Below are 65,052 nucleotides of genomic sequence, written 5' to 3' on the forward strand. Positions count from 1 at the left end.
AAACTTTTCTACCGTGGATCTGTGAAAAACCAGCTCAGCCTTGACATTCAAAAGATTTATTTTATTTACAGCTGTTTATAATATTATGTCTAAATAATCAAATGAAACAGTGACAATGTCAAGAAAGCAGTAATGTTACAGTAATGTTACAGTAATGTTAAAAAAATGTTACAGTACTGTTACAGTAATATTACAATAATGTTACAGTAATGTTACAGTAATATTACAGTAATGTTACAGTAATATTACAGTACTGTTACAGTAATATAACAGTACTGTTACAGTACTGTTACAGTAATATTACAGTACTGTTCCAGTAATATTACAGTAATGTTCCAGTAATATTACAGTAATATTACAGTAATGTTACAGTAATATTACGGTAATGTTACAGTAATATTACAGTAATGTTACAGTCATGTTCCCGTTTCTCACAACTCTCCAGAAACTGGACAAATGCTTCTCAGAAATGCTTCATGACTGTAAAAAAACAAGCTGCTTTAATTGTTTTTATGTTTTTCTATGTTAACACGTAGACAGCTGTGAAATTTTCTGGCTACATCACAAATTGTTTGCTCATCTCAACACTTGGTGCAACATGTACATTTATTTGGTTTGAGTTTCAAAAGATTTGAGAAAATCCTCTAAAGCTCAAACAAAATAAACAGCAAACAGAAGTATTTGAAACAGTGCAGTTATTTCACGAAGCTGTTTTATTAAAGTGTTATTTGAAGATTGTTTCTTGATTATAACATAATAAGTTTTAATTCCTTCAACAGTGTATAAACGAGGAGAATACACAGTATACGTATCCATAAATTTTAAATTAGATGATTCCTTCACACATATGCAAGTCGCACCTCCATCTACTCTACAAAATAATTAATACAACCTAAGGTGTGTTGTCTGGGTACAACAGGGCAGTAGTACAGGTGAAATTAATTATGCATCAGTGCAGCAACATTTTCTGATCATCAACATTTTCTTTCTATCACAGTGAAGCAAAAACATTTTTTTTAATTAAAAGAACTTTAGAGTTTGAGTATTGGTTGAGTCTCAGTTTTGCTTTTTATCTTGTTTAGTCTTTATTCCTTTGTTGTCTAGATATAACCGTTTATCTTATCTTGAAGACTGAATTGCCAGATGGCAGACTTCCTGTTGACAGTGTGGTTACAGCTGTGAAAGGGGTGTGAAGTGTGGGTGTTAGTTTTAGCATGGGTTAGCCGAAGACTATGGTCGAATTAGGTGTTGTTAACTTGTGAAAACAATTTTTTTCTCAAGACGCAAATGTGTTTTCACAGTGTAATCTTTATGTTTTCCGGAATGAGCTATTTGGTATCTACTTCTGCACAAGTGGGTATTAGTGTTCTCTTTATTCTCTCCACCTAGAACTATTTATAGGTACGGGAAATGACCTCCCGAGGTCAGGTGCGTGGATACTCGTAAAGACGGATCCGGTGTTTACAGGCCTCATCACGAGAGCGATTTTCCACTCTACTTTTACAGTGATTTTCCAGTATGTTTCACCTCTCATATCAATGGGTGGATTTTCCCTTACAGCATTTTTATTGTTCGTAGAAATTAGACTTCCTAATTTTGAAGATTACTTATTTTCTGTTTGACTATTGTAGACCTTGTGAACAACCAAGACCCTGTAATGATTTAGCATCTTTAACATCATGCTGATACACAGACTGCTTTAAAATGTCAAAAGAAACTTGAAACCTTGAATCTTTTTTTCTGAGTTTAGCTCCCCACATCTGAGGAACCAAGTTGTATCACAGTTAATCGTTAGAAGCATAAATTCACAGTAACAGTATGTCTAACTTTGAGGTCAGTTGATGGTCTGTAAACTAAATCCTTGATTGTGGTTTCCTTTAACTGGATTCTAAAGGTTTTATCTAAACGCAGCTCAAAATGAAGTTCAGGTTTTTGATTTGAAATACTTCAACCAGGACATATTTTCTAACCAAATATTGAAGGCTTCATTCATTATGTCACACATTTAACTTAGGTTGTTGTCACTGTTGTTCACAATGTCAATGTCACCCTGCTCCCCAGAAATCACACATCAAAAACAATTTGATTTAATGATTTGGTTTAATACTTGATCAGCAGTTTAAGCAGATGTTTAGCCATCACCAACAATACTAAATTTCACAATCCTCTTATATGCCAAAGGCATGTTTACTGGAAACTGCCTTTTTTTTATTCTCACGTATCTATGTTTAAAATATGAAAACTGAAATCAAAGCTACTTCTTGTTTCATATGTTTAATATGTTTTTGCATTCATCACATGTATTTATCATTTTACACAGACTGAACTGTCATTAAATGTCAGTATTAGTGTTTCATCGTTGATCATATTCACTTCTCTTTTCTCTGCTCATGTCTGAGGAGCTCAGAAAAGAGATTTTATGCATTCTGGGGCTGCTCAGTGCTTCCCTGCTTCATTCAGATCACTATTTTATGAATTCTGTTTAATATTTTTAAGCTGTAGTTTTCCCTCTGATACTGTTTTTTCAAATTCAAATCTGAAATTATTAGAGGGTTTTATGCCAGTGTTATTTTCTCTTTTTATATTACTAATGTTCTGTACCATCCTCTGGTTATTTTTACTTACAGTGTGATACAACAAGCCGTCCAGCATTCTTTGACCTTTAATCCACAGCTGATATGACCGCAGTCTGATACGGTGTAATTTGTTTTAACAAATACTTTGATATTGGTGTAAGGTTTGTATGCACAATAGTCAATTTTTGCAATGCATGTTTAACACATGCTGCCAATTCAATGACTGTGGGTGCACAGTATGTGTCTGTGGGGGGGTCTGGTTTTTGTTAAGGAGCTTAGTCAGTAAGAAATTGTTCTCAGACTATAGCCAGAGAGGACTTTTTTTCAAACAGTTGTGTCCAGGGTGGGGGGAGGTCGGCCATAATCTTCAGAAACTGGGCTACTGTTGGTCGAAGATGAGAGGAGCAGGGTGGACATACTGTTTGTCCAGGAGACCGGGTAGAAAGGCAGCGAGACTAGAAGCTTAAGATCAGAGTTCAAGTTATTGACCAAGTTATTGAAACTACAAAACAAGCAGACTGAACCATTCAGTATTTTGGCTGATGTGTGGAAACATGTCACCTTTCTTAAAATAGCCACTGATGATCTCAACTGTTACAGTTTGAAATAGGAACTGTAACAGTAACAGTAAGTTTCTAACACATTAAAAACATTTTTTTCTTTACCTTTTGAAGACAAAGTGAGTCTCTTATATTACCCCAAGGCTCAGTACATGGGTTAGCAGCGAAACTGTCCACTGTCAAGTAAAGAACAGCAGACTACATAATAGTATTTATCTGTTTCTGTGACACCACAACATGTTCATCCTTTACAAATATTCTTCTTGCTAAAAGTCTAGTTTCCTGTGTTGCATTTCTGTATATCAAGATCATTGTTTCTGGTTTTTAAGGAAGGTGTTAGATGACCACAGATAAGACATGTTTAACTGCAGAAACTTCCTCAGAAGACAAACTAAATAGATATATTGATGAAAAGTCTGTTTGTACTGTAGCTTGTGTCAAACAGCTCACAGGTCACACCAGAAGAAATTTACATCCTCTGTGCAGTGGAAGAAATCTACTGCAATGCTGAAATGATCACATCTGTTGATTCAACAACTTTAACAAAACCTACAGGTAAGAAGACTGAGAGACTGTACTGTGCTTGAACATGTATTAGAAGTTATATTATGTGGTCTACCTGTAATTGTTTGTTGGTTTTTCTTTTTAAGGTTCCAGGAGATGTCCTGGAGCTGTTGTTCTCTTTCTGGGGCTGCTCAGTGTTCTCCTGCTGGCTGGACTCATCGGCCTCGGTGTCCACTGTGAGTCTGGTTTTCATAAGTTAACATCTAAATGTCTCTAATATTAACCTCATCTGAAAGTGTGAATGTGTTCAATAATTTTGGACTGTTTTAGGAGTTTTTAAAAATGTTAATTGTTTTTTAGTTAGTGAACTTTGACTACATTTTTCCTGACATGTCAAGAAAATTGTTCCTATATATTATTAAAAATTATATTTAATTATTTTAATTTCTTTTGTCTCTTGTAAAGTTACAACACAAAAAGCTAAATGTTTACAAAGAGGAAGAAACAATTCAATTAATTTGCATAGCAATGTGGTATTTTGTGAGGTGCAGAGACAAACAAGGAATTCAGTTCATCTATCATTTTAACATTATATTCAAACTATGTTTGATTATCTGCATACACACTTATCCCGTTTTTATTCAATAGACAGAAAAAGGAAACATGTTTTGTAGCATAAAAATGGGTTTTAGAACCAGTTACTTTTCATTTCATTAATATTTATTTAAATTATTTTAATTTATATTGAAGTAAAATTTGTTGAATAGAAATTCTAGAAAGAAAAAATAAATTTCAGCTCTCAGGTAATACAAAATCACAAAGAAACACAAATTCAGGTTAACTTTTGACTGATTACTCTGAGTAGTGATTTTTTTTTATAAATGTTTACTCTGGTAAATTATGTTTCTGAGCACTGAGTGTTTTGCTGCTTCTGTGACACTAGATTGTCCAACTTTAAAAATAAGCCTTGAAGCAGACATACATTTATAAAACTAAACATTCTGCCAACTTACCAAACTGCAGATCTATTTGCACCTTTATTCTTATAAAGATGAATTCTATTGTCCTCATAAGTTGAAAGCACACTGTAGTTGTTTCTATTTAGGTAAACTCTTTGTCAAGTCTGTGAGGCCATGTGCACACACAGGAATCTTACACTGAGACTAAAAAAGATAAAGTTGAAGATGAATCAGCATCTGACCTCAAAACAGTGGCAGTTTAGTACTTCTGATATTGATTATTAAATAATAACAAAATAATATTGTAATTTAAAACCTATAATGTTATTCAATTTTAAAATTAGCACAAACATGTCAGCTCCAACATGTACTTACTGTATCTTGGTCAGGATGCTACACGTTCTTATGAAAAACACTCCAGCAGAGGTGTTCTTAAAAGGCTCTAAAAGGTGTTCAGCACTAGATTATCTCTTGTTATTCCTGATATAGCTTAGTCTTTGTACACAAGGACTTTAACAGGAACAGAAAATTTTAATCTTTTTCTGTGGGACAGTTGTTTTAAATAACTTCATGGAAGGTCACAGAAGTGGTTGGATGTCATGGGTCCTGTAACATATCTGGTGAATGTGAATCAAACGTGTAAAAGGCCATAAATTAAAAGCTTGATGCAAAGAGACATAATGGCGATTAAAAAAAACACTGAAGGAGATTATTATCTGCCCCACATACATCAATGGGGATAAAATCTAATTCATCAAGTTATGATGAAAACAGTCAGTGTGCTGGGTGTTTGATTTTGAATTAAAACTGAACTTCAATGCAGAACACAAACCAAACTGTCTGCAGCCCTGTATTTTTTTCTATTTACTTTTTCTTTTATAAGAAAATTGCACACGTTTAAACTGCCTTCCTTTTCAACATTTAAGATTATTAAAATGCTGTCTGTGGAAAAAAATAAATGTGTGAGTGTGAGTCAGTCTCTTAGAGATTTAATCACTTGTGAAATTTCCTGTTTTAGTTTGCACTTCTGTGTTATCAGTACAGACAGTAGTGGTAAGTGAGGTGGCAGATGTAGGCAGATACGTTTTCCCCAAAGATCACACACTGATAAGAGTTTTATTTCCTGTGTGTATTGTAGCTTGTGCGCAAAAGCTAACCTTCAAAAAATAAGACATTTTTGTGAGCAATGGATGAAATCTATGACAATGTTGAGCATGACAAGTTTTGTTCCAATAGTTTCTACATATATTATTATTTGGACTTGCCATCACTGTAGTCACTTTTTTCTATTTTCAGCTCCAATTAGTTCATAAAAGGTATAAAAAGAGCATCTTAAGTCAGACTCTAAAAGGTAGCAATGGGCAGAGGTTCACCAATCTGTAAAATGTTGCATCTACTGTACAGAATGTGTAAATAAATAAATAAAGAGTTGAGGGGCACTCCAGTTTGTTATAGCACTCAATTCAAAGGCCTGCATCCCCCTGGTGTTGGGGTCTATTAGTGCCCATGAACAGGATAATGATAAACTCCATATTTTTAATCTATAAATCCAATTCCAAAAGGGTTGAGACACTGTCTGAATCTGTATAAATTATTATTAAATAGGAGTGTGTGTATAAAAATGGTAAATCCCTGATTGGTTGATGCCACAGTTTTCTTAAACCCCTCAAATTAAAGCTGGAAGTCTTGACTTTGCTCACATCTTGAGTGTTTCATTTCACTTTGACTGTTTTGGTGTACAGATGTCAAAGTTTAAAAAATTCATGTACACCTGTTTGACACTGGAAAAAATCTAGACATGGCAAATTAATGTTCTACTTTTAGAGATACTTACACATTATACTAAAGGTAAAGATGTGTTGTTGGCACCATCGTCAGAGTTGGAGCAGGAACACAGTCTAGCAGGACCCAGCAGACAGGGATGGCAAAGCAAGGTGTTGACACAAAGAGTCAACAACATATAAGCCATTTGCAAGGAAGGATGGTTTTGTGGAAAAGCTGGTAAACTGGTATAAGGCAGACTAAACAGATGCTGCAGAGCCAGAGTAGAATCATGACAGATAAATCTAAATACAAACACTCTATTTATTTATTGTGTATTGACACAGACATTCCTCTCTAGACTCACCACAAAGGAAACCTTGCTTGGATCGGTTTGACTGACAATATGGAGAATGTCTGGAAATGGATTGATGGAACTTTACAGGTTAGACTTGCATGTATTTAGAAATTGGGGTTCTGGTGTCTGGTTAGTTGTTATTAAAGAGTCTTTTCTTTCATCACTAATTAAACAGGTAAACTCTTCAAAAAAAGAGGTTTGGGATGATCCAGACAGCAGCAACTCGTAGCAGCAATACACTGTATCCTCATATTATCAATATCAGAGTAGACGGACAAAAGACAATTGTAATTTACAACATCCTAAAAAAAAGCACACTGCCAAAGGCCTCTGTGCTGTTTATGTCTACCTAACCTAAGGCTGACCTCTAGTGGCCATGTGAATTCTGACTAACTTATCAGAGGGGAGGAAGAAGTAGGCCACCTAGCCGCCCTGGAGGCTCAAAAGTGTTAAGTTGCCATAAGCCCATCCAAGGACCTACCCTACCTGCTTCCAATACTCCTCTCAATCTCTCTTTGCAGACATTAATTATTTATTCATTATTTATTGTAATTATTGGTAATTATTGCTCTAATCCAGCTGAGTGGCCGTTAGCAGAAACTTCGAATCACAGTTCAGAAAAAACTCATATTTTCCTTTCCTGGTGTCTTTTCCTTACATACCTTATGTTATATTGCGTGGGACGGACTAAGATATATGTTATTCCCAGTTGTCCAAACACCTACGCTATCTGATTACCCATTTTCCAATGGAGGTGAAACCTGCTCTTCTCACCTGATTCACCCTTGAAGTAAGTTTCATCATTCAACTAATTTACTTGCCTGCTTTCTCTTTGTGGTTTGTACTTGACACTTTCCTGTCTCTGTACCCTGTTTGTATTCATCCCTGCCTGATCTTCACCACCTGAGTCTGGTTTATCAAGAGCAGTTTTATTCTAAGTTTTAATCAGAGTCAGAATAAAAGAATAATGTCCACAATTCGTACCCTGAAGATGTGTAACAGATGATTGAATAGAGTAACAAATGATATTTTAATATGTTGAATTAAATATGAAGACGTAACCAAATAATAGCTAAATGTAAATTAATTCTATTGGTATAAATACACCCACACTGCCACACAGTGTCTCTGCACTTTCTCCACCTTCCCTCTTCCACCTTCCCTCTTCCACCTTCCCTCCTCCACCACTAACCACACTTCAAGACCAGCTGCTGCCAATCAGCAATTGATACAGGATCTTCTTCACATTCAGATTTCAGATTGTTGTTGGAGTTTCCGTTCTCTACCTGCTCCTCAGTCTGAACTCTTGGACGTTTGTTTTACATCTCATGGTCTCATTGGTCTTTGGACTGAGTTTTGTGTTTGTGGCTAGCTCCCTGTCTTCCAGCTCACGTATAGTCCTCATTAGATTAACATTTTTCTGTGTGATGTTTCTGTTACCTGTTTTCTTTGTATTCCCTTTTGTTTGGTCTGATTTTATATTAAAACTTCTTTTATCTCAAACTCCTCTGCTCAGTCTCTGGGGCCCTTATTTAGTAAAAACCTTTAGTCAGTGTGTGTTTTAAGTAACATTATCTCTTAGTCCCACCGATGCTGAGAAGCACGTCTCACTAATTTAAATGTTCACACTTAAGTAGAGACGAGATAACAAGATGGTGTTTCCAGATCTTAGTTCCTCATTTCTTACTAATTACAAACTGTCATTTGACAACCAAATGGGTCACAGTCTGAAACTTCTTGATCAGCCGTGCACTACTTTTTATATTTGTTAGTGTCACGGTCCCATCTACGACCTGCTGATTAAGATTGCTATCAGCTGTCAGATTCAGAAGTAGGTGAGCATAAGCTAATAGAAGATGGGTATTACATGAGGCTAGATGCGTGTTACCGGAGACCCTGTGGCGACGAATCACCAGGCTGGAGCCTCTTCAACACACTTGCAGAGGACAATGTTGCTGCAGTATCTACTAGTTTGGTCAAATTTTCATATGTGGAGTCTGCAGACGACAACAAAGAATCAACCAACCATCTACTGAGGACACTACAGTATTTCTAAAATTTGCCAAAAACTCATCTCTCCGTGTGTCTTCAGCAAATCTGACACAAGCTGTGGCTCTAACATCGTGCCACCATGAGACTGTAGTTTTTTAGTAATTTTAGTCACATGAACTTCACCATTCTGCCTGCTCATTTGTACTGTAACTCAGCCATTTTGTTTTCACTGACCTATACAGTTACTTGATCTCCTTCATCTTACCTGATCTTCTGTGTTACAGTGACATCCCTCCACAGTTAGCTATGAACACTGCACCTCCTCTGGAGATGTACTTGCTATTCCTATAGAGAAGTCCTACTCACTCAGAGCAGTACACTCAGACCCATCATTGCTCTCCTTATTTCAAATAAACTTCTCAGATTTACCTGTGGTGTCTGCTCTATTTCTGTGACCAGTTTAAAAAAGACATCTATCACTTGATCTAACCAAAGATATAAAATAAAAAGAATGGAGCTAAATTTTTGCTCAGTTCTAGTAACATTTACATTTAGTTATTCAGCAGACGCTTTTATCCAAAGCGACTTACAAGTCAGTACAAGGGTAGGCAGGGCAGTGTGAGGAGGTCTTGCCTAGGTACCCCTACTGGAGGTAGCCATACCTGGGATTTGAACCCCAGTCTCCCACATTGGAGGCAGTGATGTTACCACTAGACTAACTAGCAACAATGCAAAAAAATGTGTTATTACTTTTAATATATGGTACTCCATACCTTAGATCAATTTTGCTGTAAGGAAAGTATGTCGGTGAAGATTCTCGTTGTTTAGGTGAAGTTATCTGGAAGTTGAGTCATGGCAACTGGACTTCCTTCTTGTTAGGTTGAAATGTTTCACTATATCCAAGTAGCCTATTCAGTCTGAAGATAGCTGGTTGGAGCACACAAATTTGTGTTCCAGATTTGGTTTCACTCCACCCCTTGGCCTGAAAACTTCTAGACTGTAAGGAGAGAGATCACCAGTATACATCACTTTAAGATAGCATTGGAAATCATGGTGAAATGTTTCACTGTACATGTACTGCATAAATACTATATCATTGAGTATGTGCATGTTTGTGTAACTAGTACTACTAGCTTTTGTTAGGTGTTGTTTACCAAGCAGTTCCTCAGCACCTAACTTTAGCTTTTTAGAGACGAAGCTCACGCTGCCAGTTTTAGTTCCTTTTTTCAGTGATAATGTTTTATTTGATCATTTTCTTTTTTGATGCTGCACTGGCTTAAATACAACATTACATGAATGAAGTGATCAAAATGTTTCTTTAATGCACTGTAATTTAAAGCAATGCAGACACATGCAAATGTCTTCAAACTTGGCACAAACATTTTTGGTTGTCAAACTTGAACAATGAACAAATCATTAATTTGCTTCTTCACATTTTGGACAAAATTAATAGATTGGATTTCATTATTTGGCTTAAACAGCCATTTAGACACATGCATAAGCTTATTGGAATATGAGTCTGGACAGACATGCATGCAAACCACAACTGTACTCATTGGCAGAGGCAACAACTGCAGTGTGTTAAGCCTAGTTTAAACGTTACAACTGCCAAGTGGTAATGTTATTGTCGATGATTGACATACAGTGATGCCACAAACCCTTTTGAGGAGGGACATCTCAAATACTGTCTTAAATTGTACTTCATAAGAGACAGAAGTAGATGCTTCATTCCTCCACAACTGCATGTAAGTTTTCTTATATTAAAAGAGCCTGTCATTAAAATAGAGTTTTAATAGAGTTTCTTGTTACTTCCTCAGAAGCTCAGCTTCCTGAAATCAACAACCCTTTTTTACATGCACTGCAGTAGAGCTGACCATTCAGGAAACCGTTGGCCATCTTATGAGCAATGGAAGAAATATATACGTATAAGAATGTTATATGTAACATATATGTATATATGAATACTGAGGCCAATGAGCCCAGCCAGCAGGAAAACACTCAGCAGTCCTAGACTGAGGATAATGAAAACAAATATTTTCTCTGATGTCCTGGGAGCTAAACAGAGAAAATGTGTGTTTTTTTTAGTGCATGAATTCTGTTGTCTTAATCTGTTAATAAGCACATAGACCAGTAATAATAGATACTCAATACTTCAGTGTTTCTTTCTGGCCAAACATGAGAGTGAACTGACTTGTCATGGTCAACATTCAAATATATTTCCTCCATTGCTCATAAGCTTCTGAGGAAGTAACAAGAAGCTCAGAAGGTTTTTGTAGCTTTAATGTCAGGATCCTTTCATATAAGAAACACCACATGCAGTAGTGAATGAATGAAGCATCTAGTTCTGTCTCCTGTGAAGTACAATTTAAGACAGTATTCATGACAGTATTCATCCTCAGGAAGGTTTGTGGTATCACTGTATGTCAATCGAAATCCCTCTCTTTATTTAATTATTGTATTAAATTATTTTTTTAAATGTTTGCTCTCTGTGTGTGAGAGTTCCTCTTTTAAGTGAGATAATTGGTGACTAACATAACACTCACTATTTGTACACACGACTTCCTGGTAAAGTCGAAAAGGGCAGAAGGCATCATACAGTAGCTTTCATCATTTATACGTAACACAGCTTTCTCTGCAAGTGATCTTTATAAAACATGGAGGAAATATATGAAAATATTGACTTTGATAAACAGATTCAACATTCAAAAGCTTCACAGAATCAGTCAGGTAATTTTATTAGACTGAACTGTCACTAAATGTCATTATTACTGTTCTATCATTAATTATATTCTCTGCTCTTTTCTCTGTTCAGGTTCCAGGAGATTTCATGGAGCTGTTGTTCTCTGTCTGGTGCTGCTGAGTGTTTTCCTGCTGATTGGACTCATCAGCCTCGGTGTCCACTGTGAGTCTGGTTGATGTTCAGATCACTTTATTATGAAGGATGTTATATATCTCAGTGTTGTTTGAAGTTCGGCTCTGATTTACCAAAGGTTGGTGTGTACGAAATCGTATCTAAAAAAACAGTACGAGCTGATCTACTGTGAGAGTTGATCACTGAGCTGTTACGCAGTTGAAATTAATGAGAAATGAGCAAAATACTTTCTATCTTTGCCTTCATAAATATGCAAAGTGTGGCACTTTTGTCTGAATGTGAAAAATACATGAAGAAGAAAATGCGAATAAACGCACAACTTGATTTATGAATCCTGGAAGCTATTTGCTGTGGGTGAATTTCAAATGCAGCTTTAATCTGCATGTGTTCTGACAACATGCAAATATAAATTCACTATGAATTTATATTTGCTCTGCGAGCTGAATCAGAAACCCAACAACAGATCTGTCTAATTCCAAAGAAAGACCAGTAGTTGTGTAGAGTGTCGGAGCAGTCTGCAGAGTGACGATGAAGAATAAGAATAAGTACAGTAGTGAGTACGGTAAATTGCACTGGGCTTGTGAGCTAGTCAAGGATCCACTCCACCAGGACCGAGTCCACACCAGCCTTCTCCAGTTTGTTCCTCAGAAACACCGGCTGTATGGAGAAGTAAAAAATCTTCATCTTTCAATCCGTCACCACTAGACTCACCACTAGAGTCTCTCTCCACAACTTTTCACCAGTATGTCAACTGTCCCACCAGAGAGAATAAAACTGTGGATTATCTGCATACACCTCCACTGCTCCACCACCATGGAGACAGTTCCTTTGTTTACACCCAGGATCAGCTGATCGTACTGAGGACGGCCAGAGGAAAAGATTATTGTCCGGGACCTTAAACATCCCCGAAGAGATAAGAAAGAGGACAACGAGGGGCTGCAGAAAACAGCAAGGAGGAAATGAAGAATGGAGAAGAGCGATGTTCAGAGAGAAGATTTAAGCTGCATCTCCCCTCTCTGATTATGGACAATGTGAAATCACTGAACAATAAGATGAACGAACTGACAGCTCTGGTGAGGATGGAGAAAATCTTTGTCGAGTTCAGTGATTGACTGAGATAACATATGGAAGCTGTGGATTGGCAAAAGCAAGGATGGGTGCAGATGTTAATTTTGCTATCAGAGTTTTGAAGGCATGTTCGCACTCCGGTGTCCACTCATCAGCAAAAGGTACGTTGGGGTTTACAGGAGGTGTAGAATGCTCTTTCTTATACACCTTTTCTTTGGTGGAGAGTAGCCTGCTGTAACGCTGTTCAAGGGTTTGGCTATATGTGAATACCCCTCAACAAAACGTCGATAGTATCCTGCAAAGCCTAGAAAACATTTCAGCTCCTTTCTGTTGGAAGGACGAGGCCAGGTTGTTAGAGCTGAAATCTTGTCAGGGTCAGTATGAACTCCCTGAGCATCGACCACATGACCAAGATATTTGACAGAGGTCTGGAAAAAATGACATTTCTCTGGGGACAGCTTTTAGCCGTAATCCTTCAGATGGTTTAGCACCTTCATGAGCCTTGCTTCATGTTCCTCTAATGTGTCTGAAAACACAATCAGGTCATCAAGAAATACAAGTACCTCGTTAAGGTGCAAGTCTCCAACACACTTCTCCATGAGGCGTTGAAAGGTGCTCGGCGCATTTGTGACACCTTGTGGCATGCGATTAAACTCGTAGAAACCTAACGGACATACAAAGGCAGTCTTAGGCTTACCCTCTTCAGCCACTTCTACCTGGTAATAACCAGACTTGAGGTCCATGACAGAAAACCACTTGGCACCACTGAGAGCTGTGAATGTCTCCTCAATGTTTGGGAGGGCATATGCGTCTTTGATGGTTCGTGCATTTAGCTTCCTGTAGTCAATGCATAGCCTGATTGAGCCATTCTTTTTCCGGACCAATACTATTGGTGATGCGAAGGGGCTCTCAGATTCTCTGATAATTCCAGCATCAAGAAGTTCTTTGATATGCTGCTTCACTGCTTCTCTGTCACTGGGGTGAATAGGCCTTGGCCTTTCCTTAAAAGGGGTTTCATCATGCTGTCGGATGTGGTGTTTCACAGCTTGTGTGTGACCATATGAAAGGTCATTAGTAGCAAAAACCTCAGAAATCGACTTAAGCTTAGTGAACATGCGTTCTTTCCACTGTTCTGACATTGGTGAATCATCAAGATTGAACTTAAGATTGTCGCCATCTGCCCTGTAATTTCCAGTCACATCATGGTTAGAACTGAGTGGTTCAATGTGCTGAGCTGCGCACACTTGAGCAATAATGCATTTTGGCTGCAGTGTGACATCATGGTCGCTGAGGTTACGCAGGACAACAGGAACCTTGTGGCTGGACCTGAAAGGGATGTCTACCAAAGCAGCTTCAAGAAATACACCACCAGGCAAGCGATGGTTCTCGCTGGGTTCAAGCACGAAAGTCATGTTGTGATTGTTCTTCCTTAGCCTTACATTTCCTGTAACACAGCATCGTTGTTTCGGGGGAATGGTGATTGAACCTTCACTATGTAATTTCACAGGACAAGAATGGTTGTCATTCTCTTGTGCTCGGGCTATGTGCTGGAAAACAAGAGCAAGTTTTTTAGAATGAAGCCTGCGGATAAACTCTGGGCCGTCTTGCTCAAGCAGTTCTTCATACAGTCTGTATAGCACATTCATCCCAATCAACAGGGGGATTTTGCTGTTGAAGTGGCACTCTGGGACTACAAGTGCTAAGGTGAATAGAGCTTTACCAGAAATGCTCTGAGGAAAAGCAATATGGGTTTCTATGTACCCAAGATAAGGAACATGTTGTCCTCCTGCTCCCTCAATTTCAAGGAGAGCATGAATTGGTCGAATGGGGAGATGTGACAGATTGTTCTTGTAGAATGATTCAGAGATTGTCGTGACTTGTGAGCCAGTGTCCAAAAGCGACTCACACGGGAACCCTTCCAGAAGGACAGAAGCTGCACAGCGCGGATCTATCAGTCCTGATGGTATGGATGATCTGTAGTCATAATCTTGACCTAAAATCTGTGACACATCTTGAACTTCAGTACTTTGGACTGAACTGTTGGGATGAAGGGGATTACAGATTTCAGCTCCTGTGTGTCCCACAACAGGAGCTGTTACAAGTTTAAAGCAAAAGGTGCAACAGCCTGCTGGGCTTTAAACTTCTCTTGTCTCTCTTTCAGCTCTGCATTCTTCTTGCGAACAAGTGTAGGGTTGGATTCATTTGAACAATGAGCAGCAATATGACTGTCCTCCCCACACCTGAAACAGAACCATGCCCTTGGCATGCCTAGACCTTTATGTGACCTTTTCAAACTACTGCCACTCGCTGCAGAATACTACTGTTCATCAGACTTCTCACATTTTCTAGGAAGCTTCTGGCTATGACTAAGCATGTGGATTTGTTCAGTCAGCTCATTTATCTTACTTTCAAGCTCAGTTGTCTTATCCTGCTTTGATTTGGGTGTTGGAATAGGCTGATTGTCTGTGGTGTAGTCCTTTGGCCTTTGGTTTAATTTTCCCACCTGCTTAGCTAATTCATCCACTTTCTTTTCAAGCTTATATGTCTCAGATTGTCTTGTGTCAGGTGATGAGACTGATTAATGGTCATAGGATGACATGTTGTAAAGGAAGTGAGCATATGCAGCAGCTTTGGTGGACCCTAAATGTTTTTTCATGTGGTCTAACTTTGATGACCTCCGATCTTCCTCAGACCTCAGCAGAAGGAGCAGTTCAGGGAATGAAGGGGGATTGTTCTTTTTGTGCTCTAGCTGTAACCCTATAATAAGGCTCTGATCCCAGCAACCTCTGCAAAACTGTCTGAGAATCAGTTCATTTGAGTTTTCGGTTGAGGCTCCCCCTCTAGAAATTGCTCTCGTGAGGAGGGAGTGAAGTCTATTCAAGTACGCTGAAGGTTTTTCTCCACTGTTTTGGTTGGAACTGAGAAATGCTGCAAATAACTCCTCTCCATCCTCCACAACTCCAAAAGCAGAATCAAGTTGGGTGATGTAGAGACCTGGCAGGGAATTGACTCCAAGTGGTTTCACAATATCTGCAGCTGGACTTAGCAAGCTTTCAAGGATTTTTCTCGCCTTCTGTGCATTGTTTAAGGTGGGATCACTGAGGAGAAGATCTACTTGGGTGCGCCAGGTTTCATAGTCAACCTCACCATTAGGTCTTGGAGTCCGACCTGAGAAGATGCGTATACTGATGTGTGGGGATGACGGACTGGCTGACTCACTCCGAATTACATGCTCCACAATCACTTTCTGGACCTGAGGTGGGTTGAACACATTCTGATCAATGTGAACAGGGGTCAATGAAGGACTAACAGGTGCACTGCAGGCTTGTGCAGCCTCTGTGCTTTCAGTTGAGCTGTCATTTGACATGACATGTTCTGGGACAGGACTGTTCTGGACTGCACTTGCCTGTGTATCACTAGTCTCTGAATGGTATGTAGGGGCTTGGCTCTCCTGAAACTCACTCTGAAGGACACTTAGAAAGCCTACCTTGAAAGCAACTACAAAATGGAGTGTGTACTGTGGGATGGAAGATCAAACGGCTACTGAATGCCAATCTCCTGGCTGGCTCGCCACAATTATGTAGCCCCTAGTAGGCTGATGCCCTACCCTGGCTATCTAAAATTTACACTTCTGAACCTGACTGAGTATCTAAGATTTTCTGTTCTATGTTTCCTACTGAGTTTGGGCACAGTGTGATTCAGATCTGTAGGGTACTCAGATTTAGGGTTCTTTGTGTTCATTTATCACTGGGTTCGGTAAGGAGACTGGCAGTAGCAACTCTACAAAGAGAGTGAAAAGACCTCCATCCCACTAGAAATTCACACATACACACTTGTGAAAATAGCAAAAAGAATGTATTTTTAAAATGTAACAATTAGCAAAAGTGACAAAAACAAAATAACTTATTTTAGACCAATTACTAAAAAATGATAAGAAAATAATTAACACAACATAAATAAACAATTCTTTTCAAGTCAACCCAAATATTCAGTTATCAGTTCTTATTCTTTTCTTGAGTTCCTTGTTGAAAGACTCTTTTTTTTCCGGTCTCCTTTAATCGGTTCCTACCACTGCCTTGGAGTGATTACCTTGGAGTCCTGACGAGAAGACTTCAGCTCCACGACAGCATAAGAACTGTTCCTCAACAAAAAAAAAAAAACAGCCTGCACGCAAGCGTGCAGAACAATTATCAAAGTGTCCAAAACCCTATTTCAGGCTCCAATAACGTTTAAATAATATACAATATTACAAACAAAATATACATACATATACATAAATAAAATAAAATGAATGAAATAAATAAAAAATAAATGAGTAAAAACATATCACAACATAAAGAATTTCAAGGTTCTTGGAGTGGAGTAAGTGAGTGAAGGAGGATCGATCGCCATTTGATGGCAATCGAAATAAGAAAATCCACGACACAGCCACAAATGCTACAGAACAGAAACTGTCCGATATGGGATATAAACGATATTAACGATATAATGAACAAATCAATTTACACAGGACACAGTGACGCTACCACATTGATGTAACTACTTATCCAGTAGAACAAATTTAAGAAACTTGTATTTTTTGCCTCTAGCTTATTTGCTAATTAAATATGCTAACATTGCAACAATAAATGAAACAGCTAAACTTACCGCGACATGTTTCCACAGATTAAACGTTGGGTTTTTATACTCTGAAATGTCTGTGTCTGTTTTGGAAGACAGAGAAGAAGCTGCTTTTCAAAAAGTTACTCAAGTACATTTAACGGAGTAAATGTAAAGCATTACTACCCACCTCTGAGTAGATCCTAGTAGTCCTCAATGACTACAGATCCGTGGCAAACAGTGAATACCCCAGCACAGCGCCAGCCTTCCTGATCTGTGTGTTCAGTTTGTTGTTGTCCCTGGATCTAATGCTGCTGCCCCAGCAGACAGCAGCAAAGAAAATAGCACTGGCTTCAACACACTGGTAAAAGATTAAGACTTAGAGCTCTGTTCCTTCCTTAAACAACCTCTGTGTTACAATTCCAGTCCTGTTGTCCAGGTGAAATGCCAGGCATGTATACTCCTCCCCCAAAAGGGAAAGTAATGATGTTTCATTCGTGAACGTTTCGTTCAATATAAACTAATCTTTTATATGACTTGGGAGTGATGAGTCCACTCAGTGAGTGATTCGTTCATTTTCAGTTCATTGCTGTACCTTCTTTCGACACATAGCAGCAGCTGCATAAGCTCAGTCAGCAGGACAGGAACCAGAAATGATTCGTTCACGACTCACTCAACTGGGAGTCTGTACTCAGGTCCTCGTTCTTTTGTCATGTGACAGCCACGCTGCTCAGGCTCAGTGTCAGCAGGCACTACAGTTCTTTCACGAGTCGTTCATACGGCTCGTTACGGATCATTCGTTCGTTCATTCATTTGTCACGTGACAGCTGTAGCTCCGCTACTGAGCTGTGGACTGAGAAACAAGGAAATTAATGATGTCTGATATCTGACATTTATCATTTATTTGTCACCTGACGGTGGACATACATTATTTATTCATGGAATCATAAATAATTAGTGGTCTTTGATTCTTGTAAATAAATTATTTCAAAAATTATAAACATGTTAATTGTGTTATTCTCTTCCATAAATTAATAAAATGTAACATTGTTAATACCAACAACAACAACAATAACATAAATAATAATAATAATAATAAAAATAATAATAATAATAATAATGATAATGTCACGTTTTGGACAGAATAAATGCACCATGTAATATTTTCTGGAACTTGTTACTTGTTGCTTTAAAAGTCTAACTCATTATCCAAATAAGTTTCACTTTCACTCGTCCTCTACCAGCCATAACAGGAAAGGCTGCAGCAGCACTACACTCGTTCTCGTTCATTGTTCACCGTTCATCGTTCACAGCTCAGGCTGCAGTTCGCGGATCGGTCTCTCGTTCATTTGTCAAGTGACAGCTCCAAAGTCACTGCTGCGCTGTTAAACAACAATATCAGGCAGGATGCAGGAAACCAAGTCACTTTATTGTGGCGTGTATTTGCTTTCCTATGTTTTCACATGGTTTGAATTGCTTTTGGCATTTTGTGTATTATAATTTGTCAGTTGAACAAACAATGTTGCCTTCAGTGTATAGTTTCTGAGAACCGCGGCCATTTTTACATTGCCCACTAGAGGGTTACACCGCAACCTGCTGTAAAATGAACAAAATGACTCAAAATTTATTCGTTCACTTTACAGTTCGAGACTCACAGATCTCAGTCAGTTAAAAGAATTGATTTTCCCTTCTCTAATGGAAAGGTTTAGTGGACTTGTGTGGACTAAACCATCTTCAACTCAACATCAGTAAAACAAAGAAGCTGTTGAAGGACTTCAGGAAATCTGGGAGTCTTTTCATCCCTTTCTTTTTAAAGGGGGAGGAGGTGGAGGTCATATCCGAGTACAAATACCTGGGAGTGGACTGGAATAAAAACTCAGCGGCATAGTACAAAAAGGCTAAGAGCTGGATATACTTTCTGGGGAGAGTCAGGTCCTTCAACGTCTGCAGCACCATGCTAAGGATGTTCAATGAGTCTGTGGTTCCAGTGTCATCTTCTATGCTTTGGTCTGCTGAGGCAGCAACATAAAGGTGTCAGATATCAAGAGGCTGAAGAAACTGATCAGGAGGGCTGGCTCTGTTCTGGGGGTGGAGCTGGACCCTCTACATGTTGTAGCTGAGAGAAGGATGCTGTCCAAACTCCTCTCAGTCCTGGACAACCCCTCCCACCCACTACACAGTGTGTTAGTTGGACAGAGGAGCACCTTCAGCCAGAGACTGATCAGCCCACTTGGTTCCCCATTTTTGTATATTTCTATAAATAAACTTAGTTTCTGTTCATCCCTGCCACGTCTCTTACCTTACTTGTGACACTGGGATTAATTTTCTTTTTATCTTGAATCTCCAGTACCATTATTCAGCAGCAGACCAAGAGAACTGTTATGAAGTAGTCTCAGGAAATAATTGAGTTTCTGATAGGGTGCTTTGAAGCCACTGACTGGGAAGTTCTCTGTGAACAGAATGGAGACGACATCAACTTTTGTGTTTCTAACATTATCCCAACCAGTACAGTGAGTACAGTGCTTCTCCAACAATAAGCCCTGTATTAACTGCAGCCTAAAGGAGCTGCTGAACAGGAAGAGGAAAGCCTTCTTGGCAGGAAACAAGCACTAGATAAAGATAAGCACCAGTTCAGAGGGAGCTGAAAGTGAGGCTGAGGGAGAGTGAAGATGCTACAGGAGGAAGCTGGAGAACCAACTCCAGCTTTACAACATGAAGCATGTGTGGTCTGGAATGAAAAAAAAAAAAAACACAGGCATCACAGAAAAGGGGAACCAGGTTAATGGGAATCTTACAAGAGCACACGACTTACACAACTTCTAGGACTCCCAAACACCCCTTCCTCCTCTTCCTCCTTCCACTCTTTCATCCTCATCTGGCAGTCACTTAACCGCCCTCTTCTCCTCATCCAGATGCACAGAGAGCACACCAATCAAGTCTCCACACACAAACACAAACACCCCCAGCAATGAATGTAAGTGACTGCCACCGAACAACACCCATCATTGGGGAAACGATGGAAAATGGGATCTCGGCACTACCCTCCTCTCACACCCCCCAACATTTCACTCCCTCCAGCCATCTCTCTGTTTCCAGCAGCCAGGTGAAGAGGCAGCCAGAGGGGCTGAACCAAAATAAGGTTCCAACAGATGCCAGGAACAACGTCTGAGATCTCTATAAGATAATAAGACCGCTCCAAGGTAGGGGCGAGTGGGGAATTAATATATATAATATAAAATGGGAGGTTGTGATCCTAAAAGAGAACAGGAAAAAAAATTACAGTTATTCCACTGACATATGACTATGGGAAGACAGCTATCTGTGACGTGGCAATAGAGAGTGAAAATGATCTAAGTACATGGATCACAATGTACATAGGTTATAGAGCAAAGAATATGAAGAAACACTCTTCACAGAACATCAAGGTTTTTAGCACAACGTTGACACTATATAATTGCGTGCATTAAAGAATCAAGATGTCCATCATTCGAGTGACATTTATGCAGAACAAAAATGTTTCAAAACACTTTAAATTCAAAATCTCTGCCATTCCTGCACAGATGGCTACTGTTAGGTTGCAAATGAGACATTAACTCATGTTTGTCACTTGTAATGATAATACTAATACGTTGTTTGGCAAGTGATTCAATTCTGTAGCTGTCAGGTGCACTACAGGCTACGGCATTATGAGGGGCATACAACCAGCTCCACCTTGTTTACAGCTGTTGGTCACATAATTTTTCTAGGTCTCCCACACAAATGAAACACTGGATTATTGGGATTGCAGTTTAGTATTTTCTATTTTGGATCTTTTTCCATTTATTGTTGTCTTTTTGTTTCCTGCTGTTCTTTTCTTGCTCCTCTTTCCACTCACCCCAACCAGTCGAGGCAGATGGCTGCCCACCCTGAGCTTGGTTCTGCTGGAGGTTTCTATCAAATTCTGTTGACAGTTATATTTTGTAAGGTCACTTTTGTAACACTTTAAAATGTCTTAAGATGACTTTTTGATTTAGCGCAACATAAATAAACTCAAATAGATTTTTGCATGAGGCAATATTTAAATTTGCCTAAATATTTTTTTACTGTAATTTTACATCATAAAAATAAATTTTGTGTTTTTCGCCAACATGTCTCTTCATTATTTCAGATCAAAACTCGGTACGTGATGCAGATGATAAATTCTCTACTATCAGAACCAACCTGACTGAACTTCTTCAGACCAGTCAGAAAGAACTGTCCTTCCTGACTGAAGAGAGAAACCAGCTGAAGACCAACCTCACTCAAATGACTGGAGAGAGAAACGAGCTGAAGACCAACCTCACTCAAATGACTGGAGAGAGAAACGAGCTGAAGACCAACCTCACTCAAATGACTGGAGAGAGAAACGAGCTGAAGACCAACCTCACTCAAATGACTGGAGAGAGAAACGAGCTGAAGACCAACCTCACTCAAATGACTGAAGAGAACAGGCTCCAATGTTCCATGTGCAGACAAAGTGAGTCAGTGAGAGACAAAGCACTGATTGTCTCAATGATGACAGCAAAAAATAATGATCCAGTTAAGATTATTAAAGATTTATTCATGCTTAAGTTTCTACAGTGAACTAAATGTTTCCCAAACTCACTATAGTTGCATTAGTCATGTTTTGTCATGTTCATTTACTAATGTTAAGATACTTGTTATGTAATTTCAAACTGGAATCATGTACTGTAAATCCAACTTTGTGTTTTACCTCACACTTTCTTCCTTTAGCAGTAGATGTAGCTGCATCTTTGCTCATTTCTTGTTGTTTTGTGTTACAGAGACAACTTGTCCTGATGGATGGACAAAGTTCTGGTGGTCCTGTTATTTCCTCTCCTCTAAACGTGGTTCCTGGACAACAGGCAGAGAGGACTGCAGAACCAAAGGAGCAGATCTGGTGGTTATACACAGCGCTGAAGAACAGGTGAAGTGTGTGTTCATGTTTGACAAGGAGTGAATGATAATGTTTGAATGATTATTATTTGATTGATATGTCTCATCTGTCTGTGTACACACATGCAGGTGCTGGTCATATAATTAGAATATCATCAAAAAGTAGATTTATTTCACTAATTATGGTCAAAAATTGAAACTTGTATAATATATTCATGCATTACACACAGACTCATATACTTCAAGTGTTTTTTTTTTTTTTTTATTATTATTTTGATGATTAGAACTGACACCTAATGAAAAACCCAAATTCAGTATCCCAGAAAATTTTTACCAAAAAGAATACAAAGAAAGGATCTTTAGAAATCTTGGCCAACTGAAAAGTATGTACATGAAAACTATGAGCATGTACAGCACTTAATACTCTGCGGCACTGCTCAGGTGTTATGAGAGCCCAGGTTGCTCTGATAGTGGCCTTCAGCTCTTCTGCATTGTTGGGTCTGGCATATCCCATCGTCCTCTTCACAATATCCCATAGCTTTTCTATGGGGTTAAGGTCAGGCGAGTTTGCTGGCCATTTAAGAACAGGGATACCATGGTCCTTAAACCAGGTACTGGTAGATTTGGCACTGTGTGCAGGTGCCAAGTTCTGTTGAAAAATGAAATCTGCATGTCCCTAAAGTTGGTCAGCAGCAGAAAGCAGGACGTGCTCTAAGACTTCCTGGTATACAGCTGCTTTGACCTTGGACCTCAGAAAACACAGTGGAGCAACACCAGCAGATGACATGGCACCCCAAAGCATCACTGACTGCGGAAACTTTACACTGGACCTCAAGAAACGTGGATTCTGTGCTTTCCTCTCTTCTTCCAGACTCTGGGACCCTGGTTTCCAAAGGAAATGCTAAATTTACTTTCGGTCTAGAGAACATAACTTTGGACCACTCAGCAGAAGTCCAGTCCTTTTTGTCTTTAGTCCAGGCGAGATGCTTCAGACGATGTCTGTTATTCAAGAGTGGCTTGACACAAGGAATGCGACAGCTGAAACCCATGTCTTGCATACGTCTGTGTGTAGGGGTTCTTGAAGCACTGACTCCAGCTGCAGTCAACTCTTTGTGAATCTCCCCCACATTTTTGAATGGGTTCCATTTCACAATTCTCTCCAGGGTGCGGTTATCCCTATTGCTTGTACACTCAGCAGTCTTCCCAATGATTGTGTAGGCTACAGAACTAGACTGAAAGACCATTTAAAGGCCTTTGCAGGTGTTTTGAGGTAATTAGCTGGTTAGAGTGTGGAAAAATCTTTGTATTGATCTTAAGTTATATTCTAATTTTCTGAGATACTGAATTTGGGTTTTTCATCAGTTGTCAGTTTTAATCATCAAAATTAACAGAAATAAACCCTTGAAATATATGAGTATGTGTGTAATGCATGAATATATTATACAAGTTTCATTTTTTGAACAGAATTAGTGAAATAAATCAACTTTTTGATGATATTCTAATTATATGACCAGGACCTGTACATGATCATGTAAAGTGGTTTAAAGTTGAATATTAATGACTTTTTTCTTTCTGTTAACCAGACCTTCCTCTCTACATTCACCAACACATACAATTGGATTGGTTTGAGTGACAAAGACAGAGAGGGAACCTGGAAATGGGTCGATGGAACTCCACTGACTGTGACGTAAGACAGAAATGTGCTTCACCTTCTGTAAATCCAACAACTTATTCAGAGCAGCTTTTTGTTTATAATGAGTCAGATCCAGCGAGCAGCACAGATAAAAACATTAAAGTAGCTGTAAAGACCAATTTAAGTCTGAGATTAACAATAACATGATTCTGGTTGTTGTGTCACCAGGTACTGGGCACCACAGGAGCCTAATAATGGAGGTGGAGGCCGAAATGTGGGCAAAGAGGACTGTGCCCAGATCTTAGGTGGTCATTCATCTAAATGGAATGATATCTTATGTGAAACTTCTCAACCATGGATCTGTGAAAAACCAGCTCAGCCTTGAAATTCAAAATATTTATTCTATTTACAACTGTATATAATATTATATCCAAATAATCAGATAAAACGCCTTTGAATGTAAAAAACATGAGCTGCTTTTATTGGTTTTATGTTTTTCTATGTTAACACATAGACAGCTGTGATATTTTCTGGCTACATCACAGATCATTTGCTCATCTCAACACTTGCTGCAACATGTACATTTAATTTTTTTTGTCAAAAGATTTTGAAAAATCCTCTAAAGTTGAAACAATAAACAGCAAACAGAAGTATTTGAAACTGTGCTGTTATTTCATTAAGTTATTTTAGTAAAATGTTAGTTAAAGATTGTGTCTTGATTATAACTTGATAAGTTATAATTCCTTTCCTTTAGAAATAAATGTGATTGATTGACATTAAATTTAAATTTTCTTAAATTTACAAAATACAGTGAGGTTTTAAGTTTGTGTCTTTCTGTCAGATAAATAATGGTCCAAGCTGATTAACAATTCATGGATGTTAGTTTTTGGAAAAATATAATTTTTTATTTAAAGTGATAATTTGGGGTCATTTTCTTACGACTTATAGAAGGTGTAGTACCACAGTCTAGATCTTTATCTATATGATAATTTATATAGTTTAAAATGACACCACAAGATCAACTCTACAAAAAATCTATTTTAAACATCTTTGACTGCATAAAGCTGCAGTACTAAATTCTACTAAATGAGTAAGTTTGTACAAACACCACTGCTCTACAGGAAGTTTCTGACCACTCAGTTCACTCTGATGCTTTTTATTTGTATTTTCCCACATTTGTCAAAACTGCGTCTCACTCAAAGACAGATGAACGTGAAGATAAGAAAACCACTTTTTGTTATGTAAGAAAATCTACTTCTCCCACAAAAACTGTACTGTGAGCATCATTAGAACATCATAGTCTGGCATCATGAAGTGAATTAAACATGTGTCTTACTTTTATAAAAGCTGCAGCTGGAACCTCTGAAGAGCGGTGAGCGGTGCTCACTGCATTCAGCACATCTATTAGAACCAAAGGGATCATTGCATGTCTGTGGTCCTAAAGTGTGTTTGTCAGAATGGAGAATGAATTCTCACATTTTGCTGTGGATAAACAAAATGTTAAGGTCTGATTAAGAGCAGTCAGATGTGTAGGGGGAGGATGTGCTGTACACTACAAAATAATTAATACAACCTAAGGTTCAGTGCCAAGTGCTTGGTCTGTGGTATGTTTATGTTTATTTTTACTTTTAAAGTGAGGATTCTGATCATTTTCATCCAAGTATTAACTCAAGATCAAATTTATCTTTCAAACATCTAAAACTGTGTCATAAAGTTACAGTATGATTAATATTTCATGATCTGTTCTTCTTGTTGCTGAGTGATCTTTGTCGCCACCTGCTGACTTGTAAACTGTAAGTGCAGGGATGAGGTTACTTTATGTTCCACACTAAAGATGTGAACAGTTTGTGAAGTTCAAAGTTATAAACTTTTTGTCTTTAAGCCTCTTCTTTCACCATTAATCCTTCAGGAAGAGTCGGGCTCAGAGGTGATCCACAGAGCAGCACCTGGTTTGGATTTTAGTGTTTCAGGGTTGAAGCTCTGTGAACTTCTAGGAGACGTTCGGTCACCTCATGAGCGATGGAGGAAATCTATACCAATGTTGAACATGACAAGTCTGTTCACTCCAGATTTTCAACATGTCAGACAGGTAAGAATGTCAGACTGAGCCAATCCAAGCTGTCAATAAATCCCTGTTCTCACCTGTTACTGTTGAATCATTGAGTGTTTTCACTGGTTGTTGTTCTGTGTCCAGTGATGCTGAATGTTTTCCTGCTGGCTGGAGTCACAACTGGAAGCTAAAAAGCTGTTTCTTCTTGACAGTAGATGGAGTTGTGGCTTGACTGAGTGAGTTTATGGTTTTGTTTTTATTCCAGATAAAACTTGTCCTGCAGGATGGAAAATGTTCAGCTGTTCCTGTTATTTCTTCTCCAGTCAGTTTACATCCTGGACAGAAAGCAGAGTGTTCTGCAGTAATAGAGCAGACCTGATGGTCATAGACAGAACCAGAGAACAGGTTCAGTGTTTGTGTTCAGCAAAGAGTTAGAAATGATGGAATAAAGGAATTTTCACATATATTTTGATAAGTTGATCATAAAATCCAGTTTCCAGTCTGTACAATCGCGTTCTTGTCACGGTCCTGACCACGTTTCCTGTCCTGGGCTTTTATTTTGGTTTACTTCCTGTTCCCTATCATGTTTTTGTCTCCCACTTCACTTATCACCTATATTATTTTCACCTGTGTCTTCTTATTTCCCTCTATAGGCACCATCCTGTTCATCTACACTTTGTCTTGTTGTCAGTTTCCTCACTACTGTCCAGCCACCCACCCTGCCTTCTAACCATGTCCTCACCTGGACGTGGACCTGGACCTTGTCCTTGTTTCATCCCTTGTTTTTGTGTGAATCTTTGTGTCGTGTCCTGTCCCTGACTTGCTGTTCACCTGCTCTGGACTATTGAGAGTTTTTGTGAGAGTTTTGCCTTTTTTTGTTCTTTATTTTCCACTATCCACTGAGCTTTTTGTTCCTCACCGTTAAATCTAGATCATAAACCTTTGATTTTCATTTGTGACTCTGTTACTTGCTGCTTTGTGTTTTTGTGTTCAGCACCCTGCATTGCAGTGAACGCTATCGTGGTTTTCCTTCCTGCTTCCTTATCTATTCCCTGTACCATCCCACAAACCCTCTAGTGACAATAAAAACCTCCTTTTCATCTATAATGTTTCTGGCATTTTAAATCCAAATCGTCACAGTTCTGTTTTCTTTTTACTCTATTGATCTTTAAAGCTTATTTTTTGTTCCTTGGGTAATATAATAATATTAGACTTCAAGTTGTCATCAGACATTTATACATTGTGCTTCTTACATTTACTTGTACTGTGGTTAAACTGGAATATCACACTGTGACTTTCTTTTGTTTCTATTGAACAGATGCTCATCTCTGGATTCATCAAGGTAAAAACTTGGATTAGTTTGAGTGACAGAGACGACGATGGAACCTGGAAATGCATCGATGAGACTCCACCGACTGTGGAGTCTACTTCTGTGAAGTACGACAGAAATGTTGAAATACAAAGTTTATTTAATGTGTATGTGAAGTTATCATGATTGATTTTTGTTGTTTAGGTTCGGGGAAAGGAAGCAGCCTGATGATGGTGGTGGAGATTTAAAGACTGCTGATGTGAACTCATCATCAGAGTGGAATGACAAACCCTGTGAACCTTCTCTGACATGGATTTGTGAGAAAGCAGTGTAACACTGGTCCATGTTTTTGATACTGTCTCCACTGTGTATATGAGGGTTATGTCAGCCTGTCTGCTCTCTGTCTCTGTCATCTCCTTCTTCTCCCAGCAGATGTCCCCAGATACTCTCTTACCACCTTTTCTCAGTCACACACTTCACTATCTCCAGCTGCCTTTACTACCTGACCTCTACACACAAACTCATATTTATGTATCATCAGTTCAATCTCCCCGAACATGAACGTCAACAACCCACACTCATTCTTTGTCAGACAGTTCTTCTATGCTTCTGATTTGTTCAAGCCTTTGTGTGATGATGGAGCTCAGACTGTAAACCCCTCATGAACCAAACAAACCATTTCAGTAACTCTGTAAATAAAAGTGGATGTTATTCTGTAAGATTTAATGTTTCTGGAAAAGATAATTGGTTGTTGTAGATCAGATATGAATTTGTTGTACTGGCTGCATTTTATTGATATTCACAGTATCATGTATTTCCATTGTCTACACATCTTCACCATGTTTACAGAAAACCTCTGTTTCTTCTAATTGTGTTGTCTTAACTCCTACTAGTGAAATCACCAATGCTCTCTGGAAGTTTTGTCACCACACAGGATGTGTGTACGCAGGAATTCCTTGTCAGGAAAAAAAGGCATTTTAGTGCTGCCAATGGTCCTGAGGTGATTAGATCATGATGGGTAGAATGAATGGGACTTCTCCATTCGGTTTCTTGTGAATAAACAAACAGAACAAATAGTTTCAGTTCTTCATACCTGTAGTGAGGTGTATCCTATGATAATACTGCTCTGCAGAGGGTTTGCCACCCTGAAAACCACTGAAACATGTCACTTCCTCAGAAGCTAAAACAGTGAGGGACTAAAATCAGCAAAACCTTCATCATTTACATGGACTACAGTCTGTGCTGCTGCAGATCTGACCATCAATATATATGAATGTTGAATATGACAAGTCTGTTCACTAGAGAGCATCAACAAATCAGACAGGTACGAATGTTTGGTCAGACAGAGACTGACATGCTGAGCAGAGAATGAATCTGTATTCTCATTTATTATTAATGTTGTGTCGTTGATTCTTGAGACAATTTGTTCAGTTTGTCCCTTATTTAAGACATCCCACATTATTCATGAAAAACCCAGTGGAGAACATGTTTGTCTAAATCCATGTCTCTTCATGTTTATAGATCAGAAGTCACTACGTGGTGCAGCCACAGAACTTTCCTTCATCAAAGCCAACCTGACGGAGCTTCTCCGGGACAGTCTTAACAAACTATCCTCCCTGACTGAAGTGAGAAACCTGCTGAAAGCCAGCCTCATTGAAACAACTGAGGAACATGACAGGCTGCTGAAAATGATCACACAGGGTGAGTGAAGGCTGTAATGGACATGACACATGAACCTCAATGATGTCAGATAAAGAATGCTGCAATCTTTAAATACAACTGTCTTTAAAGACTGAAGTTCAAAGAACCACTTGTTATATTATAGGAATCCAGTAGAGCGTTGAATGAACATGTCCTTGGCCATAGATGGACTTTTATCTTGGCAGATTTTTAATGTCTGTTGGGAAAACTTGTCCCGCAGGGTGGACGAAGTTCAGATGTTCCTGTTATTTCCTGTCCAGTGTGTCTGGTTCCTGGTCTAAAGGCAGACAGGACTGTAATAAGAGAGGGGGAGATCTGGTGGTTATAGACAGCGCTGAAGAACAGGTACAGCATGTGTTCATGTTGGTGTGACTTAACGATGTCTCTGTGATGATGAAATAAATCTTCACAAATCCTAATGAATCGTCATCTTTATGTATGATGACATGTACCTGTGCATATGATGTGATTAAAACTAGAACATGAATACATTGAGTTTTCATTTTATTTTAGTTGAACAGACTTTCCTCTCTGAATTCACCAAGGTTGAAAGTTGGATTGGTTTGACTGACAAAGACAAAGAGGGAACCTGGAACTGGGTCGATGGAACTCCACTGACTGTGAAGTAAGGAAGACCTGTACTTCACTTTGATAAACTTTAAACATCCTTGTTTATAATGTGACTCCTAATAATCATGAGTACATAAATTAATCCTTGACACATGGAAATTGTGCCATCAAATTCTCCTTTGGTACCAGATTCAGATCTACTGAGGAGCATAAGTTGGATGTCCCATATCGTCCTCTGGGTTCTTTCTCTTTGTTGTAAATTACACAGCACAGTTTACAGAATTTACTGCTGGTGCCGTCAAATAGATGCCTATAAAAATATTAACCCCCTTGGACGTTTCATCCTTTTCTTGACATTATAAATCAATCGTGGTCAATAAAAGTTGGACTTTGACAAAAATATTATTTTTTAAAAATATCTCGATGTGAAAGTGGAAACAGGTTTCTACAAAGTAATGTCAATTAAATAAAAATACATAAGGTGAAATCAGTGTTTGCATTAATATTCACCCTCTTCAGGTCAGTATTTAGTAGATGCACCTTTGGCTGCAATCACAGCAAGGAGTCTGTGTGGATAGGTCTCAGTTAGGCTTACACTCATGGACCCTGGAATTTTATGCCATTTTTCTTTACAAAACAGCTCAAGCTCTGTCAGATTGCTTTGGTATCAGGTGTGAACAGTGCTTTTCAAGTCCTTTCACTAATTCCCTATTGGATTGAAGTCTGGGCTTTGACAGTGCCACTCCAGAACATTCACCTTGTTGAATTGTCTGTAAACTATTTCTGTGTAGCTTTCGCTGTATGCTTCGAGTCATTGTCTCGCTGGAAAACAAATAGTCACCCTAGTCATAGTCGTCTTGCAGAGTGAATAAGATTGTCCTCCAGGATTGTGCTATAGTTTGCGCATTCATCTTACCCTATACCTTAACAAGCCTTCCAGGGCCGGCTGGCGAAAAGCATCCCCACAGCATGATGCTGCCACCACCGTGTTTCACGGTAGAAATGGTGTGTTTGGGGTGATGTGCAGTGTTTGGTATGCGCCAAACATAGCGTCTTGTCTTATGGCCAAAAAGCACCAATCATGGTCTCATCAGACCAAAGAACCCTCTTCCACTGGACCATGGAGTCTTTCACATGCCTATTGGCGAATTTAAGTCTTGATATAACATGAGTTTTCTGTAACAGTGACTTTGTTCTTGCCACTCTCCCATGAAGCTTTGACTGGTGAAGATCCCAGGCAACAGTTGTTGTATGTACAGTCTCTCCTATCTCAGTTGCTGAAGCTTGTAACTCCCTCAGGGTAGTCATTGGTGTGTAAGTGGTCTCTCTCACTAATCTCCTTCTTGCACAGTCACTCGCCCTGCTCTAGGCCGATTTTGAAATGTGCTATATTCCAGTCATATCTTGATGATGGATTTCACCCAACTCTGGGGGATGTTCAGTGCCTTTGAGAGTTTTTTGTTTCCATGTTTTACAAGGCGTCAGACAAATCATCTACAAGAATACAACAAAGAACAATAAAGAAGCACTTATATTTTTATAACATTTTTGCCAACTGCAAAGGAATAACCTGTTTAACTACAGAAGCATTAGGTTGTAAAATAATTGTACACAGTATTAATTAAACTTAAAAGAAGGCTTTTGCTGGATTTGTGGCTGTACCACTGATTTTAACACATCATTAGCTAACTACATTATTAGGTGACTGATTAAATTGCCAATGTTTAGTTCACATTACTTATCAAACTACTTTAATAACTATTTGCAGATCTCATCTGTCTGTAGAAAACATTCACACGTCATGGTGCATTTTCTAACCAAATTACTGAGTTACTGTGACTTTTTTACCTCAATGGTGAACACTTCTGTGTTTACATCATAAATGTCTAATCCAAAGAACAGAGATCATAATATGGAATCAGCAGACAGTGACTGTGTGTCTGTGTAAAAAGACATCAGAGGACCAACCAGTCAGACAAATCAGCTCAACACTCACAATTTTCTAGCATATCTACTGGCTCATGTGAAAACCCTGCAAGAAACTGCAGCCCTAAACTAAACCACCACCTCTCTACAGGAAGAGCTCTACCACACATTCTCATGTGTCTCTGTAAACACAGCTCACTCACAGATTCTGAATGAACTAGGTAGATAGATTTTAGATATTTAGATTTTAGAAAGGAGAAACATGGAAACTTGCTGAAAATCTTTTAGATACAAATTTAAATCTCTACCTAAATAAAAAGGTTATATGTTATTAATGAGTAATGTGATATATTGAAGTCTGCTAAATCTTCTTCAAGTTGCTCTGCATGAGGATGTGTGCTGTTGTTCTAATGTATCTGCTAAAGAGGGACTCTACAACCCAGCTGCTATAGTTACCTAAATATTTAGGTAACACTCAATGTCCAAAGGTGATATGTTATAGTACTATATGCTCTCCTGAGGCCATGTGAATTAGTTCAAGTGTTTGTTCTTGGTGATGGCTGTATGGTGTGTAAAAACCACCAATAAACCACAGAAACTTCACACTTCCTTAGATGTTGTAGCAGTGACAAACTGAAACCAGGAAACCTTTTCATCATTTACATGTGCTGCAGTCTGGGCAGCAGATCTGACCTTCCTGAAGACTTTCATAAGAAATGGAAAACATATATAGCAACATTAAACCCAGCAAGTCTGTTGATCCAAGATCTTCAACAAATCAGACGGGTAAAAATGTTTGATCAAACAAAAAACTGCCACACACAGCAGAAAATAATTATCATCTGTGTCTGTATCACTGATTATATTCACTGGTCTTTTCTATGTTCAGGTCCAGAGAGTTCAGTAAGAAGACCTTATAGAGCTGTTGTTCTCTGTGTGGTGCTGCTGAGTGTTTTCCTGTTGGCTGGACTCATCAGCCTCGATGTCCACTGTGAGTCTGGTTTTCATGAGATAATACCACAGTCAGCTTGTGATTGTAAAGAGATGTTTATTTAGGCCTAAGCTTAATAAATGATCTTATATAATAGTACTAAATTCCTAAGTGATTAATTTCTTTAGTTTTAAACTTTTCTTAAACTTTATTTTTTACAGTGCCTGAAGTTCACTACATTTAACACTAAACAGTGAAGCAGACAAACAGGAATTTGACCTTTGATTGATTTGATTATATTTAAACTATACACACCAAAATCACTATAGCAGGTGTTGGTTTTGTCATGCATTTCCACAGTGAGATACTTTTTCTTCTTTTTAACATTCTCTGTGAGATTATGGAAATACTAAAATGGTACACATCATTTACTGATGATTTAAAGCATTACTTTATTTAAAACATATCATGAACTGCTGTTGATCATCATCACACATGACCAGGTCTCTGTGACTTCATATGATTAGTTCACACTTGGTAGATCATTAAACTACTAAGTATGATCATTCATAATCATATAATAATCAACAATATGAAGTTATGTGAGTTATCATCCACTTCTTAAAGTGCATTTTTCTTAAAAAAAAAAAAAAAAAACAGTTTGTTTTCAGCCTCCATATTCAGTCGTCTCTGCTCAGTCTCCTATTCACTATTCAGTAGTCTAGCAACATTTAAGGTGCCCATATTATGCCCGTTTTGGGGCCTAAAAACCAGGTCCTTGAAGTCCCCAAAATGTGCCTGAACGCTGTCATGATGAAAACCAGTATGAATTATGACTGGCAAGTCTGAAAATGTGAACAACCTCATTTGAACCATGAATATAGTTCTCTAAAAAAAAAATTACATGGACAGGTTAGAACATCCAAAATGTTGTAGGGTGTAATAAATGACATCAGATTTTTCATCTGATGACCATATGGGCTCAAAAACATTCACTTTTCCAATGAAATACATGAGTCTGCAATGCATGTATGACGTAAACGTAAATTAACATTGATTACAGGTGATCTGTTTAGTGTGCATTAATTAAAGATTAGAAGTATGTGACATATACCATTATTATTATAATTTGTTAATATGAAAGTGCGCCTAACGTTTAAAATTGAAAGAATTTAGTAGTTTGAATGCATGGAACTTTTAAATACCATTTAAATAATGTTTCACATCACATGACCTTTTTATTAATTAATTTATTTTCAGATTATAACTCAGTACATGCTGCAGCTGCTGAACTCTCCATTTTTAAGGCCAACCTGACTGAGCTTCTCCAGGCCAGTGACGATAAACTGTCCTCCCTGACTGAAGAGAGAAACGAGCTGAAGACGAATCTCAGTGAAATTAACAAAGAGCTGAATAGGTTTCAGAGTTTGTGCAGGCAGGGTAAGTGTAGGTCATAACACACATGGCACAAGATACCTCAAAACCAACAGAAGAAAGTGCTGCAAACACAATAATCAGTTCAAGATAAGAGTCCCTGTCATGTGTTTTCACAGTGAACTGAAGTTTTCTCGAAGACAGAGGTTGCGTTGGTACATTCTGTGTTCATGTTCTTCTGTGTTTATTCTTTAAGGTTGTAACCTTATCATCTAATTTGCATTGAAGTGGGTTTTGTTGTGAATTATATAAATGAACTGAATTGAACTAAATGTTAATAATCTACCATTAACATATTAATATATTTTATTTAATTTCAAATAGTGTTGTGAGTCATGAACCAAAAGTGACCTCTGATTTACCTCACGCAGTCTTTCTTTGGAAGGAGATGGAGTTTTGTCTTGTCTGACATTTGATGTCTGTTTTCTTATGTTCCAGATAAAACTTGTCCTGCAGGATGGACAAAGTTCGGGTTTTCCTGTTATTTCCTCTCCACTGAGTCTGGTTCTTGGACAATAGGTAGAGAGGACTGCAGAACCAGAGGAACAGATCTGGTGGTTATAGACAGCAACTCAGAACAGGTGAAGAGTGTTTTTGAGACACTGGAAGAAATTAATTATTTTCCATCATATCATGAATGGAACATTTCACAGGTTGTGTGGATATTGCAGGTATAATTTGTCATTGGTTATTTCCAAACGTATGTATTTTTACTTTGAGTTTGAGTTTTTCCATTGTTTAAAATGAACAGATCTTCATCTCTGGATTTATCAAAGTAAAAATGTATGTATTATCTGTCTGTGTACACTCATACATGTACATGTGATGTGGTTTAAACTTTATTTTATTTCTGTGAACCAGACTTTTGTCTCCAAATTCACCAATGTGGACACTTGGATTGGTTTGAGTGACAGAGACAACGAAGGAAGCTGGAAATGGGTCGATGGAACTCCACTGATTCTAAAGTATGATTGAAATGTTATTTACCTGTTTTGAATCCAAATCTTTTATATAATGTGTATCTGGAATTACCAACACAACTGAAACACAGGAGTTTACATAAAGAGATCATAACAGGTTCAAATAGATTTTGAAAAAACAAACCCTGAGTGACAGAGAGTCAATTAGACAGAGATTTGTACCACAAACGAAAAATCAACAACCTAAAACAGAGCAAAGAACAAACACACACACACACACACACACACACACAATATGAGATTTAAATTTAAAATGTAAAAATTTTAAATTTAACAGTGTTACCATTATTAATAAATTATATATACATTATGCATATAAAGTGTTACTGAGCAACTGTGTTTATGTCAGATCTTTACAGTTTCTTCTTTATTTTGTTGTTTGTCTGTTTTGGTCAGTAACTGGTGGAACAACCAGCCTGATAATGGTGGTGGAAGTTCATTGACTGGTGATGAGGACTGTGCACATATCAGATCTGACTCTGAGTGGAATGACCTGCCCTGTGAAAAATCTCTGCAGTGGATCTGTGAGAAAATGTTGTAACACAGGTGAAAGTTAATTAAAATATTATTTTACAAACCTGGGTTCATTAATTTTTTTACGATTACCGCCCTCTGTGTGCTCCCTGTTCTTGTCTACCAGCAGATGTGCCCAGTTTGTCTCCTGCCTCCTTTGAATTGATTAAGTATTTTCTCATGTAAAAGTGAAGCTTTAATTAAATATACAATACAGCAATCTTACTCAAGTTGATTGTCCTTGTTTTATATTTCTATAGTAAACATGCTTCATATTACATCATGTATGAACCTGTCAAATTATTGTTAACTATGCAGTATTCTGATTTCAATGAGTCTGTGCAGAGCATTCACACATCATGGTGCTTTTTCAAACCACATTATGGAAATAACACGGTAAACATGTTATTTCCATATTTCCATCTGTGGTTACCTGCAGTCCAGTCTCTACCACATATTTTCATGTTACTCTATAAACACAGCTCACTGATAGACTTCCCCAAGAGGATCAATAAAGTCATTATCATTATCATTAGATACATATGATGATGTTTCATGTAGATATTATTTTAAACAAATTGAAGTCCCTCTGTTTATATAAATAGTTTAATACAATAATTAAATACTTTGTTTGCTCTGTGTGTGTGAGTTCCTCTTAAGTGAGATGATTAGTGACTAACGTAACAACTCTCACTGTTTGTGTAACGTGCATGGTTTGTACACATGACTTCCTGCTAAAGTTGAAAAGAAAAAAAATCAACATACAGTAGCTTTTATCATTTACATGTAGCTCAGCTTTCTCTGCAAGTGATCTTCATAAAACATGGAGGAGACTTATGCAAATTCTTACTCTGACAAATTGATTGGACATTCAAAAGCTTCAAAGAATCAGTCAGGTAATTTTATTAGACTGAACTGTCACTAAATGTCTTTATTACTGTTGTATCATTAGTTATATTCTCTGCTCTTTCCTCTGTTCAGGTTCCAGGAGATTTCATGGAGCTGTTTTTGTCTGTCTGGTGCTGCTGAGTGTTTTCCTGCTGATTGGACTCATCAGCCTCGGTGTCCACTGTGAGTCTGGTTCATGTTCAGATCACTTTGTTAGGAAGGATGTCACATATCAAAGTGTTGTTTGAAGTTGGAAATTTAAAACCTTTGGCCTCTGAGTTACTAAAGGTTTACTAAATCACTAATGTTGCGATGAGACAAATCAAATGAGAAATGAGCAAAATCCTGCACACTGTGGATTTTTCACCTATGCGTTCATAAATATGCAAAGTGTGGCACTTTTGTCAGAATGTGAAATATATAGTGAAAAGAAAATGTGAATAGAGACCTAACGTGATATATGAAGCCTGGAAACTATTTGCTGTGCGTGAATTTCAAATGCAGCTTCAATCTGCATGTGTTCTGAAAAAAATGCAAATATAAATTAACTCTGGTGTGAGCTGAATCAGAAACCCAACAACAGATCTGTCTTATTCTAAAGAAAGACCAGTAGTTGTGTAGTGTCGGAGCAGTCTGCAGAGCGAAGCACTGGACATCAATGGGGAAATAAATAAGTACAGTAGTGACAACAGTATATTGCACTGGGTTTGTGAGCTAGTCAAGGATCCACTCCACCAGGTCCAGGCCGGGAGGTAAACTAGCTAAATAGTGAGGGTGTAACAAACATATATATCCCGCCATCAGCAACTGCCGATGTAGTGTGTGATGTCTTTCACTCTGTCACTATTAGACTCCAGAATCAACATCCAAATGCTTTGGCAGTGTGTTTACTGCCCACCAGAGAGAATACAACTTTGGATTATCTGTATCGTGAAGGATTCATACATCTCCACTACGTCTTGAGGAAGTTTAAGTCCTTTAATGAGTGCAACAAGATGCTGTAAATCTTTTACCAGTCTGTTGAAGCCAGTGCTATTTTCTTTGCTGCTGTCTGCTGGGGCAGCAGCATCAGATCCAGGGACAACAACAAACTGAACAAACTGATCAGGAAGGCTGGCTCAGTGCTGGGAATTCACAATTCAACAGCGGATGTTGAGAGGATGATGGTGAACAAACTGTTAAACATCATGGAGAGTAGCTCACATCCTCTCCACATCCTGCTGGTCACTGTGGAGATGATTTAGTCAGAAACTTCTCCAGCTCCAGTGTGATAAGTAAAGGAACAGGAAGTCATTCCTGCCAACAGCCATCACCCTCTATTACGACTATATTAGTACAGTAAAGAGCTCTGCTCCAACTGAGCCAAAACATCTAGTGACATACAAAGAACATAGACTGAAGAAACACTCTTCACAGAACATCAAGGTTTCTACCACAATATTTAGACTATATTATTGCAAGCATAAAAGATTCCAGATGTTCATCATCAAAGTGACGTTTTTGCAGAACAAAAGTCATAAAACATTTTCAAAATCTCTGACACTTGTGCACAGATGGCTACTGTTAGGTTGCAAATGAGACATTAAGGAATGGGTCCATAACTAGTGTTTGTCACTTGTGCTATTATAGTTGTTATTATTAAGAAAAATATAAACACATTGTTTGGTAAATGATCCAATTTTGGAGCTGTCAGGTGAGCTACAGGCCACGGCACCATGAGGGGCATACAATCACCTCCACCTTGTTTGCAGCTGTTGTTCCTCATGTAATTTTTCTTAGGTTTCCCACACATGCTCACAAATGAAACACTGGATTATTGAGATTTCAGTTCAGTGCTTACTATTTGAGGTCTTTTTCCTTTTTTGTTCTTGTTTTTGTTTTTCCAGCTGTTTTTCTCTCTATCCTCTTTCCCCTTACCCCACCCGGTTGAGGCAGACAGCCGTCGAGACTGAGCTTGTCTAAATAATAAATAATTTTTGCATGTTAGAATATTTCAATTAAAGACCAACCTCAATGAAATGACTGAAGAGAGAAACCAGCTGAAGACCAACCTCACTGAAATGACTGAAGAGAGAAACCAGCTGAAGACCAACCTCAGTGAAATGACTGAAGAGAGAGACCAGCTGAAGACCAGCCTCACTGAAATGACTGAAGAGCACAACAGGCTCCTATGTTTGTTTAGACTCAGTGAGTAGAAGAAGGACAGAAGGCAGACAGGACTGTAGAACCAGAGGAGCAGATCTGGTTGTTATAGACAGTGATGAAGAACAGGTGCAGTGTGTGTCCATGTTTGTGTGACTTAACGAGGATTATTAAATTCAGAGGAGGATTTAGTTGGCTAGTTTGGATATTTGCATTAAGATTTAGTTTTTTTTGTTAAACACAGTGTAACTATTTCTTTTAGAGTGCACTAATTACTAAACCAGTTAAATAAATGGAAATGTTCTAATGTAATGGGAATCCTCATATGTAATAGTTACAGACAACACACAGTGGAAATATTTATATTTTATATTTCTTTGCTTTGAAACAGACATTCCTCTCTAACCTCCCCAAAGCAGAAATGTGGAGTTGGATTGATTTGACTGATGGAGAACATGAGAACACCTGGAAATGGATTGATGGGACTCCACTGACTCTAAGGTTGAACTTAAATGTGTTTTATCTGCATTATAAACTACAGATAAGAAATGAGACTACAAATAAATAAATAATTTTTTAGAATCCTTTTTCTAGATAGAAGTGTACTGAATGAAGTGAAACACAGTAGTTGTGTTTATTGGGTTCACTCTTGTTGTATTATCTGTTAGTTACTGGGATCAAAATCAATCCTTCCAATGGATCTGTGAGAAAAAAGCTTAGTGCTGGTGTTCCCATATAGTTTGTCAGTTGTTTTTTTGTCCACTGTAGTATGTAGTTTTTCGTTGCTACTTTGTATTTCTTGTTTGTGAGTTCGTTTGTGTTCATATCTTGTTTTGTGGTAGTGTGTTGGTTTCTAGTTTGTCTTTTGCCTGTGTTTCCACAGTGTTTTCAGTTGTTACTTTGTGAGTCAGGTTATGGTTTTCGTTTGTGCTTTACCACCGTGTTTTGGGTATGTTTTAGTTGATACTTTGTTAGTGTTTATTAGTTCCCTGTGTCCCCTGCCCTTTTTGTAATAAATATCCTTTTGTTCTTATCCGATTGGTCCCTGTCCGTCCCTGGTTGTAACAGAACAAACCAGCCAAGCAGCGACCATGGAATCACTACGTTCCGCCATTGGTCGCCTCCCTCTTCCTCCCTGTCCTTATTTTGTGTGTTATGGGGGCCTGGGTGAGATACTCGAGGAGGAGTATTTAGACTTGTTTTGTAGCCCTGAGCACTTGGTTGGTTGGCTGGACTCCGAAGCAGGTCTGGAGTGTTATGAGGCTCTTCACAGGTTAGCAATCAAGACCTTTGAGAAGAAGGAATACTTGATGACATATCCAGAGTTTCAGTGTCTTAAATACACTGTCATGGCTGCTCTGAGTTCCTTCAAGCAAGGGTTTTGCTTGGCTGCCCTGCCTAGCCAGCACCATTTGCTCTCCTCCTCCAGTACTCCCCGGTCCCCGGCACTTGTTAGTCCTGCAGCTACTGCTGCTTTTGTTAGTCCTGCAGCTACTGCTGCTTTTGTTGGTTCTGCAGCCGAAGCTGCTTTTGTTGGTTCTGCCGCCGATGCTGCTTTTGTTTGTCCTACAGCGGATGCTGCTTTCGTTGGTCCTGTTAGCCCACCAGCTACTGATGCTGCCTTTGTTAGTCCAGCAGCCCCTGCTGCCTTTGTTAGTCCCGCCGCCACTGCTGCCGCTCTTGTTAGCCCCGCAGCCCACTCTGCTCTTGTTAGCCCAGCTGCCGATGCCGTTTTTGTTAGGCCTGCAGCCCAGGCTGCTTTGGTCTCGGATCCGGCTCCTGTTCCTGTCACGGATCCAGCTCCTGTCATGGATCTGGCTCCAGTTCCTGTCACGCCTGAGACTCTGTCTTCTGGTTCGTCGCCTCCCGGCTGTCCGCCCGGGACTCTGTCTTCTGGTTCGTCGCCTCCCGGCCGTCCGCCCGGGACTCTGTCTTCTGGTTCGTCACCTCCCGGCCGTCCGCCCGGGGCTCTGTCTTCTGGTTCGTCGCCTCCCGGCCGTCCGGCCGAGGCCCGGCTTTCTGGTTCGTCGCTTCCTCAGTCCTGTTAGCCGGCTCCCGGCAGTCCGCCCTAGGCCCTCCTGGTCTGTTTGCCGCCTCCTGGCCGTCCGCCCGAGGCTCTCCTGGTCTGTTTGCCGCCTCCTGGCCGTCCGCCCGAGGCTCTCCTGGTCTGTTTGGCGCCTCCTGGCCGTTCGGTCGTGGCTCTCCTGGTCTGTTTGCCGGCTCCTGGCCGTCCGCCGGAGGCTCTCTTGGTCTGCTGCGCCCGGTCCATCCTCCGGGCCTCCCTCTGCCCGCCCGGTCTGGTGTTTTCGGGCCCTCCTCCGGGCCTCCCTGACCTCGCCCATCCTGGTTTGTTTGGGGCCTTCTGGGATCCGCCCCTTGGCAGGGGGGGTTCTGTTACAGGTCCTCCCTCTGCCCTTGTCTGTGGGTTTTGTTTTGTTTCTGTTCTGTGTCTCACCCTCCTGCCGCACCCACATATTGACTTCCTCTTCCCCTATTCTCCAACCACTGCCGGACTAATTGACTCATTCATTTCACCTGTTCAACTCCCTCCATTTTATAAGCACCCCTCAGTCCTCAGTTCAGTGCTGGTTTGTCGACATTCATGCTCACTCTTGTTCATTCATGCACATGACACATGGTTCGTTGCCACTCGTTTGTTTGTTCGTCAGTTGGTCTTCTGTTTGTCAGTCTTTTTTGGATAACCCTGGACTCTCTGTTTGCCTCAACCCGGACTGCACTTCGTTTGTTTGACCCTGGTTTTGTTTGTGAGTTTACCTGCCTGTTTGCAGTGTATTTTTTGTTGTTACTTTGTCCTGTTAGCTCCGTTTGTTTGTTCCTGTCTGGCCTGCCTTCTGCAGTGCTTTTTGTTTGTTACTTTGTACATCTAGTTTGTCAGTTGTTTTTTTGTCCGCTGTAGTACGTAGTTTTTCGTTGCTACTTTGTATTTCTTGTTTGTGAGTTTGTTTGTTTGTTTTCATATCTTGTGTTGTGGTAGTGTGTTGGTTTCTAGTTTGTCTTTTGCCTGTGTTTCCACAGTGTTTTCAGTTGTTACTTTGTGAGTCAGGTTATGGTTTTCGTTTGTGCTTTACCACCGTGTTTTGGGTATCTTTTAGTTGATACTTTGTTAGTGTTTATTAGTTCCCTGTGACCCCTGCCCTTTTTGTAATAAGTATCCTTTAGTTCTTATCTGTTTGGTCCCTGTCAGTCCCTGGTTGTAACATGAATGGACAGCTGCTTCATTTTCATACAAGACTTTACGGCTGTAAGTGATGTGACATAATTCTCACCTAGTATTTTTATCACTTATTACTTACTTCCTTAAAAAGTCTGAGAAACTAGATTGGTGGGAACTTCAGACAAAAAAAAAAACAAAGTAGAACACAATTTAGGTTCAACATGTCTGTCAATCTCATTTTCCACTTCTGTGTCTATATAAGCCCCTTTGTACTCAGGTTTAATTGTAATACTAAGTGTAGTAGTTAGAACATAGTATTTTTATAAGATCCACTTTTCTCTCCGATGTTAATTTTGTTCACAGCAAACACTTGAATGTGAAACCTAGGAATTTCCACACTTCATAAAGGCAAATGACTGAGTGTAAGGACATCAACTATTTTGATAGGTTGTCCATGGCTGTTAATCTCAACTCAAATCAAATTTGCATATGAAACTATTTTAAAGAGGGTTTTATATCAGTGTTATTTTCTCTTTTCTCTTTTTCATCCAGCAATCTTTGACCTTTAATCCACAGCTGATATGACAGCAGTCTGATACGGTGTAATTTGTTTTGTTTGTTTTGACACAGACTTTGATATTAATGCAAAGTTTGTATGACAATGGTTAATTTTTGCAATGCTCGTTTAACACATGCTGGCAATTCAAGGACTGTGGGTGCAGATGATGTGTCTGTGGGGGGGTCTGGTTTTGTTGAGGAGCTTAGTCAGTAAGAAATTCTTCTTAGACCATAGTCATAGAGGACTTTTTCAAACAGTTCTTTCCAGGGTGGGGGAGGTCGGCCATAATGTTCAGAAACTGGGCTTCTGTTGGTTGTAAAAGGAGAGGAGGAAGGTGTGTTCGTAGGCAGAGAGAAAAGAGGATAAGGCAACGGTGAAGGACTGACAGTAGGAACTTTGAATGCTGGATGCAGAATGATGCAGAAAAGGAAGGTGGACATACTGTGTGTCAAGAAGACCAAGTGGAAGTGCAGCGAGACTGGAAGTTTAGGATCAGGGTTCAAGTTATTGACCATCACTTAAAACTCAACTCTTTAGCACAAGCTACAGTTGCAGTTTCGAGTGGCTGATGTGTGGGAACATGTCACCTTTCTTAAAATAGCCTCTGATGATCTCAGTGTGAAGAAATACAAACTGTAACAGTAACAGTAAGTTTACACACATTAAAAACATTTTTTTTCTTTACCTTTTCAAGACAAAGTGAGTCTCTTATATTAACCCATGGCTTAATATAAGAGACTCATGGATGAGCTGCTGAACTGTCCACTGTCAAGTAAAGAACAGACTACATCACAAACTACATCCTAGTATTTATCTGATTCTGTGACACCACAGCATGTTCATCCCTTACAAATGTTCAAGCAAGATGAGTTTCCTGTTTTGCATTTCTGTACATCAAGATCATTGTTTCTGTTTTTTTAACGAAGGTGTTAGATGACCACAGATAAGACATGTTTAACTGCGGAAACTTCCTCAGAAGACAAACTAAACAGACACATCGATGTAAAGTCTGCTTGTGCTGTAGCTTGTGTCAAACAGCTCACAAGTCAGTGATCAAAATTCAGTCCACTGAGAAATGGAAGAAATCTACTGCAATGTTGAAATTATCAAGTCTGTTCATTCAACAACTTTAACAAAACCAACAGGTAAGAAGGCTGAGAGACTGTCCTGTGCTTGAACATATATTAGAGGTTATATTATGTGGTCTATCTGTAATTGTTTGATGATTTTCTCTTTTCAGGTTCCAGGAGATGTCCTGGAGCTTTTGTTCTCTTTCTGGGGCTGCTCAGTGTTCTCCTGCTGGCTGGACTCATCGGCCTCGGTGTCCACTGTGAGTCTGGTTTTCATAAGTTAACATCTAAATGTCTCTAAGCTTGACCTCATCTGAAAGTGTGATTGTGTTCAATGTTTCTAGGCTGCATGTGTAAAAACTTTATAACAACAAGCACATATTGAAACAATTAAAAATAACTTGCACTGACTCCATTTTAGTTTGAGATTTATGAAAGTTACTTGTTTCTTATTTAGTGAACTTTGAATCACAATACATTTCTCATTTACTGATTTCTTATGAACAGCTTAAGTTTTTTTACTTAAAAATGTAATGTTGATACGTTTAAATCTTTGAACTTCATTTACTTACATGTATTCTTATATATAATTTTAACTTTATTCTGGTGTGAGAGTTCATTTTGTTTCTTGTAAAATTACAACACTTACAATACACAAAACTAAACCTTTAAGAAAGAGGAAGAAACTATTTGATTTGCATATCAATGTGGTATTTTGTTTCTCAGAGTCTGTAACAACTCTACAGTAGAGCAAAGTTGCAGAGACAAACAGGAAATTCAGTTCATCATATTCATATTTATATTATGCTTGAATGTCTACATACACCATGTTTTTATTTAATGGAGAGAAAAAGGAGACATGCCATGTTTTGTAGCATAAAAATGGGTTTTCGAGCCAGTTACTTTTCACTTTATTAACATTGTCTGAATTTCTTCAATTAATATTTAAGCAAAAATTGTTTGATAGAAATTCTAGAAATTCATACAGTATTTTCTGTCTCTTCATAATTTCAGACCATAACTCAGGATGTGGTTCAGTTGCCAATCGGACTGAGGAGCTCCAGGCCAGTCTTTTGATTCAAGAGAGAGACCAGCTGAAGGACAAACTAGTTAACACAACTGAAGAGAGAGACCAGCTGAAGGCCAGACTAGTTAACACAACTGAAGAGAGAGACCAGCTGAAGGCTAAACTATTTAACACAAATCAAGAGAGAGACCAGCTGAAGGCCAGCCTCATTCAAATGACTGAAGAGAGAAACAGGCTGCAGAATTTATCCAAACAGAGTGAGTAAGAGTTGTAGAGACATGATGCATCAAAAAGATAAAACTCTTTCTTTCCTGTTGTGAGTCTTGCTACATGAATTTGCTCCATGTTCCCCAGAGACTGAGGAGACATAGTTCACATTCTATTTCCATGTTAATGAGCTAATGGTAACATGTTCAGATACTAATTCACTAATAGCAGTTTAAACATGCACTAAATCATAACCCCTGTGCTGAATCTGCACTTGTCTCCATAGTGTCATTTACTGGCAGTAGATGGAGTTTTGTATTTAATGATTAATATTGTCTGTTGTTTTATGTTACAGAGAAAACTTGTCCTGCAGGATGGACGATGTTCAACTGTGTCTGTTACTTCCTCTCCAGTAAAAGTGGTTCTTGGCAAACAGGTAGAGAGGACTGCAGACAAAGAGGAGCAGACCTGGTGGTCATAGACAGTGCAGAAGTCCAGGTGCAGTATTTTTGATCCTGTTGTTGTGAATGAACAAGACAGAGAAAATATTAAATAAAACTTTTCATGTAACTGAACACAATCTCTGAATGCAAATTCAGCGATCAGAGAGTGATATCTGTGAAATGCAAACTTCAGGTCTGTCCACAGATGTTCTACAGAGTTTACTTCTGGGCTTTTTTAGGGCCACTCAAGACAAACTGGTCCCAAAGCTACTACAGCATTACATAGTAGATATGTTCAGATACATTTTGTATGTATGTCCTGCACATGTTGTGGTTATACGTAAAATAACTCTCATCTCTATATCTTTCGTTTAAGCAGAAATTTCTCTCTGGATTCACCAGGAATCCAACTTGGATCGGTTTGAGTGACTTTGAAAACGAAGGCACCTGGAAATGGATAGATGGTACTCCACTGACTCTGACGTAAGGCTTCACTTTGGTGGTACACTCACTGATTAACATTTACATCATTGTATTTTACAAACAATTCTTTCATAAACTGTAGAAACAACCTCACTAGAGGACTTTCATGGATAAAGTCAAACAACCCAAACTATGTGGTTATAAATACGTTCCAAATCTTAAAACTAATAAATGTGTGATCACATAAGCCACATTTATATAAATGGATTAGTTTTTCTTTTCTTTCTTCACAGTAGTGCTGGAGGGCTGTGCCATCTGCAGTAACTACCTGGTTATATAGTGTATTTCTACAGATTTGGAGCCTAAATATTGTTTGTGAGGCTGTTTTGAACTTTGTTAGGAATAAACAGTGTCATCAATCTTTTGTTCACTGACTTCCTAGGTACTGGGCAAGTAGTCAACCTGATAATGGTGGTGGAGACCCTAAATATGGAGAAGAGGACTGTGCACAAATCAGAACTTATACCAATGACTTATGGAATGATCTGTCATGTAGTTCTCATCTGCACTGGATCTGTGGAAAAATACAATAATACTGCCAAATAACTTTGTCATGATTATGCAAAGCTTGTAACATTTAACATGTTCCTATACACGTAACTGTAGCATCGCTGGGTCTCTGTGTGCCAAGTTATGTTGTTGCTTGACACCAGATTGTCCAACTTTAAAAATTAGCCCTTAAGCATTAAGAGACATTAATTCATAAAACTCATCCTTCTGCCATTTAAACTGCAGATCTGTTTGCACCTTTATTCATATATTGATGAATCCCAATATCCTCCTGCGTTCCTATTTAACATAGGTGGAGTAAGAATAAGATAAAGTTGATGATGAAGCAGCATATGACTTCAAAACTTCTATTTGATAACTTCATAGGAGGTCTGATGGTTGGATGTCATGGGTGCTATAACATATCTGGTCAATGTGAATCGAACTTGTGTGAAATCTGACACCTTCATGTTGCTGCCCCTGCAGACCACAGCATAGAAGTTGACATTGGAACCACAGTTTGTTGTCCAAGTACACTCCCAGGTATTTGTGCTCAGATACGACCTCCAACCCTTGCCCCTGTATAAAGCAAAGAGACATAATGGTAAAACACGGAAGGAGATTATCTGATAGACACATAAGATGGACAAATGGATGCAGCAACCAGAGGAGACAAAGATCAAACCTTGGCAAGTGAGCAGGGAGCTCCTCCACTTACATCCCACATACAGTGCCTATAAAAAGTATTCAACCCATTGGATGTTTCATCCTCCTATTAATTTTATAAATCAGATCAGTCATGGACAATCATATTAATCTCAATTCAATAAAAAAAATTCTAATCTAAAGTGAAATCATTAATATTCACACCCTTTAAAATGACTGACCTAATCTAACAGAGGTTCAGATATTTGGTGCTAGTAGTTCCACAATTAGTGAAATGGCTATCACCACAGTCAATACATCTCAAGTGACTGCAGTATAAAGACACTTGTGTCTGGAAGGTCCAATCACTGGTTATTCAGTATGTCTGGCTACCATTATACAATAAAACACAAGAACACTCCCAGCAACTCAGAGCATAGGTCATTGAAAAGCATAAGTCAGGAGATGGATACAAAAAAATCTCCAAGGTACTGAACATCCCCTGGAGTTCAGTGAAATCCATCGTCAAGAAATTATAGGAATATGACACATGTCTAAAGCTGCCAGGAACAGGCTGTCCACACAAACTGAGTGATCGTGCAAGGAGGAGACTAGTGAGAGGACATAGCAAAGACTGTACATACCATAACCAGTCAGAGCTTCATGGGAGAGTGGCCACTGTTGAAGAAAACCTATGTTAAAACACAAATTGAGTTCACCCATTGGCTTATAAAGACTCCATGGTACAATGGAAGAGGTCTGATGAGACCAAAATGGTGCTTTTTGTTCATCAGACAAGACGCTATGTTTGGTGCACACCAAACACTGCACATCACCACAAACACACAATTTCTACTGGGGAACACGGTGGTGGCAGAATCATGTTGTGGGGATGCTCCATGGCAGCTGGCCCTGGAAGACTTGTTAAGGTAGAGGCTGATGAATTCGACAAAATATAGGTCAATCCTGGGGGACAATCTTATTCAGTCTGCAAGATGACTACGGCTTGGGAGATGATTTGTTTTCTAGCAAGACAATGACCCGAAGCATACAGCGAAAGCTACACAGAAATAATTCACCGACAACAAGGTGAACGTTCTGGAGTGGCAAAGTCAAAGCCCAGACCTCAATCTAACAGAGAATTTTTGGATTTTTGGATAAATAAATACCCAGAACTGAGTGGATTTCTTTGGCGTTATTACTGGTCCTACTAGCACATGACACAGATTACAACTTTTTGAGGGAAAGGTCTGCACATTTTGGCAGGACAATGCTAAACTCCTTTTGAAAATGTTAAATCCCTGAAAAGTTGATGCCACAGTTTTGTTAAACCCCTCGAATTAAAGCTGGAAGTCTTGACTTCGCTCACATTTTGATTGTTTCATTTCACTTTTACTGTTTTGGTGTACAGATGCCAAAGTCTAATAAACTTATCTTTGAGAGATATCTTTGTTCCACTATTGAAATAACTGTAGTACAAGTTATTTTATGTTTTATAGACATCTTCATTATTTCAGATCATAGCTCAGTATGTGGTTCAGGTACAGAACTCTCCCGCATCAGAGTAAATCTGACTGAGCTTCTCCAGTATAGTGAAAACTATATACCTGACTGAAGACAGAGACCTGCTGAAAGCGAGCCTCCTTCAATTGACTAATGAGTGAGACAGGCTTCAGATGTTGTCCAGACAGTGAGAATACAACATTCATGTACACCTGTTTGACCCTGGAAAAAATCTAAACATGGCCAATCAATGTTTTAGTTTTAGGGATACTTACACAGTATACTAAAGGTAAAGATGTGTTGTTGGCACCATCATCAGAGTTAAAGCAGGCAGCAAGACCCAGCAGACAGGGATGGCAAAACAATGTGTCGACGCAAAGAGTCAACAACATATAAGCCATTTACAAGGAAGGATGGTTTTGATGAAAGAGCTGGTAAACTGGTAGAAGGCAGACTGAACAAAAACTTAAGAGTCAGAGTAGAATCATGACAGATATATCTAAATACAAACACTCTATTTATTTATTGTGCATTGAGACAGACATTCCTCTCTAGATTCAACACAAAGGAAACCTTGCAGGAGTTGGGCTGGTTTGACTGACAACAGAGTAGATGGACAAAAGTAAATTGTAATTTACAACATCCTAGAGAAATGCACACTGTCAAAGGCCTCTGTGCTGTTTATATGTACCTAACCTAAGGCTGACCTCTAGTGGCCATGTGAATTCTGACTAGATCATCAGAGGGGAAGAAGAAGTAGGCTACCAAGCCGCCATGGCGGCTCAAAAGTGTTAAATTGCCATAAGCCCATCCAAGGACCTACCCTACCTGCTTCCAATACTCCTCTCAATCTTTCTTTGCCGACATTAATGATTCATTCATTGTTTATTGTAATTATTGGTAATTATTGCTCTAATCCAGCTGAGCGGCCGTTAACAGAAACTTAAAGTCACAGTTCAGAAAAATCTCATCTCATCTTTTACTTTCCTTGTGTTTTTTCCTTACATACCTCATGGCATCTTGCATTGGACAAAAGGGACACATGTTATTCCCAGTTCTAGGTTTATAGAATAAAAGAATAATGTCCACAATTCGTATACTGAAGATGTGTAACAGATGGTTGAGTAACAAATGATAATTGACATGTTGAATTAAACATAAAGATATAACCAAATAATAGCTAAATGTAAATTAAGTCTATTGGAATAAATACACCCACACTGCCACACACAGTGTCTCTGCACTTCCTCCACCTTCCCTCCTCCACCACTAACCACACTTCAAGTCCAGCTGCTGCCACTCAGCAATTGATACAGGATCCTCTTCACATTCAGATTTCAGATTGTTGTTGGAGTTTCTGTTGTCTACCTGTTCCTCAGTCTGGACTCTTGGACGTTTGTTTTACATTTCATGTAAGTTGGTCTTTGGACTGAGTTTTGTGTTTGTGGCTAGCTCCCTGTCTGCCAGCTCACGTTTAGACCTCCTTAGATTTAGTTTTTTCTGTGTGATGTTTCTGTTGCCTGTTTTCTTTGTATTCCCTTTTGTTTGGTCCGATTTTATATTAAAACTTATTTTATCTCAACCTCCTCTGCTCAGTCTTTGGGACCCTCATTTTGTAAAAACATTTAGTCAGTGTGTGTTTTAAGTAACATTATCTCTTAGTCGCACCGATGCGGAGAAGCACGTCTCATTAATTTAAATGTTCACACTTATGTAGAGATGAGATGGTGTTGCCGGACTTTGGTTCCTCATTTCTTATTGATAACAAACTGTCATTTGACAACCAAATAGGTCACAGTCTGAAACTTCTTGATCAGCCGTGCACTACTTCTTATATTTGTTAGTGTCACGGTTCCATCTACGACCTGCTGATTAAGATTGCTATCAGCTGTCAGATTCAGAAGTAGGTGTGAGCATAAGCTAATAATAGATGGGTATTAGATGAGGCGAGATGCGTGTTTCTGGAGACCCTGTGGCGACGAATGACCAGGCCGGAGCCTCTTCAGCACACTTACAGAGGACAATGTTGGTCCAGTATCTACTAGTTTGGTCTAATTTTCATATGTGGAGTCTGCAGACGACAACAAAGAATCAATCAACCATCTACTGAGGACACCAGAGTTCTTAAAATTTGCGGAAAACTCTTGTCTCTCTCTTTGTGTGTCTTAAGCAATGCTGAAACAAGCTGTGAATCTAACATCTTGACACCATGAGGCTGTGGTTGTCCCATTTTAGTCTCATCTCACCTCAGTTCTAGCAATGATAAAATTTTTTGTGATTACTTTTAATATATGGTACTCCATATCTTAGGTCAATTTTGGTGTAAGGAGAGTATGTCAGTGAAGATTTTCAGTCGTCCAGGTGAAGTTATCTGGAAGTTGAGTCATAGCAACAGGACTTCTTTCTTGTTAGGTTAAAACATTTCACTACTCATCCAAGTAGTTTCTTCAGTCTGAAGATAGTTGGTTGGAGTCCACACCCTTGGCCTGAAAACTTCCAGACTGTAAGGAGAGATCACCAGCGTACATCACTTGGTTAAGATATCATTGGAAATCATGGTGAAATGTTTAACTGTACATGTACTGCATAAATACTATATCACTGAGTATGTGCATGTTTGTGTAACTAGTACTACTAGCTGTTGTGAGGTTGCTTACCAAGCAGTTTCTCAGCCCCTAACTTTAGCTTTTTAGAGACAAAGCTCACGCTGCCAGTTTTAGTTCCTTTATTCAGTGGTAATGTTTTATTTGATTTTTGTTTTGTTTTTTTTGATGCTGCACTGGCTTAAATACAACATTACATGAATGAAGTGATCAAAATGTTACTTTAATGCACTGTAATTTAAAGCAATGCAGACACGTGCAAATTTTTTCAAACTTGACTCAAAAGTTCATATTTAGTTGTCAAACTTGAACCATAAACAAATCATTAATTTACATCTTCACATTTTAGACAAAATGAAATGATTGGATTTCATTATCTGGCCTAAACAGCCACATGCATAAGCTTATTGGAATATGAATCTGGACAGACTTGCATGCAAACCACAACTGTACTCATTGGCAGAGGCCTCTTGAGGAGGGACATCTCATGAATACTGTCTTAAATTGTACTTCATAAGAGACAGAAGTAGATGCTTTATTCCTTGTGGGTTTGTGGTATCACTGTATGTCAATCAAAATCCCTCTCTTTATTTAATTATTGTATTAAATTATTTTGTAAAGTGTTTGCTCTCTGTGTGTGAGAGTTCCTCTTTTAAGTGAGATAATTGGTGACTAAGATAACAATACCCACTATTTATACACATGACTTCCTGGTAAAATTGAAAAGGGCAGAAGGCAATATACAGTAGCTTTCATCATTTACATGTAGCACAGCTTTCTCTGCAAGTGATCTTTATAAAACATGGAGGAAATATATGAAAATGTTGACTCTGACAAACCGATTCAACATTCAAAGGCTTCACAGAATCAGTCAGGTAATTTTATTAGACTGAACTGTCACTAAATGTCATTATTACTGTTGTATCATTAGTTATATTTTCTGCTCTTTTCTCTGTTCAGGTTCCAGGAGATTTCATGGAGCTGTTGTTCTCTGTCTGGTCCTGCTGTGTGTTTCCTGCTGATTGGACTCATCAGCCTCGGTGTCCACTGTGAGTCTGGTTCATGTTCAGATCACTTTATTATGAAGGATGTTACATATCAAAGTGTTGTTTAAAGTTGGAAATTGAACACCTTTAGGCTCTGATTAACTAAAGGTTGGTGTGTACTAAATCGTGTCTAAACTTGAAAAAAAAGTACGAGCTAATCTACTAATGTTGTGCAGAGACAACTGAAATGAAAAATGAGCAAAATACTCTACGCTGTATGGTCTATTTTCCACGTTTCCCTTCATAAAATGCAAAGTGTGACACTTTTGTCTGAATGTGCAAAATACAGGGAGAAGAAAATGCGAATAGACGCATCACACGTGATTTATGAAGCCTGGAAGTTATTTTGCGATGCGTGAATTTGCAGCTTTAATTTGCATGTGTTCTAAAAAAATGCAAATATAAATTCACTCAAGTGTGAGCTGAATCAGAAACCCAACAACAGATCTGTCTGATTCCAAAGAAGGAGAGGAGCAGTCTGCTGAGTGAAGTGCAAGACATGGACATTGATGGAGAAATAAATAAGTACAGTAGTGAGTATGGTATATTGCACTGAGTTTGTGAGGTAGTCGAGGATCCACTCCACCAGGTCTGAGTCCAGGACTTCTTCAGGACCGGAGCGTCAACCAGCTCCGTCTTCAACTGCTGGAATGCAGTGGTGCAGGCGCTGGACCACTCAAACCACTTGGGGTCTGGCAATGATGGCAAAGCCCCAGACAAACCTCCAGTAAGGAGGCCATCCCCAGGAAGCTCTTCAGTTCACTGGCTATGGTGGGTGTCGGTCAGTCCCAGAGTTACCTTGGTCAGCTCTGTGGACACCCTGTGTGTGCTGACCATATGCCCCAGGAATGCCGTTTCTCTGGCCAGCAGATTGCACTTTGCCGGGTTCAGCCGGAGCCCAGCCTGGCGGATGATGGTGAAGACCTCCCACAGGTTAGCCAGCATGCCCTCAAAGTCTCTGCCAGTTACACCACATAGCATCTCCAGAGAATGTCCTCCAGCGCCCGCTCCATGAGGTGCTCGGGCAGGGGGCCTTACACAACCCAAACGGCATGACCTGGAACTGCCACAGTGCCTGGCCGATGGCCGTTTTGGCTCAAGCCTCTGGTGCCAGCTCCACTTGCAACTCTGCTTCTCAGGTCCAGGGAGCTGAATCAGCACGGCCCCGCCACGTAGTCCAGTGCATGATCGATGCGGGGCAGTGGATACAAGTCTTTTTGGGTGACCGCGTTGAGACGCCAGTAGTCCACACAGAGCCGCAAGCCACCCCCTGTCTTTCTCACCATCACCACTGGGGCAGCCCAAGGGCTGTCCGATGGCTCGTTGTTGCCATTTGTTGCCATGGCAGTGATTAGCTCTGCTGCAGCTTGGTGCTTGGCGAGGGGCAGCCGGTGAGGCTGCAGGGGGATGGGCTGGGCCTGACTTCGGGTGCAGTCTTCAACATGTGCAGCAAAAATGTCCAAACACTCTGCCAACAACTGCTGCAGCTGTTCCCTCACGGCGTCTGCGGTCTCTGTTGTCGGGATGCTGGTGGAGACCACACATGCTGTTATGCTGGAGTTGGTTCTGCAGCTTCCTCCTGTAGCATCTTTACTCTCCCTCAGCCTCACTTTCAGCTCCCTATGAACCGGCTTGATTGCGTTGGTGCTGGCATGCCCTCATGCAGCGTCTGATTTTGTGGATGATGAACTACCTGACTAACTGCCTACGGTATGTCTGTAGCTCCACAGGGGACAGTTCGTTCTCCCTTCCTCTTCACCCTGTACACCTCAGACTTCAGGTACAAATCTGAGTCCTGCCATCTTCATAAGTTCTCTGATGATTCTGCAGTTGGATGTATTCAGGGTGGAGATGTCACAGTTAGCAGGGGGTGGTGGAAAGGTTCATGGACTGGTGTGGACTCAACCATCTTCAACTGAACATGAGTAAAACAAAGGAGCTGGTGATGGACCTTAGGAAATTTGGGAGTCACGTCATTCCTCTCTTGGGGGAAGAGGTGGAGGTCGTATCTGACTACAGATACCTGGGAGGGTACTTGGATAACAAACTGGACTGGACTAAGAACTCAGCACCACTGTACAAAAAGGCTCAGAGCTGGATTTACTTTCTGAGGAGACTCAGGTCCTTCAACGTCTGCAGCACCATGCAGATGATGTTTTATGAGTCTGTGGTTTCAGTGTCATCTTCTATGCTGTGGTCTGCTGGGGCAGCAACATGAAGGTGTCAGACACTAACAGGCTGATCAGGAGGACTGGCTCTGTTCTGGGGGTGGAGCTGGATCCTCTACATGTTGTAGCTGAGAGAAGGATGCTGTCCAAACTCTCAGTCCTGGAAAATCCCTCCCACCCACTACACAGTATGTTGACTGGACAGAGGAGCACCTGTATTGTTTTTTACTTTATTTATTTTATTATTACGTATAACATATTATATATGTTAAGTCGTAATAGTGTATATAGTTGTAGATTCTCGTAAAATGTTTATTACTTATATATTTTTGCACACCCTTTCATTCTTTTTGCACATTACTGTTGTTCTGTTGTTCTTTTTGCACTGACCTGCTGTAGCAATTGAATTTCCCCAATGTGGGATCAATAAAGAATATCTTATCTTATCTTATCTTCAGCCAGAGATTGATCAACATCCAGTGCTCCACAGAGAACCACAGGAGATCCTTTCTCTGTAAGGGGAGGCGGAACTGACAATTTCTGTCATATATTTGCTGTCAATCCACCTTATACAATAGTTATTGACCTATTTTCATTCATCTCACATGTTGTGTATATATATTGAGTTCTCTGTATTCATGTTATTGTGTATTTGTGTTTATGTGGATCTTTCCTAGTTGTGGTTCCCTTTCTTTCTGTGTGTTGAGAACAACTGTAACAAGGCAAAACAATTTCCCTCTTGAATCTCCACTCCCATTGTTCAGCTGCAGACCAGGAGAACTGTTAGGAAGTGGTATCAGGAAGCAATTGAGTCTCTGCAGGGGTGCTTTAGAAACCACTGACTGTAAAGTTCTCTGTAAACAGACTGGAGACGCCATCAACTACATGACAGACACAGTCACAGAGTACATCAACTTTTATTTGGATAACATTATCCCAACCAGGACGGTGAGGTGCTTCTCCAAAAATAAGCCCTGGATTAACTGCAGCCTGAAGGAGCTGCTGAACAGGAAGAAGAAAGCCTTCTTGGCAGGAGACAAACACCGGATGAAGATGGTCCAGAGGGAGCTGAAAGTGAGGCTGAGGGAGAGTAAAGATTCTACTGGAGGAAGCTGGAGAACCAACTCCAGCATAACAACATGAAGCATGTGTGCTCTGGAAAGAAGAAGATCACAGGCTTCAAAGAAAAGGGAACCAGGTTGATGGGAATCTTACAAGAGCAAACAACTTAAACAACTTCTTTAACAGATTTTCAGTAGGACTCCCAAACACCCCTTCCTCCTCCTTATCTAGCAGACACTTAGCCTCCCCCTTCTCCTCATCCAGATGCATGGAGAGCACACCCAAGCTGAAGCTTTGGAAGACATCATGTCTTGTGCCACTGCTGAAATGTTCACCTCCAACTTTCTGAAATGATAGCAGACCAGACCCCTCACCTCACATCATTAAAATTCTGGAGAGACTGGTATTGACCCATTTGTGGCCTCAGGTTGAAACATCATTAGACCCACTACAGTTCACCTATTGCCCCCATGTTGGAGTAGATGATGCCATATACCTGCTCCAGAGAGCTGTCTCACACCTTGACAGAGCAGGCAGCACTGTGAGAATTATGTTTTTTGAATTCTCTAGTGCCTTTGATACAATCCAGCCTGTCCTGCTGAGAGAGAAGTGACTAAAGATGCAGGTTGACTCCTCCACAGTCTCCTGGATTACTGACTAACTGACTGTCAGACCACAGTTTTTACGCTTGGTTTCATTTGGACTCACCTGTTTTGGATTTTTCGGACTCTGCCTGCCCTGGACCCCGTCTCTTGCCTGACCCCCTGGTTCTGTGAGTTCTGCTTTCCCACCTGCTCACAGTACCGGACCTGTACCTGTGTCTGCCTGATTCCCCTTCTCGGACCTGCAGCCCTTCAACCCCTCTGGTTATGTGAGTGTATCTGTTCTCTCCCTCTTTGTTCCTACCCTGTTTCAACTCTGTGTGGACCTCCTTGTGTTTTTGACCTGGACTGTCTATTGTGTTGTGGATTTTGCCTGCTGGACTTCCCTTTAAAACCTTCTCACTGTGTATGACCTGGATTGCCCCTGACCACGATTATAGCCTGCTGGATTTATTGTTCTGCTCTGTACATATCCCAGGACTTTATTAGCTTTCACTGTTCCCATCTGCTCCACATGGTCAGCCATATTGGCCGTGACCCCCACACACCTTATCAGTCACATGTTTCAGTGTTCTCAGTCCTCAGCCATAGTTCAACAGCCATCTTAGAACTGTCGTCATTCCCTTTAGTTCCCCACAGCAACTCGCATCCAGAGTTCTATACTCACCTGAAACCGCCTTCTCTCGTTTGTACCTCTGCTAAACCCTCCTGCTTTGTTTAGGTTCTATTTCTGTTTTCAATAAACTTTTTGAACTCTCCTCTGAATCTGGGTTATCTCTGGCCATGGGGTCCTTCATTAAGCTCGTGACAACAGGTGAGTACAGAGGCCTGTTGGACTGTTTTGTGAAGTGGCGTGGAAACAATCACCTGACTTTAAATGTGACGAAAACCAAGAAAACGGTTGTGAACTTTAGAAGGAACAGAAAAACAATGTCTCTATTTTAGGAGAGAAAATAGAGGTGGTGGAGGGGTACACAAACCTGGGAGTTCACGTGGACAACAGACTGGACTGGAAATACAACACAGAGTATTTTTACAGGAAGGAACAGAGTAGACTCTTAAAGCTTAAACATTGTAAAGTGTCTTAAGATTACTTTTTTGTGATTTGGGGCTATACAAATAAATAATTTTTGCACGTTGGCAATATTTAAATTTGCCTAAATATTGTAATATTACATTATAATAATTAATTTAGTGTTTTTGGTTTCACCAACATGTTTCTTCATTATTTCAGATCATAACTCAGTACGTGATGCAGATGATAAATTATCTACTATCAAAACCAACCTGACTGAGCTTCTCCAGGCCACTCAGATAAAACTGTCCTTCCTGACTGAAGAAAGAAACGAGCTGAAGACCAACCTCACTGAATTGACTGCAATGCACAACAGGCTCCAATGTTTGTTTGGACAGAGTGAGTAAGTGAGAGACAAAGCACATAGTGTTTCCATGATGAGAGCAAAAATAACTACAAACACATGATCCATTTGTGTTACAGATAAAACTTGTCCTGATGGATGGACAAAGTCCTGCTGGTCCTGTTATTTCCTCTCCACTGAATCTGGTTCCTGGACAACAGGCAGAGCGAACTGCAGAACCAGAGGAGCAGATCTGGTGGTTATAGACAGTGCTGAAGAACAGGTGAAGCGTGTGTTCATGTTTGTCTGACAAGGAGTGAATGATAATGTTTAATTTACACGTACAAATTCAGATGAGGATTCAGTCTGAGTTTAAGTTCATTTTTACATGTTCTCATTAAGGTTTACTGGTAATATCTGTGTTTTTGTTCTATTTGTGAGCTGATAATGTGACTGAACATTTGATTAATTATTATTTGATTGATATGTCTCATCTGTCTGTGTACACACATACATGTGCATGTAATGTGGTTTAAACTTGAATATTAAATACAGTGACTTCTTTTGTTTCTGTTAACCAGACCTTACTCTCTAAATTAATCAACGAGGACACTTGGATTGGTTTGAATGACAGAGAGAAAGAGGGAACCTGGAAATGGGTCGATGGAACTCCACTGACTGTGACGTAAGACAGAAATGTGCTTCCAATCTTTAAATCCAAATATCCCTGAAAATAATGTGACTTGTAGTAATTGTGGATTTATAGTTAAGTTAGTTAATACTTGACAAATTCAGGTTATGCTTTTAATCTTGCTTGTAGTGAGATTAAAATCTATAGATACAAATATCAGCTTTTGTCTTTTCCCCTTGTTGTGAATCTTGACTTGTGTAGAAATGTTGAGATTTTGTTCAGTGTTATGAAAGAACTGAAAGTATAAAGATCAAATATTATACTGTGTTAAAAGACTCATGACATCTTATAACAACTTATTCAGAGCAGCTTTTAGTTTTTAATGAGAGCAACACAGTTAAAAACATTAAAGTAGCTGAAAAGACCAATTTAAGTCTGACATTAACAGTATCGTGATTCTGTTTGTTCATCCACCAGGTACTGGGCACCAACTCAGCCTGATAATGGAGATGGATACATAAAAGTGGGAGAAGAGAACTGCGCCCATATCTATGGTGGTCAGTCATCTAATTGGAATGATATCTCATGTGAAGCTTCTCGACCGTGGATCTGTGAAAAAACACCTCAGCCTTGATATTTGAAAGATTTATTCTATTCACAGCTGTATATAATTTTATATCAAAAATAATCAGATAAAACACTTTAATAATGTCAAGAAAGCAGTAATGTTACAGTAATGTTACAGTAATGTTACAGTAATGTTCCCGTTTCTCTAAACTCTCCAGAAACTGGACAAATGCTTCTCAGAAATGCTTCATGCTTCTAAATATATATAAAAACATGAGCTGCTTTAATTGTTTTTATGTTTTTCTATGTTAACACATAGACAGCTGTGATATTTTCTGGCTACATCACAGATCGTTTGCTCATCTCAACACTTGGTGAAACATGTATATTTATTTTTCAGGAGTTTTTCAAAAGATTTTGAAAAATCCTCTAAATCTGAAACAATAAACAGCAAACAGAAGTATTTGAAACTGTGCAGTTATTTAATTAAGTTATTTTAGTAAAATGATTGTTTCTTGATTATAACATAAGTTATGATTCTTTCAACAGTGTATAAACGAGAATAATACACATACAAGTATACGTCTCTGTGAAATATACGTCTCTGAATGGATGATACCTTCACACATATGCAACTTATGCTGTGGGCACTGATGTCCCCCCATATTATAACAGACAGGCAGTGCTTTAGAAATAAATTTGATTGATTGAATATTCATTTTTTAAATTCTCATATTTTAAAATCTCTTACTTAATGTTTCAAAGTGGCTTAAATTATCGCACCTAACTTTAAATGTCCAAAAAACGGTTTCAGTGTTTTTTTCCAAAACTACAAGACCTTCTCACTGTAACTCTGAGGTACATTTAAACAATGAAAAAATCACAGAAGTCAGTGAAACTAAATATTTGGGTATTCTCGATAAAAACCTTAAATTTCAAAGTAAATTGAAAAACATATGTAAGAAAGTCAAATCAAACTTGAACTGCTTCCGTTTTATCAGGAAGGGAGTTATCTTATCAATTTATCGTGAAACAATAAAAAAGCACAAGCTTTTTACCTTTGAAAATTTTGTTAATTTTAGTATATTGAAACTGGTTTTTAAATGTGTGAACAATCATGTGTCACCACTGGTCTCAGCTCTTATTGTCAGGAGTCAGAGCTCACTTAGACCACCCACTCGAGCCTAAGTCAGTGGGGACTGTATAGTCCCGAAGTTCATCTTTTGGACAATCCAGTTTCTCCTTTGCAGGACATAAACTGTGGAACTCTCTCCCCACTAACCTTAAATAGCGGACCGTTATTAACATCTTTAATAGAGAATTAAAACAGTGGTTGAAGTCGGAAACAGACTTGTTCACGCAATCGTCTTAATATATAAAAAGGTTTTTAACGTTTGCACTGTGCTTAATGTATTGTTAATTCATTACTTGTATTTGTATTTGTAGTATCAGTGTCTTACATTTTAAAATGGTATTTTGTATTGTGTTATCTATCCTTTTTAAAAGCCCCAGTGGACTGGTGTTGAAAATTATCACATGTGCTAACACACCTAAGCAATACATCTGGTCGTCTAATGTATGTGATGTCTATATTAAATAAAAAGATTCTGATTCTGATTCTGATTTACAAAATACAGTGAAGTTGCTGAAAACCCTGAAAATCCTTTTTGATCTTTTCTGTCAGATAAATAAAGGTCCAAGCTAATAAACAAATCCCAGATGTTAGTTTTTTGTAAATATATAATTTTCTGTTTAAAGTGATAATTTGGGGTCATTTTTCGACGACTTAGAGAAGGTGTAGTACCACAGTCAAAAGACCTGAAATAACTTAATAAGACTTTTTACGTGAATTAAGAAATTGGAGTACAACTCGGACCAGGCAGAGTTAAGACAGGATTTTCTCTTTATAGTTTATTTCAGTGCATTTGCAGCATCTGTTCACTCCAGACCTTCAACATGTCAGACAGGCAGTGTTTCTCTGCCTCATAGATCTTTATGCACAAACATGATAATTCATATTGTTTAAAATGACACCACAAGATCAACTCTACAAAAAATATATTTCAAACATCCTTGACTCTCCATAAAGCTGCAGTACTAAATTCTACTAAATGAGTAAGTTTGTACAAACACCACGGCTCTACAGGAAGTTCCTGACCACTCAGTTCACTCTGATGCTTTTTATTTGTATTTTCTCACATTTGTCAAAACTGTGTCTCACTCATAGACAGATGAACATGAAGATAAGAAAAACACTTTTTGTTATGTAAGAAATCTACTTCTCCCTCTTATATCTGCAAAAACTGTACTGTGAGCATCATTAGAACATCATAGTCTGGCATCATGAAGTCAATTAAACATGTGTCTTACTTTTATAAGAGCTGCAGCTGGAACCTCTGAAGAACGGTGAGCGGTGCTCACTGCATTCAGCACATCTAGCAGAACCAAAGGGAGCATTGCATGTCTGTGGTCCTAAAGTGTGTTTTTCAGAATGGAGAATGAATTCTCACATTTTGCTGTGGATGAACCAAATGTTAAGGTCTGATTAAGAGCAGTCAGATGTGTTGGGGAGGATGTACTGTACACTACAAAATAATTCATGTAATGTAAGGTTCAGTGGCAAGTGCTTGGTCTGTGGTATGTTTATGTTTATGTTTATTTTTACTTTTTAAGTGAGGATTCTGATCATTTTCATTCAAGTAATAACTCAAGATCAAATTTATCTTTCAAACATCTAAAACTGTGTCATAAAGTTACAGTATGATTAATATTTCATGATCTCTTCTTCTTGTTGCTGAGTGATCTTTGTCGCCACCTGCTGACTTGTAAACTGTAAGTGCAGGGATGAGGTTACTTTATGTTCCACACTAAAGATGTGAACAGTTTGTGAAGTTCAAAGTTATAAACCTTTTGTCTTTAAGCCTCTTCTTCCACCATTAATCCTTCAGGTCAGAGGTGATCCTGTCCTGTGCTTTTATTTTGGTTTACTTCCTGTTCCCTATTATGTTTTTGTCTCCCACTGTGCTGAAAGCTGTCCTGCCCTTTAAAAATACACACCAGTTTTGGGTTTACCGGTTTCAAGAAGCACTGCCTGATGTGAACCATGCCTCGCAGAAAAGAGCTCTCAGAAGACCTACGATCAAGAATTGTTGACTTGCGTGAAGCTGGAAAGGGTTACAAAAGTATCTCCAAAAGCCTTGATGTTCATGTGTCCACGGTAAGACAGACTGTCTACGAATGGAGAAAGTTCAGCACTGTTGCCACTCTCCCTAGGCGTGTTCGTCCAGTAAAGATGACTGTAAGAGCAAAGCGCAGAATGCTGAATGAGGTAAAGAAGAATCCTAGAGTGTCAGCTAAAGACTTACAGAAATCTCTGGCACATGCTAACATTTTTGTTGACACATCTACAATAAGGAAAACATGAAACAAGAATGGAGTACATGGGAGGACACCAAGGAGGAAGCCATTGCTGTCCAAAAAAAATATTGCAGCATGTTAGAAGTTTACAAAAGAGCACCTGGATGTTCCACAGCAATACTGGCAAAATATTCTGTGGACAAATTGAGTTGTTTGGAAAAAACACACAACACTGTGTGTGGAGAAAAAAAGGCACAGTACACCAACATCAAAACCTCATCCCCACTGTAAAACATGGCGGAGGGAGCATCATGGTTTGGGGCTGCTTTGCTGCCTCAGGTCCTGGACGGATTGTTGTCATTGATGGAAAAATAAATTTCAGAGTTTATCAACATATTTTGCAGGAAAACGTAAGACCATCTATCGCCAACTGAAGCTCTGCAGAGGATGGGTGATGCAACAGGACAATGATCCAAAGCATACAAGTAATTCAACAAAATAATACCTTCAACAGAAAAAAATACACCTTATGGAGTGGCCCAGTCAGATTCCTGACCTCAACCCGATTAAAATGCTGTGGCATGACCTTAAGAGGGCGTGTCACACCAGACATCCCAAGAATAATGCTACACTGAAACACTTTTGTGAAGACGAGTGGTTCAAAACCAAACAAAGGTTTGGTTGAGGTTATTGCTGCCAAAGGAGGGTCAACTAGTTATTAAGTCCAAAGGTTCACATACTTTTTCCACACTGCACTGTGAATGTTTACATGTTATGTTCAATAAAAACATGAAAACACATAATGTTTGTCTACTATTATTTTAAGCAGACTTTGTTTTTGTATTTGTGAGTTAGATGAAGATCGGAGCACATTTTATGGCAAATTAATGCAAAACTCTAAACTAAACTAAACCACCACCTCTCTACAGGAAGAGCTCTACCACACATTCTCATGTGTCTCTGTAAACACAGCTCACTCACAGATTCTGAATGAACTAGGTAGATAGATTTTAGGAAGAAGAAACATGGAAACTTGCTGAAAGTATTTTAGATACAAATTTAAATCTCTACCTAAATAAATAGGTTATATGTTATTAATGAGTAATGTGATATATTGAAGTCTGCTAAATCTTCTTTATTCAAGTTGATCTGCATGAGAGGATGTGTGCTGTTGTTCTAATGTATCTGCTAAAGAGGGACTCTACAACCCAGCTGCTATAGTTACCTAAATATTTAGGTAACACTCAATGTCCAAAGGTGATATGTTATAGTACTATATGTTCTCCTGAGGCCATGTGAATTAGTTCAAGTGTTTGTTCTTGGTGATGGCTGTATGGTGTGTAATAACCACCACTAAAGCCACAGTAACTTCACACTTCCTCAGATGCTGTAGCAGTGACAAACTGAAACCAGGAAACATTTTTTTAAATTTACATGTGCTGCAGTCTGGGCAGCAGATCTGACCTTCCTGGAGACTTTTATAAGAAATGGAAAACAACGTATACAACGTTATAGCGTCACAGAGTACATTAACTTCTGTGTGGACAACATCATCCCAACCAGGACAGTGAGGTGCTTCTCTAACAACAAGCCCCGTCACTGGAACTCTTGCAGAAGAAATGATCCCACCGTCACCCCCCTCCTCTTCCTCTACCATACCCACCTCCCCTACCCATCTGTCAGTGACCAGCAGCCAGGTGAAGAGGCAGCTGGAGAAGCTGAACCAGAAAAAGGCAGCAGGACCTGATGGTGTCAACCCCAGAGTCCTGAAGTCCTGTTCTGAGCAGCTCTCTGGGATTCTACAGCACCTCTTCAACCTGAGCCTGAGAATGGAGCAGGTGCCAAAGGTCTGGAAGACATCATGTCTGACGCCAGTTCCAAAAACCTCATCTCCTTCTGCTCTAAATGATTACAGACCAGTCGCCCTCACCTCACACATCATGAAGGTCCTGGAGAGACTGGTTCTGACTCATTTGAGACATCAGGTTGAGACATCACTAGACCCACTGCAGTTCGCCTATCGTCCCCAGGTTGGAGTAGATGATGCTATTGTCTACCTGCTCCAGCGAGCTCTCTCACACCTGGACAAGGCTAACAGCACTGTGAGGATCACATCCTTTGATTTCTCCAGTGCCTTTAACACCATCCAGCCTGTCCTCCTGAGAGAGAAGCTCCTGAAGATGCAGGTAGACTCCTCAGACACTGTGTCCATTCTGGGAGAGAAGGTGGAGGTGGTGGAGAGGTACAAATACCTGGGAGTTCACCTGGACAACAGACTGGACTGGAAGTTCAACACAGAGGCTGTATACAGGAAGGGACAGAGTCGACTCTACTTCCTGAGGAAGCTCAGGTCCTTTAATGTGTGCGACAAAATGCTGCAGATCTTTTACCAGTCTATTGTAGCCAGTGCCATATTCTTTGCTGTCGTCTGCTGGGGCAGCAGCATCAGAGCCAGCGACACTAAGAAACTGAATACTGATCAGGAAAGCTGACTCTGTGCTGGGGGCTCCTCTGGAACCTTTAGAGCAGGTTGTGGAGGGGAGGATGCTGCACAAACTGCTGAGCATCATGGAGAACAGCTCACATCCTCTCCACAGCCTGCTTATCAAACAGCGGAGCAGTTTTAGTCAGAGACTTCTCCAGCTCCGCTGTGACAAGGAACGGTTCAGGAAGTCATTTGTGCCAACAGCCTGTACAATGACTCCCTGACAGAGAGTCAGTGTCCACGCTGATGTGTAACTGAGTCACTTTACATTCAAGTCCTACAGTGTGTTTAGTTGTTATTACTGTCTATTCTCTGTGTTATTCTTGTACTGTGTCTCGTGTATTGTTGTGTAGATCATGTTACTCAATGTTCAAATGTTTTTGTGTGTAATGGCTGCTGCAACACCAAAATTTCCCCTTGGGGATCAATAAAGTATCTATCTATCTATCTATCTATCTATCTATCTATCTATCTATCTATCTATCTATCTATCTATCTATCTATCTAAACCCAGAAAGTCTGTTCATCCAAGATCTTCAACAAATCAGACGGGTAAGAATGTTTGATCAAATAGAAACCACCACACACAGCAGAAAATAATTATCATCTGTGTCTGTATCACTGATTATATTCACTGGTCTTTTCTATGTTCAGGTCCAGAGAGTTCAGAAAGAAGAACTTATAGAGCTGTTGTTCTCTGTCTGGTGCTGCTGAGTGTTTTCCTGTTGGCTGGACTCATCAGCCTCGATGTCTACTGTGAGTCTGGTTTTCATGAGATAATACCATAGTCAGCTTGTGATTGTAAAGAGATGTTTATTTAGGCCTAAGCTTAATAAATGATCTTATATAATAGTACTAAATTCTTTAGTTTTAAACTTTTCTTAAACTTTAATTTTTACAGTTCCTAAAGTACACTACGTTTAACACAATTTAAATTATACACACTAAAATCACTGTGTTGGTTTTGTCATGTATTTCCACAGTGAAATACTCAGATTCTTTGTATGATTCTCTGTGAAATTATGGAAAAACTAAAACGGTACACATCATGTACTGATGATTTAATGCATTACTTTATTCAAAACATATCATGAACTGCTGTTGATCATGACACTTTACCAGGTCTCTGTGACTTCATATGATCAGTTCATACTTAGTAGATCATTAATCCACTAAGTATGATCATTCATAATCATATAATAATCAACAATATGAAGTTATGTGAATTATCATCCACTTCTTAAAGTGCATTTTTCTTAAAAAAAAAAAAAAAGTTAGTTTTCAGCCTCCATATTCAGTCGTCTCTGCTCAGTCTCGTATTCACTATTCAGT

General features: G+C 39.2%; 3 protein-coding genes across 3 annotated transcripts; all 3 read left to right on the forward strand.

Moving 5' to 3' along the window:
- The first annotated feature begins 29,064 nt into the window (after positions 1 to 29,064).
- On the forward strand, positions 29,065 to 51,444 carry LOC113173456 (CD209 antigen-like protein E). Its single transcript, XM_033326852.1, has 9 exons — positions 29,065 to 29,201; positions 29,378 to 29,481; positions 32,027 to 32,138; positions 32,242 to 32,343; positions 33,544 to 33,723; positions 34,156 to 34,298; positions 34,579 to 34,682; positions 35,094 to 35,250; positions 51,405 to 51,444. Exons 3-8 carry the CDS (start codon positions 32,069 to 32,071, stop codon positions 35,236 to 35,238), a joined length of 744 nt encoding a protein of 247 aa, XP_033182743.1. The 5' UTR covers positions 29,065 to 29,201; positions 29,378 to 29,481; positions 32,027 to 32,068; the 3' UTR covers positions 35,239 to 35,250; positions 51,405 to 51,444.
- On the forward strand, positions 43,050 to 45,737 carry LOC113173457 (CD209 antigen-like protein E). The gene is made up of 6 exons (XM_026376868.1): positions 43,050 to 43,119; positions 43,215 to 43,304; positions 44,059 to 44,328; positions 44,634 to 44,776; positions 45,101 to 45,204; positions 45,587 to 45,737. The coding sequence occupies exons 1-6, from the start codon at positions 43,050 to 43,052 to the stop codon at positions 45,735 to 45,737; spliced, it is 828 nt and encodes a 275-aa protein (XP_026232653.1).
- Positions 51,445 to 54,543: 3,099 nt separating the features above from the next.
- LOC113173461 (C-type lectin domain family 10 member A-like) lies at positions 54,544 to 58,121 on the forward strand. The gene is made up of 7 exons (XM_026376871.1): positions 54,544 to 54,748; positions 56,044 to 56,136; positions 56,268 to 56,372; positions 56,557 to 56,736; positions 56,821 to 56,963; positions 57,262 to 57,365; positions 57,789 to 58,121. The coding sequence occupies exons 1-7, from the start codon at positions 54,544 to 54,546 to the stop codon at positions 57,943 to 57,945; spliced, it is 987 nt and encodes a 328-aa protein (XP_026232656.1). The 3' UTR covers positions 57,946 to 58,121.
- Positions 58,122 to 65,052: the final 6,931 nt, after the last annotated feature.

Source organism: Anabas testudineus, chromosome 21 (genome assembly GCF_900324465.2).
Source record: "Anabas testudineus chromosome 21, fAnaTes1.2, whole genome shotgun sequence".
In the NCBI taxonomy this organism is placed as follows: Eukaryota; Metazoa; Chordata; class Actinopteri; order Anabantiformes; family Anabantidae; genus Anabas; species Anabas testudineus.

Excerpts from the sequence above, each read along its gene's own strand:
- LOC113173456 (XM_033326852.1), top strand. The coding sequence starts at position 32,069 with ATGGAAAACATATATAGCAACATTAAACCCAGCAAGTCTGTTGATCCA. Across the intron at positions 33,724-34,155 it reads TCAGAGTTTGTGCAGGCAGG|ATAAAACTTGTCCTGCAGGA; the intron begins GTAAGTGTAGGT and ends CTTATGTTCCAG. Across the intron at positions 34,683-35,093 it reads GGAACTCCACTGATTCTAAA|TAACTGGTGGAACAACCAGC; the intron begins GTATGATTGAAA and ends TGTTTTGGTCAG.
- LOC113173457 (XM_026376868.1), top strand. The coding sequence starts at position 43,050 with ATGGAAGAAATCTACTGCAATGTTGAAATTATCAAGTCTGTTCATTCA. Across the intron at positions 43,120-43,214 it reads AACTTTAACAAAACCAACAG|GTTCCAGGAGATGTCCTGGA; the intron begins GTAAGAAGGCTG and ends TTCTCTTTTCAG. Across the intron at positions 45,205-45,586 it reads GGTACTCCACTGACTCTGAC|GTACTGGGCAAGTAGTCAAC; the intron begins GTAAGGCTTCAC and ends CTGACTTCCTAG.
- LOC113173461 (XM_026376871.1), top strand. The coding sequence starts at position 54,544 with ATGACAGACACAGTCACAGAGTACATCAACTTTTATTTGGATAACATT. Across the intron at positions 56,737-56,820 it reads CCAATGTTTGTTTGGACAGA|ATAAAACTTGTCCTGATGGA; the intron begins GTGAGTAAGTGA and ends TTTGTGTTACAG. Across the intron at positions 57,366-57,788 it reads GGAACTCCACTGACTGTGAC|GTACTGGGCACCAACTCAGC; the intron begins GTAAGACAGAAA and ends TTCATCCACCAG.